This window comes from Oncorhynchus masou, chromosome 23, assembly GCF_036934945.1.
Source record: "Oncorhynchus masou masou isolate Uvic2021 chromosome 23, UVic_Omas_1.1, whole genome shotgun sequence".
Lineage (NCBI taxonomy): Eukaryota > Metazoa > Chordata > Actinopteri > Salmoniformes > Salmonidae > Oncorhynchus > Oncorhynchus masou.
This window is the reverse complement of record NC_088234.1, coordinates 64,388,795-64,460,883: the sequence shown is the minus strand read 5'-3', so window position 1 is coordinate 64,460,883 and position 72,089 is coordinate 64,388,795. Positions and strand designations below refer to the sequence as shown.

The 72,089-nt window shown below is 42.4% G+C and overlaps 2 protein-coding genes across 5 annotated transcripts in view; both read right to left on the bottom strand.

Annotated features, from left to right (window-relative positions):
• LOC135511201 (lysyl oxidase homolog 4-like) overlaps nucleotides 1–16,362 on the bottom strand; it is a 45,327-nt gene extending 28,965 nt beyond the window's left edge. Inside the window, exons 1-5 of one of the 2 annotated variants that reach the window (XM_064932833.1) lie at nucleotides 16,230–16,362; nucleotides 14,356–14,682; nucleotides 12,028–12,335; nucleotides 11,512–11,726; nucleotides 2,032–2,070 (exon numbers count right to left, since the gene is read on the bottom strand). In XM_064932833.1, coding sequence (XP_064788905.1) covers nucleotides 2,032–2,070; nucleotides 11,512–11,726; nucleotides 12,028–12,335; nucleotides 14,356–14,680 — 887 coding nt within the window. In that variant the 5' untranslated portion in view covers nucleotides 14,681–14,682; nucleotides 16,230–16,362. Of the gene's footprint in view, nucleotides 1–2,031; nucleotides 2,071–11,511; nucleotides 11,727–12,027; nucleotides 12,336–14,355; nucleotides 14,683–15,977; nucleotides 16,050–16,229 lie in introns of those variants that run through there. The other variant, XM_064932835.1, reaches the window with a different exon arrangement.
• Nucleotides 16,363–26,689: 10,327 nt separating this feature from the next.
• LOC135511200 (uncharacterized) lies at nucleotides 26,690–70,316 on the bottom strand. 3 transcript variants are annotated; one of them, XM_064932831.1, is made up of 15 exons: nucleotides 70,121–70,316; nucleotides 50,872–50,954; nucleotides 50,226–50,309; nucleotides 50,074–50,130; nucleotides 49,691–49,891; nucleotides 49,298–49,414; nucleotides 42,064–42,109; nucleotides 41,837–41,927; nucleotides 39,993–40,134; nucleotides 39,654–39,758; nucleotides 30,958–31,048; nucleotides 30,707–30,737; nucleotides 30,354–30,534; nucleotides 30,121–30,236; nucleotides 26,690–29,371 (listed from the first exon to the last, which is right to left on the bottom strand). In XM_064932831.1, the coding sequence occupies exons 1-15, from the start codon at nucleotides 70,176–70,178 to the stop codon at nucleotides 29,236–29,238; spliced, it is 1,539 nt and encodes a 512-aa protein (XP_064788903.1). In that variant the 5' UTR covers nucleotides 70,179–70,316; the 3' UTR covers nucleotides 26,690–29,235. The 3 variants fall into 3 exon arrangements, with proteins under 3 accessions (XP_064788903.1, XP_064788902.1, XP_064788904.1); XM_064932830.1 differs by having other exon boundaries at nucleotides 30,707–30,740; nucleotides 70,121–70,315; XM_064932832.1 differs by having other exon boundaries at nucleotides 30,707–30,740; nucleotides 50,226–50,303; nucleotides 70,121–70,315.
• Nucleotides 70,317–72,089: the final 1,773 nt, after the last annotated feature.

Below are 72,089 nucleotides of genomic sequence, written 5' to 3'. Positions count from 1 at the left end.
AGCTGTACAAGATGTTTCTGTTCTGATTCCAGATCTGAACAGTTCTGATGGGGTTACTAAACCAGCTGTTAAGATGTTTCTGTTCTGATTCCAGATCTGAATAGTTCTGATGGGGTTACTAAACCAGCTGTTAAGATGTTTCTGTTCTGATTCCAGATCTGAATAGTTCTGATGGGGTTACTAAACCAGCTGTTAAGATGTTTCTGTTCTAATTCCAGATCTGAATAGTTCTGATGGGGTTACTAAACCAGCTGTTAAGATGTTTCTGTTCTAATTCCAGATCTGAATAGTTCTGATGGGGTTACTAAACCAGCTGTTAAGATGTTTCTGTTCTGATTCCAGATCTGAATAGTTCTGATGGGGTTACTAAACCAGCTGTTAAGATGTTTCTGTTCTGATTCCAGATCTGAATAGTTCTGATGGGGTTACTAAACCAGCTGTACAAGATGTTTCTGTTCTGATTCCAGATCTGAATAGTTCTGATGGGGTTACTAAACCAGCTGTACAAGATGTTTCTGTTCTGATTCCAGATCTGAATAGTTCTGATGGGGTTACTAAACCAGCTGTACAAGATGTTTCTGTTCTAATTCCAGATCTGAATAGTTCTGATGGGGTTAGTAAACCAGCTGTTAAGATGTTTCTGTTCTGATTCCAGATCTGAATAGTTCTGATGGGGTTACTAAACCAGCTGTTAAGATGTTTCTGTTCTGATTCCAGATCTGCATAGCAGAGAGAGAACAACAGTCGTAACCTCTCCGTTTTTGGGAAAGTGCTCAAAACTGCAGTTGTTTGAAAAATCTGTTAATGCAGTTACTAAAACAGCTGTATCATTAGATCCGTAGTGTAAGTCTTGATTGGTAGTAGATATTTCTGTTCTTATTTCCAGATTTGAATAGTAGAGAAGTAGAACAAAGATGTCACACCATCTAACTTTTTGTCAAACTTCTTCGGGAAAGTGGTCAAAATGTCAGTTGTTAATTAAAGAAAATGTTGTTGATGCAGCCACTTAAACAACTGTAACTTTTGATTAGATAATTTTGTTATTAATACAGATTTGAATGGTAGAGTGGTAGAGGAAGATGTCTAAGTGTTTGGCAAAGTGGTCAAACAACTGATTTGTGTCAAAAGTTGCAATGTTGCCTTTACAGTGAATAGAAGTTGGAAGTGACGATGTCACAACGGGGACTTTTAGAATGTTGAAAATGTCACATTAAAGTGAATGAAGATGGAAAAAAAGAAAGACCAACAAAATCATAGTTTAAAAAGTATAAATAATATAACAAAGTTGTATGCAAGTACACTATTCCAGTCCAGTCTGCATTTTAAAGTTTGAATGGCATTTCTAGCTTAAAGGGTATAGGAGAAGTAGGGTGCAGAAGAATAAGAAGTACGACAAAGATTTAAAGTCTGAACGTTTGCTTTGCATGTCCCACCTAACTTTAATGTCTGGTCATTTATATCATCTCCGCTCCATGAAGAAGAGGAACAAGACTTTAATGTGTGCATATCTAATGTCTGGTCATTTATATCATCTCCGCTCCATGAAGAAGAGGAACAAGACTTTAATGTGTGCATAGCTAATGTCTGGTCATTTATATCATCTCTGCTCCATGAAGAAGAGGAACAAGACTTTAATGTGTGCATATCTAATGTCTGGTCATTTCTATAATCTCCGCTCCATGAAGAAGCGGAACAAGACTTTAATGTGTGCATAGCTAATGTCTGGTCATTTATATCATCTCCGCTCCATGAAGAAGAGGAACAAGACTTTAATGTGTGGTCATTTATATAATCTCCATTCCATGAAGAAGAGGAACAAGAGAAGCACTATCCAGGAACACTTCGTATGAATACTTTATAATGCATTACTATAGTAGATATACTGTATAGTAGATGCTATTTAGCAGACACTTTTATCCAAAATGACTTACAGTCATGTGTGCTAAAATCACATACACAAACAGTATCAACATCTGGAGAACAAAGAATGTGTAGTTAGTTGAGATGTTCCAACATCTGAGTTGGTCTTACTTTGTGGATGGATCAGCAAGCTTGGTGTCCCAGATTTTCCTGTGAAGAAACAGGAAAAATAGAAAAGGACGTTAGTATCTCTTCCGTTTATTAGTTGAGGTTTCGTGAAGCACCTGTTAGTTGTGGTGTGATGGTGTGATGACTAAAGCTTACCCACTGAGTTAGCTTTTGTAGACGACAACTGTCTGATGTGCTTGGTTCACGCCACACACAGTGATACCCAAACACTGACTGTAGATATCTGGTGTTTGTATGGTCCATGCCACACAGAATGATTCCCCCACACACACTGTTTATCAGCCACATCGGTAGGCATGTGTTGTTGGTGTACATGGACACAGACAGAAACAGTTATGTCCTAGAAGCATCTGTACCTGTCATACTGGCCTTACGGATGCCAACCAGTAGAAATACACTAACAAAGATACATATTGTCAGCCTAAAGAGAGGCCCATCTGTGTTGAGATACAGTAAATCGTTGTGTGTGTGTGTAAGTGGGATCGTGAAATGTTCCCTTCTTCTCTCTGACCAACACTTCCTGTCTCTCTTTCCTTTATGTTGGGGTGTAGATGTCTAGCCTAGGTCTGTGTGTATGTTTAGAACAACTGGTCAGAGTGTAGTAGGTCTATGTACACCCAGCTAAGCCAGGCTTTAAGAGAAGAACAATGATGTCTGTTGCCAACATACAGTAGATCTGCTCAAACAGCTGGGTTGTATTCATTATGCACCAAATGGAAGTAAACGGAATAAAACAGGGAGGGACTATGACTTCAATAACAAACACTTACTTGGCATTTTACAAGAACATTGCCAGTACAACGACATTTGTAAATAACTCTTGAAAGGGAGAAAGGGATTCAAACTAAATACCGCTCCTTTTGAAACTACTCATTATACTAACCAGCGTAGGCTGAGAAAATGTGACTTTCAACACCAACTATGGACGACATTGCTGGGAAAAGGTTGAAACAAAACACACACACAAACAAACAGTGTTGGCACACTTTAACCGTAAGAGCTGGTCAGTCTGTCCGAGAAACTCCCTCTCTCCCTCCCTCCCACTCGCTCACATACACAAACACGGTTGATCTGCATCGAAATATCTGTCCCACAGTTCCCACCCCTAGATGCCGAGAGTGCCAAACAGGAGCTGAGGCAGACTAGACTACATACACACACACACACACACACACACAACTCAGTCAGCTGCACTTAGGGAAACAAATACATCTACAGATATTCATAACACAGGATATTTGGATTTCCAACATGAAACTAACACATTCCTGCCTTGCTAGTCACAAAGTCTACAAAGGAGGATGTTGGAATGAAAGAGACATTGTTTCAGCCCCGGTGTTGTAAAGTAGCTAGAGTTACGTCCTGTAGAGTTATGTCCTGTAGAGTTACGCCTTGTAGAGTTACGTCCTGTAAGAGTTACGTCCTGTAGAGTTACGTCCTGTAGAGTTACGTCCTGTAGAGTTACGTCCTGTTACAGTGGGAAAGTAGATGTCCCTTCTTTCTGGTATGGTACCTCCTTGCACTATTTTTGTTGTTGACCTAAATATAGAATTACATACAGAAGCATTTTGCATTTACTGTAATATCATCTCTCATCACTGAGGCCTAATAGTAAATATTTGTTGTTTAACTTTTAAAATGTTCACCTTTCAACGGCACATTAACACTGTAACGAGAGTTGGGAAGCAAGTTCAGGGAGTGAAGTCAGTTTGCTGTGATCCCTTGAAAGTTATGCTTTTTATCCTTAGTCATAGGCAAAACATGTGCTTTCTCAGGTAAAATCTTTGCAGACGCTCTTATCCAGAGCAACTTACAGGAGAAATAAGGGTTAAGTGCCTTGCTCAAGGCACATTGACAGATTTTTCACCTAGTCAGCTCAGGGATTCGAACCAGCGACCTTTTGGTTCCTGGTACAACGGCTCTTTTAAGATAGCTCGCTATCTTGACAGGATACAACGTGTCATTTGGGTGAACTATCCCTTTAAAGCATCAAAGGTTGAACTATTAGACCCCGAGTGTCGATGTCCGTGCCCTCGCGGAAATCAAACTAGTATAATAACAAATACACAGCAAAATCTGTCTGTTTAAGGTGGAGATGTGTTTTTTTGTTGCATGTGCTGCATCTCAATCCATCGCATCTGCCAATAGAGGCCTTCCATTGGCCAGGTCACCCATGATACACCCCATCCATGTCACAGGGCGTCAGGAGATGGAGTGGAAACTGGCCACGAGAGGCAACAGTAAGCACTGTTACCTTCAAGTCGGTTTTGGTGTTGTAGACGGGGATGCTGGATGAGAGTAAGAGTCTGCCTCTAATTCCAGAGGTTGTAAGTTTAAATCCAGTGATGTAAAGTTAGTTTTGATTTTTTTTTTAAGCCTATCCCAGACCTTAACCCTTATCATAAGTAACCTTTCAGAATGAATGCCTAACCTTAAGAATTCAGAGTTAATGCCTAACCTTAAGAATTCAGAGGTAATGCCTAACCTTAAGAATTCAGAGTTAATGCCTAACCTTAAGAATTCAGAATGAATGCCTAACCTTAAGAATTCAGAATGAATGCCTAACCTTAAGAATTCAGAGGTAATGCCTAACCTTAAGAATTCAGAGGTAATGCCTAACCTTAAGAATTCAGAGTTAATGCCTAACCTTAAGAATTCAGAATGAATGCCTAACCTTAAGAATTCAGAATGAATGCCTAACCTTAAGAATTCAGAGGTAATGCCTAACCTTAAGAATTCAGAGGTAATGCCTAACCTTAAGAATTCAGAGTTAATGCCTAACCTTAAGAATTCAGAGTTAATGCCTAACCTTAAGAATTCAGAGTTAATGCCTAACCTTAAGAATTCAGAATGAATGCCTAACCTTAAGAATTCAGAATGAATGCCTAACCTTAAGAATTCAGAATGAATGCCTAACCTTAAGAATTCAGAGTTAATGCCTAACCTTAAGAATTCAGAGGTAATGCCTGAACTTAACCTTAAACACTTCGAAATTTGATGTTTGGAACAACTTCGAAATGTTTATGTTTGAGGAACATGGATGAATGTCTAATTCTGATGTGAAACTGAGAGCTGGTAGCCACAACTGCGGTGTTTGTCAGACCAGGAGACATTCCAAAAATCAGTCTTCTCACGAAAACATCTGTAGCGTCAGAACGGTTTGGCCTACAAACTAATATGACCATTCCATGGAAAGATGAGACTCTCACAAACAAATATATGTCAGTTGTATTTGCTTTAGGATGCCCACAAGCCTCAAGACACGTCGGAATGTGGCCCAGTACCAGTTACATAAATAAATGGAGGTAAGCACTGAGTATACAAAACATTAAGAAAACCTGCTTTTTCCATGTCATAGACTGACCAGGTGATACAAGGTGAAAGCTATGATCCCTTATTGATGTCACTCATTAAATCCACTTCAATCAGTGTAGATAAAGGGGAGGAGACGGGTTAAAGGAGGATTTCTAAGCCTTTAGACAATAGAGACATGGATTGTGAATGTGTGCCATTCAGAGGGTGAATGGGCAAGACAAAAGACTGAAGTGCCATTAAACCGGGTATGGTAGTAGGTGCCAGGCTCACCGGTTTGAGTAAAGAACTGCAACGCTGCTGGGTTTTTCACACTCAACAGTTTCCCGTGTGTATAAAGAATGGTCCTCCACCCAACTGACATCAAGCCAACTTGACTGACATCAAGCCAACTCAACTGTGGGAAGCATTGCAGTCAACATTAGCCAGCATCCCTGTGGATGTTAGCTGAAGCCATCAAAAGTTGAATTATAAGTATATGTAAGTTTCAGACAGACATATACTGCAGCAGTAAGGTCATGCTAAAGAGCTTGTGGTGGATTGAGACAGACACACACGCTGCGAATTGAACACTTATTCTTAAATGAAATTCGTAAAATAACTTGGATGTGTCTACCATGTGTCTCTGTTGTAAAACGTTCGTAACCCAGAGAATAGACACACACACATATATGCAAAGGCGCACCCGCACACACACACACCCACCCACACACACGTAACCAGGGGAGAGAATGTCTGTGACATAATTGTGACCTCACCACACACCAATCAAACCAACTATTTCCCCCACCACACTGGCACTGACTAAATTGAGCACTGAGGAAAGAAAACCACATATCAACCATTTCCCAGACTCCTTTGATTCAGTTACAGTATATTTGGTTGAACTTTGGTGGAACTTCACCTAAGTTCCCTTAACTTCAACCTAACTCCAAAGCATTGGAAAAAAGTGCTATATAAAACCCATGTATTGTTACTACTACTCTAACTTTATTCACGCTACTTCTCCTGACTTTGAAGATACAGTGTCCTCAGAAAGTATTCATACTCCTTGACTTATTCCACATTTAGTTGTGTTACAGCCTGAACTCAAAATGGATTAAATAGATGTTTTTCTCTCACCGATCTGCACAGAATTCCCCATAATGACAAAGTGAAAACATGTTTTTAGATTTTTTTGCTAATTTATTAAAAATGAAATACAGAAATATCTCATTTACATGAGCATTCACACCCCTGAGTCAATACATTTTAGAATCAACTTTGGCAGCGATTACAGCTGATGAGTATTTCTGGGTAAGTCTCTAAGAGCTTTGTTCACCTGTATTGTAGAATATTTGCACAAGCTCAAGTTGTTTGTCCCTTAACTCTTTCCGTGTCAAGTCTTGCCATGGATTTTCAAGCCGATTGAATTAAGTCAAAACTGTAACTCTGCCACCCACTGTCTTCTTGGTAAGCAACTCCAGTGTATATTTGGGCCTGTGTTTTAGGTTATTGTCCTGCTGAAAGGTGAATTTGTCTCCCAGGTTTGAACCAGGTTTTCCTCTAGGATTTTGCCTGTACTTAGCTGTATTCTGTTTATTTTTATCCTTAAAAAACGTCCTAGTCCTTGCCGATGACAAGCATACCCATAACATGATGCATCTACCACCAAGCTTGAAAATATGAACAGCGGTGTGTTGTGTTGGATTTCCCCCAAACATGACACTTTATAATCAGGACATAAAGTGTATTACTTTGCCCAATTTGTTTGCAGTTTTACTTTAGCACCTTATTGCAAAACGGATGCATGTACAGGCTTCCGTATTTTCACAATATGTTAGTATTGGGGAGAAACTACAATGTTGTGGATCCATCCTCAGTTTTCTCCTATCACGGCCATTAAACTCTGTAACTGTTTTAAAATCACATTTGGCCTCATGGTGAAATCCCTGAGAGGTTTCCTTCCTCTCCGGCAACTGAAGGACGGACGCCTCTGTCTTTGTAGTGACTGGTTGTATTGATACACCACCGAAAGTGTAATTTATAACTTCACCATGCTCAAAAGGGATATTCAACGTCTGCTGTTTTTAATTTTTACCCATCTACCAATAGGTGCTCTTCTTTGCGAGGATTTTGGAAAACCTCCCTGGTCTTTGTGGTTAAATCAATGTTTGAAATTCACTGCTCGAGGGACCTTACAGATAATTGTATTGTGAGATGAGAGAGATGAGGTAGTCATTCAATAATCATATTAAACACTAAGACATATCAGCTTTTCATTTAAAAAACAACATAATTCCAGTTTGACATTATGGTGTATTGAGTGCAGGCCAGTAACACAAAATCTCTATTGAATTCATTTTAAATTGAGGCCGTAACACAGCAAAATGTGGAAAAAGTCGAGGAGTGTGAATACTTTCTGAAGGTACTATATTTAGGGTGCACATATCCCTCTTTCTCTACTACGATTGTACAAATGTTAATTAGCTAGCTAGTGTATATTATGAACACTTGTATGAACACACATATTGAGCAGGTGGGTTAGAAAACAGAACTACTGTTCACTACACCTCTGACTCTATAATGGTATGTGTTTAAATGTGTTTAACGTTTCTCCTTCCCAGAACCCCAGTCTGCCTGTATAATCAGCGTGCTACAGGCTCTACCCCCCGTTTACCAACCCAGAGAGAGCGAGAGAGAGAGAGAGAGAGAGAGAGAGAGAGAGAGAGAGAGAGAGAGAGAGGCTAATTATAAGGGGACCCACCCCTGTTGCTAAACGACAACAATCACCCTGCTGTTTCTTTATTCATCACCGTCACACTCCCTTGCTTTCCTTACCACTTTCCCTTACCCTGCAGTGCCAGAAGAAGAGGAGTATCCCATGCAATGTTTGAACCCCGGATATGAATAGCAACTACTTTCAACACCAAATGTCTTTGTCAGGATGGTGATTGCTGGGAACCATCGATCTTAGATCCACAGTTTTGAGTTGTCCAGATGAAGTTGCATAGTTGCAAAGTCTATGGGCTCAGAGATGATAGCCTGTGAGCTCCTCCTTGGCGATGGACGATCTCTTATGCAAGTACAGTACATGTAATAAAACATGTCAGTCAAAACACAACTGAATGAATTACAGCTTGGGCTGACAACCACAGTTAAACGCCAAAATCACAGCTGCCCGCCATACATACATACATACATACATACATACATACATACATACATACATACATACATACATACATACATACATACATACATACATACATACATACATACATACATACATACATACATTTGACCTTTATGTAACCAGGCAAGTCAGTTAAGAACAAATTCTTATTTTCAATGACGGCCTAGGAACAGTGGATAAACTGCCTGTTCAGGGGCAGAACGACAGATTTGTACCTTGTCAGCTCGGGGGTTTGAACTTGCAACCTTCCGGTTACTAGTCCAACGCTCGAACCACTAGGCTACCCTGCCGTCCCATAAATCAAAAGAAGCTATATAAATTAGAGACAAGCTCACATTAGATCACTCAGGTTTCTCAGATCTGAGACACCAACCGAGACTGAATCGGTTACAAAAAATGTCACTCTAAGGAAAATGACGCCCCATCTGGGCAGAAGCGCAATTAATCAATTGTAGGACCTCTAATCTCCACGGTGACAGAGAGAGACAGACAGTTGCTGACACAGTGGGTCCACAGCTGGGCCCAAGCTATAATTGGAGACAGTAGAAAACCCTGGGTAGTCTGAGTGGCTCAGTCCTACACACTGTTCTTCACACACACAGACACACACACACACACACACACACACATGAACGATGCGCACACACACACACACACGCACTTACAGCCATCAACAGACAGACACACACACACACAGCTATAAGTGGGGTGTTTTTTCTCTGGCGGCAAGCAGGGCAGAAGCCTGGAGAGCCTCAGTACTGGCAAACCTACAATTACAACATCTCCAGGGTCTCATCCAGACCAGTAGACACGGACAAGAGCCAGGAAGGGACAGGAGCCATATGCTCTGGTCTCGTTTGAGCTTTCTAAGAATGGAGCAGAGATTGTCTGAACAAGCTACTGTAGGTCAATTCATGCCAGGTCATGCCAGTCCTAATTGGGTTCTACTGGGTTAGGACTACAGTAACTTTCATTTTCTGTGAAATAAATGATATTTTCATTTAGGTTCTTGGACGAATGTGATAATTATCAAAGTTACAGACTGCACCTTTAAGCCATGTTAAAATCAATCAATCATCAGTAAGTCAATCACTCATTCTATTTTAGAATGTGGGGATATTGGGCTACACATAAAAACTGTAGTGTCTTAAATTATCAACCAACCAGGACTAAAATACTAATAAAATCCATGAGAACAAAACTATAAAATAGAAAAACTGGCCTTAATAAACTATATAGACTTTAAACATGTCTGTCTAATCTGAGGTATAAAAAAAACAATCTGGCCTTTCTGGGTCATATCAGAGTGATGTGGTGCCAGGGATAAAGCTTTCACTAGCTGGACCAGCAGGCACACAAACACTGGGGTACAGTTCAGTAGGCACGCAATTAAAGAAAACGCTTTGAAACAGATGGAATTTAGCCAATGAGAAAGTCCCTTTTTGTTGTGTGTTTCCAGATGTGTTCTCTCGTTTGTCCCTTCGGAACACAACACCAGGTCAACCCTAGGACACAGAGACCCAACTGAATTAAAATAGAAAGCAACCACTGCCGTCCCAAATGCCTTGTTATTTACTCAACTGAGAATGAAACATACTGACAGAAAAACAAACTGGCGGTTTGAACTCTGAAAAGATAATGGCCAAATATCTGTACTTGCGTTCTAAAAAGTAGGCATTTTGGGTTTTCAAAAATAGAATGTTTTATAGTATTTGATATTTGGAAAATGTTGTATGATTTAAGTGTCTTGATTCATACTTATTTAGGCTTTTCATGTCGTAGAATTATCTGAACACTATTGAGGAAGAGTCTTCTTGTCAGATCCATGTGTGTTTGACAGCAGCCTATAATTAGCTGAGGTGACAAGCTGTACCCAAATGAACAAGCAGTAGAGAAGGTTTGCTATGGTCATTCTCCCCACTCCCTCAACAGTCTTCGCTTCCACCCCAATGGACATTTATTTATTCATCACTGCTACAGTTGTAGCATGATGTATATAGTCCTATTTCTATTTCTATTGGTTTTTTTTTATTACCATTTCCATTATTTTGGGGTGGCAGGGAGCCTAGTGGTTAGAACAGGTAGCCTAGTGGTTAGAGCAGGGATCCTAGTGGTTAGAGCAGGGAGCCTAGTGGTTAGAGCAGGTAGCCTAGTGGTTAGAGCAGGGATCCTAGTGGTTAGAGCAGGGAGCCTAGTGGTTAGAACAGGGAGCCTAGTGGTTAGAGCAGGGAGCCTAGTGGTTAGAGCAGGGAGCCTAGTGGTTAGAACAGGGATCCTAGTGGTTAGAGCAGGGAGCCTAGTGGTTAGAGCAGGGAGCCTAGTGGTTAGAGCAGGAAGCCTAGTGGTTAGAGCAGGGATCCTAGTGGTTAGAGCAGGGAGCCTAGTGGTTAGAGCAGGGATCCTAGTGGTTAGGGCAGGAAGCCTACTGGTTAGAGAGTTGGGCCAGTAACTGAAAGGTTGCTAGATCGAATCCCCGAGCTGACAAGGTAAACATCTGTCGTTCTGCCCCTGAACAGGCAGTTAACCCACTGTTCCTATGCTGTTATTGTAAATAAGAATGTGTTCTTAACTGACTTACCTAGTTTAAATAAAGGTTAAAAAAATACATATATATATATATATATATACACATTTACCTTAACCCTAGATGTTGTAGCTCACTGTACCCTGCAATCCCTCCTGTTACCCTGAACATGTGACTATTAAACACTCTGAATCTGAACAACAAACCCTCCTGTAACCCTGAACATGTGACTACTAAACACTCTGAATCTGAACAACAATCACACCTGTTACCCTGAACATGTGACTATTAAACACTCTGAATCTGAACAACAATCCCACCTGTTACCCTGAACATGTGACTATTAAACACTCTGAATCTGAACAACAATCACACCTGTAGCTCTGAACATGTGACTATTAAACACTCTGAATCTCTGAATCTGCAGGGCTGAATTGAGTGGTTTATTTACTTGTATGTTCTTTCGTTGTGTAGTTCTGCCTCAGGGAATCCCAGCATTCCACACACCACTCTGCTGCTGTTGAGGTTCCAGCCCAGGTCACACACCTGCCTCCATCTCCCAGCATGCTTCACTTCCACCACGCCCTCAGTGATCAGGGCCCGCTTCTTAGTGTGCATCAGGATGGGCCGCAGACGCACCTCCTGGATACGCACCTTGCTGGAATACTGAGGGGGAGGGGATTTCTTAAAACTTTGCTGTAAAAAGGTTTGATCAAGGACACTTTCAAATTCAAGTGAATCATTTCCAACTGTGACAGTAAATATATAGATTGATTGGTTAATTGATTGGCATTGGCAGTATCGGTGGTGGATCAGCATATACCAGACTTTAGCAAGTACCAGAGTTATAGAGTTGGTGGTGCCCACTGTAGCTGCTTACCAGGTTGTATAGATGTTGTCTCAGGTTATGTCTACTTTACTACCTGCGGTAGCAGGGATAGAGAGTATAAGGTGCAATGCTACCTACCGGGTTGTAGTGGTGCTGTCTCTGGCTGGGCCTCTCTGGAGGGTGTCCGTTCCCATGATGGGCCTGTCGGGGGTTACTGCGGCTGGCCAGGATGCTTTGCCACTGGGGCGAGACGCTGACATCCGGACGCAGGGCCACTGACTGACCATTACGTGACCCCGTGACCTGGTCCAGTCGTCGCTCCGGACTGCAGACCACGCCAAGGTCCTCAGAGTGCTTGCAATCATTGACACCCCAGCCATTATGTTTACAGTCTTTCACAGTCTTCTCTGTGCCGTCACAACGCACGTTGTCCATCCAGATAGGACCTGGGGATGGTGGAAACAGGGTTATTATCGGATATGGACATCAACTTGTCATTGATGTATGGTTGGACGGATTAAAGTATTTTCTGATTGATTGACTGATTGAATCATCCATCCCTTTTTTCATTCCTTCATTCCTTCACTGATATAATAATTGATAGCCACATTTGATAAAAATGTGCCGTAAATATGCCATATACAGTAATAAGATGCAACTGTGGGACTAGGGAGCCTGTCTCCCGAGCTTCGGTAGGCCTCCAACACCCAACTGTGGGACTAGGGAGCCTGTCTCCCCAGCTTCTGTAGGCCTCCAACACCCAACTGTGGGACTGGGAGCCTGTCTCGCCAGCTTCTGTAGGCCTCCAACACCCAACTGTGGGACTGGGAGCCTGTCACCCCAGCTTCTGTAGGCCTCCAACACCCAACTGTGGGACTGGGAGCCTGTCTCCCCAGCTTCTGTAGGCCTCCAACACCCAACTGTGGGACTAGGGAGCCTGTCTCCCCAGCTTCTGTAGGTCTCCAACACCCAACCGTGGGACTGGGAGCCTGTCTCCCCAGCTTCTGTAGGCCTCCAACACCCAACTGTGGGACTAGGGAGCCTGTCTCCCCAGCTTCTGTAGGTCTCCAACACCCAACCGTGGGACTGGGAGCCTGTCTCCCCAGCTTCTGTAGGCCTCCAACACCCAACTGTGGGACTAGGGAGCCTGTCTCCCAGCTTCTGTAGGTCTCCAACACCCAACCGTGGGACTGGGAGCCTGTCTCCCCAGCTTCTGTAGGTCTCCAACACCCAACTGTGGGACTGGGAGCCTGTCTCCCCAGCTTCTGTAGGCCTCCAACACCCAACTGTGGGACTGGGAGCCTGTCTCCCCAGCTTCTGTAGGTCTCCAACACCCAACTGTGGGACTAGGGAGCCTGTCTCCCCAGCTTCTGTAGGCTTCCAACACCCAAGTTTACATCACCAATTACATCACCAAAATAACCCTGCAGTGAATGAGCTGAGCCTGCCACCATCATAAAGACACAAAGAAAACTTATGGGACTTCACTGCACTCCTCATTACAGTCGCTGCCTGGCAGGCTGGCGTGGCAATATACGGCCTGAGAGGAACATTTGTTTTAGAGTAATGACAGCCTTGCCCTGCCAGCGATGTGCTACACTTGCCTTGTTTTATAGACATGCTTTATTTCCAACTTTAAATTACAATTAAAGGGAAGGCTGAGTGAACCGACATGGCAGTAGCTAGGCTAGCTGTCGAGCACTGCCATCCTATCCTGGGATAGGCTACTGCAGTTGTGAAATATCTATTTACTAATCATGCCTGCCAGTAAATGTCAAGTGCTTTAGAAACTGAAAGGTTTAGGAACTGAATTTTAGTTAGAATGCAGGTGCCCTCTTCACAGGATTGGAAAGATAGGCCTATGGATAAAAGTTCACCCAAATGACTCAATTATATATTGGCTTCCTTACCATGTAAGCAGTCTATGGATGAGGAATGACAGCAATCCATGCATTGGTTTACTTTCCTTGGTTCTGTTTCCACATGCTAACGTTTTTGAATTTGTGGCACAAATCCCACAGATCGATATGAGCTTTTTCTGCACATCATGTTCATATTATCTATAACTGACTTTGTTAAGCTTCACAATAAATGTTTGATACTTTCAGATGATTCGGACATGATGCGTGAAAAATGCTAATATCGGTCCAATGACTTGAATGGGATTAGTGCACCAAATGCTAAAACGTTAGCACGTGGAAACAGTGACAGGGAAATTAAAGCATTTATTCCTGTCATATGTTGTTCATAGACTGCTTACAGGGTAATTTTGTAATTTGTGTAATTTAGTAATTTTGGTGAACTATCCCTTTAACATCTGACAGCCATTTAAAAAATAATGGAAGCTGACTGTCTTCTTTTAATGTACCTTTCGATTTTAAAGAGTATATTATCTGTATTACATTACAGAAATAAAGATACGTTTTGATCATTGCAAAAATGCAGAAACTGCTCTGGAATGCTTACCATCACCCTCTCCATATTTGGCACTGTGCGCCCACGTGATGCCGGTCTGAAAGCCCAGCTCGCGGCAGACGACTTTGGCTAGTTTGATATCCACTTCGTCATCACACACCGTCCCCCACGTGCTGTTGTGAAGCACTTCCACGCGACCCTCGTTCAGTCCCCGGGCGAAGTTTCCCGCCAGGCGCACCTTGGAAACCGGAGCGCGCGCGGTCCTGCTGCGTGGTGAGGATGACGACCATCGGCGGGGTTCCGAAAGCGCGGAGGAGGAGAGGAAGAGGAGGAGGAGCAGAGAACTCAAGCAGATGAGGAAGATGCGATGCATCATGTCTGTGTATGGAATATCGTCCAGGAGATAGAGAGAGAGAGAATTGGGTTAGTAGAGTCATCAACATAATTGACTGAAGGTAATTAGTTGTTTATTAATTGAGTAGATTTGATAGTGTGATCAATAGTATTTTATTGAGAGATGATTCATCCCAATTCAATATTTTGCTACCCTAAAAGAAGAGGCATTATTTTGGCTCATAACCAGCAGTGCAATTGTAAGGGAGTAAGAGAGTGAGAGAGATATGGCTATCTTCAAACAGGCCAATACTGACATCATCTGGACAGAGTTGGCCTATTCTGTCCTATTCAGAGCTGGAAGACAGGTAGGCTACAGGTAAGTGGACAGGTTAGTCTCTCTCTCACTCTCAAAATACATTTGAACAACATAAAAATAAGCTTAATCCAAAATTTACAGATACAATGAAGAGGACCTGATAGAAACCAGTCCGATATGAGCAGGATATGATGAAACTCTTTGTCATTCCAGACATGAAAATCTGAAGTTCAACCACAGAACCATGGTTGCATTTCACATAGACATACAATTAGTCTAGAAATATTTCAGTTCTTAAATTCTTTCAGCCCCAGATATGTACAAGTATCACCCTGGAGCTATTGAAACATTTCACCCCATCACAGACACAGCGAGACAGGCAGTCAGAAGGACAGACAGCATTGCATAATACTATAAATTGACTAAATAACTCCACAAATGTTTGAGACATTCACTGTATCCTCAGAAACACATGAGAATACGCTAGATCACATTGACTTGCACAGAAGCCACAACTGTCTTTGTGTAATTACATATCAGAATACAGAATAGAGCTTTATCATAAATGATGATAATTACATTTGGAACAAAATTCCACATTTGAATGAAACGTAATCTTAAAAAATGGATGAGGTTGATGTTCATCAAATCATGTTTATTCTTTAATCAACTAATCCAGAAAGAAGCAACCACTCATGTTTAACTACCTGATCATCCCTGTATGAGAAAACACAACCAGATAAAAGCCAACATGTCAACTTAACATAAGTTACCTAGACTAATATATTTCTCTGAAAATGTGTATTTGAATTATACATTAAAAGCACTGCAAGGTCAATAAAAAGGGAATAAAATGAGAATAAAAGAGCAGGAGAAGGTACAATTCTGTTGTTCTGCCCCTGAACAGGCAGTTAACCCACTGTTCCTAGGCCGTCATTGAAAATAAGAATTTGTTCTTAACTGACTTGCCTGGTTAAATAAAGGTGAAATAAAATACAAATAAAAATGAGGATGGACTCACCTGATAGAAAGCTACAGACACAGCTGTCCTACACATCCCAGACCGGGAGAGGAGAGAGTGACTGAGTAAGGAGGATGGACTCACCTGATAGAAAGCTACAGACACAGCTGTCCTACACATCCCAGACCGGGAGAGGAGAGAGTGACTGAGTAAGGAGGATGGACTCACCTGATAGAAAGCTACAGACACAGCTGTCCTACACATCCCAGACCGGGAGAGGAGAGAGTGACTGAGTAAGGAGGATGGACTCACCTGATAGAAAGCTACAGACACAGCTGTCCTACACGTCCCAGACCGGGAGACAAGAGAGTGACTGAGTAAGGAAGGGTGCCTGCTAGATGAGGTCTCTGGTCAATCTTTCTCTTTCTTCTCCTGCCTCCCTCATTCCCTCCCACATTTCTTCTCTCTCTCTTTTTAAGAATTTTCCTGCTCACTCAGAAATGCTGACACACACAGACACACACACAATTGTTTAATTGCATTTTGATTTAACTATAAACATAGTTTGGGGTGTGTGTGCATTTTAAATGGTGCTGTTGGGAAATAATGATCTGTTTTCAGATACTGTCTGTGTATAATTTCACTGTTGTACAACATCCCACACATCTCTTGTACCAATAGAGATAAAATGTAGTCACATGTAACAAATAAAGTATCTTCTCACAACCCACTACATCTCCTATAAACTCACAGGGAGACAAATCTCACTTGATAGACGGTAAAGTGATGAACCTGTTCAGTTTGTATCCTTGATTTTTCACGATCACATGAATAAAATAACAATGTGCAGTACGGGAGGAGTCAACAGTGGGTGGATCTGAGTAATCTTTCAAACAAAAACATCCAGGTTGAATGACTGTAAATGATGTCTTACGCCTTCTTAATGGGTTCAACTATAATGCAAAAGTATTCCATCCTCCATGTTCTGTATTGACAGCATGGTACTGTTGTCTCTACAGGGAGGAGAGATAGGATTCTAGCTTAATAATGTCAAAAACAATCCAAACGTTTTATCACAGAAACATAATGAAATACTGGGGTAATACCTTTGACATGAAAGAAGAATCCGTGTCTGTCCTTTGAATTTATTAATTAATTTAACCATTCAAATAAATCAACATGAGAGCGTATATGTCCTGTACATTCAAGACTGATTATGTGTCATGAAGTAATTAATTAATAAATGAGTGAATGATCCTAATCATCAAATCATTCACATTTAGAGTCACATGTTTCTGCTAGTGACACCATCAAATTCTCTTCTCTGATAGGCTGACGGTTGCCTTTACACAACCTCGGTCCAGAATGTTTTACACAACAAGTCTTCGAAGAGGCCAACATTATGTAAGTCTGTGTGTGTGTGTGTTGTGTAAATGCTACCAACAGGAAGTTGCTATGTCAGGAATAGTTCCAAAATGTCAAGTTCCAAGTATCCCAAAGAAGCTGCGTAAACCACAGGGTATATATTTCCTTGTTGAGCCCAACCGCAAACCAGCGTTTTAAAATAGGCCCAGCCTCCTTGTCTCTCTCTCTGCTAGTGGAAGGGTGGTAGTCAGAGATGGGAGTATTGATGAGGGCACCAGTGAGGAACGTGTGATACGTGAGAGGTGGATTTCTAAGGTCACTTGCCCTTACTTCACTGTTTACCTAAGTGTGGCCGCAATTTCCTGATAAAGCAGGAAGAATAAAAAGCTGTTCTTTGACTCTTTGACTTCAAATTGCAAGGTTTTGATAGACAATTGGAATCACAGCTGTTGTCTTTTATACGGTGCAGTAGGCTTATATCTTCTGTATCTAAGACTATGCACGTCGTTTCCAAGGGAGACATCTCCAGGGGATTGTTCAGTCAATCATCATGTGTCTTTATACGTTAGGGATTATTCTGTTCTTCCCGCATGAATGATATATTTTCTAGAACTAATTTGTATATTAGCTTTCACCCTTACACTGCATTACATACAGCATGTCTTTATGGCTTCTATATGTAATACAGCAAGTTAGTCTGTTCTGGGATCAGTTCAGTGTTCAGTAGATCACGGTTGTGTTCATGGCCATGCAATGGAACATTTTTTTAAACGTTTTGCAATGGAAACAAATGTTTTTTGTGTTTCCTATTGGGCATTTCCGATAAGAAGTCCCACAGTCCCTACCTGTTTCAGTAAATGTTCTTCTATTTGGTGCCTATTTGGTCCCTCCTCCAGGTGTCCAGGTTTGTTTGTCTGCTTGTTGGAAAGGTGTTTATTTGATTTCTTACAGAATTAGCCACCTGGAATATTCTGCCCCTGACTGCTGTGTTGATAAAGGTATTTCAGTGCAAGCACAAACCTCAAAGCTCCATTTTGAGAAGGACAGGGTGTATTCATAGGATTCATATTCTCATCGGCGATGACCGTAAATTCACAGGTAGACACAGATGGCATGGCTCTACATATTTCTAAAATATTTATAAACCAGATATGTTTTCATATATATTTCACACAAAAAAACATTTGTTTCCATTGTAAAACATTTTCCATTGCATGCCCTAATGAACACAACCGTGATCTACTGAACACTGAACAAAATATAAATGCAAAATGTAAATTGATGGTCCCATGTTTCATGAGCTGAAATAAAAGATCCCAGAAGGTTTCTGTATGCCAAAAAGCTTATTTCTCTCAAATTTTGTGCACAAATGTTTACATCCCTATTAGCATTTCTCCCTTGCCAAGATAACCCATCCACCTGACAGGTGTGGAATATAAAGAAGCTGATTAAACAGCATGATCATTACACAGGTACACCTTGTGCTGGGGCAATAAAAGGCCACTAAAATATGCAGTTTTGTCACACATTGCCACAGATGTCTCAAGTTTTGAGAGAGCATGCAATTGGCATGCTGACTGCAGGAATGTCCACCAGAGCTGTTGCCAGAGAATTTAATATTAATTTCTCTACCATATGCCACCTCCAATGTAATTCTAGAGAATTTGGCAGTACGTCCAACTGGCCTCACAACCACAAACCACATGTATGACTTTGTGTGGGTGAGCGGTTTGCTGATGTCAACATTGTGAACAGAGTGCCCCATGGTGGCTGTAGAGTTATGGTATGGGCTACGGACAATGAACACAATTGCATTTTATAGATGGCAATTTCATTGCACAAAAATACTGTGACAAGATCCTGAGGCCCATTTTTTTAAAGGTATTTGTGACCAACAGATGCATATTGTCACGCCCTGGTCTTAGTATTTTGTGTTTTCTTTATTTATTTGGTCAGGCCAGGGTGTGACATGGGTTTTGGTATGTGGTGTGTTTTGTCTTGGGGTTTTTTCCATAGGTATTGGGATTGTGGCTTAGTGGGGTTTGCTAGCAAAGTCTATGGCTGTCTGAAGTGGTTCTCAATCAGAGGCAGGTGTTTATCGTTGTCTCTGATTGGGAACCATATTTAGGCAGCCATATTCTTTGAGTGTTTTGTGGGTGATTGTTCTGGTCCTTGTCTCTGTGATACTTTGCACCAGTATAGGCTGTTTCGGTTTTCGTGTTACGTTCTTGTTTAGGTATTGATTTGTGTTTAGTTTTCATTAAACATGAATCTCAATAGCCACGCCGCATTTTGGTCCGACTCTCCTTCAACCAAAGAAAGCCGTTACACATATCTGTATTCTAGTCATTTGAAATCCATAGGTTAGGGCCTAATGAATGTATTTCAACTGACTGATTTCCTCATATGAACTGTAACTCAGTAAAAATCGATGAAATTGTTGCATGTTGAGTTTATCTTTTTTCAGTATTTTTTGATTCCGTTTCAGTCGGTGTGTGTCAAAGATAAAAACTCAGTGGTTAGGATGTGTGGTGAAGGATGGATGCAGCATGGAGAATGTGTAACCACTAACCAGGGGGAGAAAGATACACGTAGATTACAGTAATATTGAATGCGTGGGAAAAAAATCAACTGCAAGCCCTCATTCTAAGACCACATGCCGCCTAGGGTAGGGTGTGTGTGTGCACGTGCCTGCCTGCTTGCTTGTCTCTGTGACTGTGTGAATCTAGAACCAGCAATCTAGTTGTTTGTGCCAGCCAGGCAGGCCGGGACAGGGTGTGTGAGACTGGATGCTTGAGTGGCGGTCCCTCCCTGCATGGCCGGTAAACCAACACCGGAATAAACTAATGTAGCAGCAGTGGTGGAAAAAGTACTACATTGTCATACTTGAGAAAAAGTAAAGATATCTTAATAGAATAAGCCTCAAGTAAAAGTCACTCAGTAAAATACTACTTGAGTAAAAGTCTAAAAGTATTTGGTTTTAAAAATACTTAGGTATCAAAAGTAAATGGGATTGCTAAAATGTACTTAATTAAAACCTCTTCAGTTTTCACCTGAAATTACATACCCAAATCTAACTGCCTCTCGCTCAGGATCTGGAGCAAGGATCTGCATATTATTGATTCCATTTGAAAGGAAACACTTTGAACTTTGTGTAAATGTGAAATGAATGTAGGAGAATATAACACATTAGATCTGATAAAGATAATACACAGAAAAAAACATGCGTTTTTTAATATTTTTTTGTACCATCATCTTTGTAATGCAAGAGATAGGCCATAATGTATTACTCTAGCCCAGGCACAATTTAGATTTTGGCCACTAAAATCTACATTGTTTATCAGAGAGGTTTATCAAAGAGATGACACTGGAAGAACAGGCCCCTATCAGAGAGATCACACTGGAAGAACAGGCCCCTATCAGAGAGATAGGAAAATAGGGATAGGGAAAGCAGCCAAATATACATGTCCGGGACACCCAACGCAAGGCTACGAGAGATCACACTGGACGACACAGAGCAACGGGGACTCAGGGCAGTTTGTATTATTCTGTATGTTAATCTGCGACACTCCCTTTCGTATTATATATTACGTTAGGTTACATTATGAATGGAATAGCGGTCGTAAAATGTCATTCGATTTATAGGATGTATAGTTTCATACGTCTTACCTAGTCACAAAATAGCTTACAAATTGGATTAATAACTCATGATACATTTTGAAGGACATATAGTATTATACATCTTTCTCTGATACCAGGTTGCTTGTTGCGCTATGACAACAAAGGAAAATGACAGGAAGAATTTATGTTAGCAGTTAAGGGAACTAACAACAATGGTTAGGATAATTTACAGTTAAGGTTAGAACTACAATGACAAAGGTTAGGTCATTTAGGTAGCAAGTTAGGTGAATTGACTTAAGTTTAGAATAAGGGTTAGGGGAAAGGTTAGCTAAAATGCTACTGTTGTCACCGACATGACTCGAACATGCAATCTTTGATTGCTAGACGGTCACAGATTACGCCCACCCATCCTCCCCAACCAACCTCCCTACTTTCGTCTCTGTCTAAAGTAACTAGACCATTAGTAGGTATCATACATCTTGGAGGTGCTCAGAAATACATAGAGAGATAAAGAGAAACATCTGTGAAGACAAAGAGGAACTGACTGTGTGAGCAGTGTATGTGTAGCTAATGTGCCTGACCTAAAGATTGGAAGAGGAGGTTGCAGAGTGTGTGTGTGTGTGAGAGTGAGAAAGAGAGAGCGAGAGACACACACAGTCTTTAAGAGTATAGTTGCTGTGGCTGAGCTCTCTCGCCATCTCCACCTCTCTAATTACGCAGCCCGGCCCTGCTCTGCCCTTAGCCACAATCAGCCAAGGCAGGCCAGAAATACATGCTCTCTCTCGCTCTTTCAGATACACAAAAGCATGCACACGCACACCTTTGTTTAAAAAAAAAATTGAATTAGGGTATGCAGTTGATTTCCCCCATGCTTTTCACAATACTGTAATCTGTATGTCTATCTTTCTCCACCTGGTTAGTGGTTACATACTCCCTACTGCATCCACCTCACATACTAATCACAAAAAACTTTTATCTGTGACAAACACACACACACACAATCCATCCTCCATCACGCATACTAACCACCATACGCTTTTATCTTGCTTACATACACATTCCTCCATTGTTTCCACTCAGCTTCCTTCTGTGTGTGATGATATGGCCACCATATAGCACATCTGATCAGCAGCAGCTCTGAATTCGTAGGAGTGACTTAAACCAAAATGTCAATGTATTTTCTGGAAAACTAAATATACAAGGTATATATAAACGCTCACTCTCACTTCAGTTTGAGTGGAGTTTAGTATTAATAGATTATACTACGCCCCCTGGTGTTAAGCAAGCGAAACCACACTCTGCGAACATAAAAAAAAGAAAGCATGTAAAACTGTTTTAGAATATATATATACTTTAAACTGACCCAAATCTTATAGGAAAGAAATGCTGGAGTCAATTTCAACTCTTTAAACATCTTGGTCGACAGTACAGGTCAGTAGGTCCCAATTATATAGCGTCCTAGCACTGTCAACTGTGTTTATTTTCAGCAAACTTAACGTGTAAATATTTGTATGAACATAACTAGATTCAACAACTGAGACATAAACTGAACAAGTTCCACAGACATGTGACTAACATAAATGGAATAATGTGTCCCTGAACAAATGGGGACGGGGGGTTCAAAACCAGAAGTAACAGTCAGTATCTGGTGTGGCCACCAGCTGCTTTATGTACTGCAGTTCATCTCCTCCTCATGGACTGCTCCAGATTTTCCAGTTCTTGCTGTGAGATGTTACCCCACTCTTCCACCAAGGCACCCCCATGTTCCCGGACATTTCTGGGGGGGAATGGCCCAAGCCCTCACCCTCCGATCCAACAAGTCCCAACTGTGCTCAATGGGATTGAGATCCAGGTTCTTTGCTGGCCATGGCAGAACACTGACATTCCTGTTGTGCAGGAAATCATGCACAGAATGAGCTATATGGCTGGTGGCAGTCATGCTGGAGGGTCATGTCAGGATGAGCCTGCAGGAAGGGTACAACAACACCTTTTGTGCTTTACAGTCTTCCCTGTAACACACAGTGTTGAGATTGCCTGCAATGACAACAAGCTCAGTCCGATGATGCTGTGACATACCGCCCCTGACCATGACGGACCCTCCACCTCCAAATCGATCCTGCTCCAGAGTACAGGCCTCGGTATAATGCTCATTCCTCCGACCATCACCCTGGCGAGACAAAACCGCAACTCGCCAGTGAAGAGCACTTTTTGCCAGTCCTGTCTGGTCCAGCGACAGCTAACGTTGTTAGCGGTGATGTCTGGTGAGGACCTGCCTTACCACAGGCCTACAAGCCCTCAGTCCAGCCACTCTCAGCATATTGCGGACAGTCTGAGCACTGATGGAGGGATTGTGCGTTCCTGGTGTAACCCGGGCAGTTGTTGTTGCCATCCTGTACCTGTCTCGCAGGTGTGATGTTCGGATGTACCGATCCTGTACATGTGTTGTTACATGTGGTCTGCCACTGTGCGGATGATCAGCTGTCCATCCTGTCTCCCTGTAGTGCTGTCTTAGGAGTCTCACAGGACGGACATTACAATTTATTGCCCTGCCAACATCTGCAGTCCTCATGCCTCTGTCGTGTCTTTGGCTATGCCGGATTAAGTGAAATGACATGCTATTCTATAAAATTATTTTTCCGTAATTAATATTACCTGATTGAGCTAATCATGTCAATGTAATAAACTAGAGAGTCGGGGCACCACGAAAAGCTGTTATCTTCTGAATAAACTCTGAAAGACCTAGTAATATTTTACATCAATAGCAGTCAATATTAATCCTCACCTTAATTCAGTCTCATCTGAAAGTTGTAAATTCTTGGTTATCTGCATGAACCCTGTCTAACAAGTTGAATCAGCAATACAAAATTGGGTTTAATTATTTATTTACTAAATACCTAACTTATCACACAGAATTACACATAATTAAATCATACAAATTACAAATTACGTCATAAAAGGAAAATGTCCCTAGCGGGCGGAACAGATATGACAGCTGGTTACACAAAAGAAAAGGGCTGGGTTTGAGTGAAAGAGTGGGAAGACTGAGGAACAAAGGGCGAAGCTGTGCTATCGTAAATACAGAATCTTATGAATTCTAAATTATCGTTCATTTGGAAAAGGAAAATGCAACAAATATTTACTCTGAGCTGCGCTTCGGTAGGTTGGTGGTAGATGGAAGGCTGTGTTGCCCAACCGAGTCCTTTGAAGAATGTCTCTGCTGATAAATTGGATACATTGTAGTAACGTTGTTGTGTGGTAAACGGGATACTCTTCACACCCTCGGAACAGAAGGTTATATTGTCGTCAAGGCTTTATATAGGAAGGGAGAGGAGGGTCATGAAAAGTGTTTGAAAAGTTGTATAGCCCATGTCCCTTCACAAGGACGGGCCACTGATTGAGCAGAAAACCCAAATCTCACATTTTAGAAGCTAAAATCACATTTCATTCCATCACAAATAATTTCATATTCAAACATTTAATTTGAACAACAATTCCATGTGAATCTGATAACTCTGATGTGTAGACTTTCCACTGTAGAGTTTGTCATCTTATCAATTGATGATAATGTCTCAGATGACAACTGAACTGACATCATATTCATTAAGTACCACCGCATATCTTCAATTGGTCGGATTACCAGAATGTAGTTAATTTCCCCCCACCTTCTGATGTTCCCAGAATCTCTATGTTAACCAAAGGTTTGGCAAATGTAACATCAGTAGGGTAGAGAGAGGAAAAAGGGGGGAAGAGGTATTTATGACTGTCATAAACCTGCCCCCAGGCCAACGTCATGACACCTCCTTGCAGCATGCCTAAGGCATGTACACATAGATGAGCAGGCACCCTGGGCATGTTTCTTTTGGTGTTTTTCAGAGTCAGTAGAAATGCCTCATTAGTGTCCTAAATGTTCATAACTGTGACCTTAATTGCCCACCGTCTGTAAGCTGTTAGTATCTTAACGACCGCTCCACAAGTGCATGTTCATTAATTGTTTACGGTTCATTGAACAAGCATGGGAAATAGTGTTTAAACACTTTACAATGAAGATCTGTGAAGCTATTTTTTTGTGTTTTTTGTTGAATTTTATACCCCTTTTTCTCCCCAATTTCGTGGTATCCAATTGTTTTTAGTAGCTACTATCTTGTGTCATCGCTACAACTCCCTTATGGACTCGGGAGAGACGAAGGTTGAAAGTCATGCGTCCTCCGATACACAACCCAACCAAGCCGCACTGCTTCTTAACACAGCTCCATTCAACCCGGAAGCCAGCTGCACCAATGTTTCGGAGGAAACACCATGCACCTGGCAACCTTGGTTAGCGCGCTCGGGCCGCCACAGGAGTCGCTGGTGCACGATGAGACAAGGATTTCCCTAACGATGAGGCAAGGATTTCCCTACCGGCCAAACCCTCCCTAACCCGGACAACGCTAGGCCAATTGTGCGTCGCCCCACGGACTTCCCGGTCGCGGCCGGTCATGACAGAGCCTGGGCGCGAACCTAGAGTCTCTGGTAGCACAGCGTTATTTGGATTTTTACAAATTATCTTTGAAAGACAAGGTCCTGAAAAAGAGACATTTCTTTTTTTGCTGATTTTACTTCCTTACCCACTATCATTAGTCATCTGTGTGTTTACCATAAGCTGTAAGACTTCGTTGACAGCCTCCTCACAGTCTTTATCCACCTTCAGCACCTGTGCATGGCTTTCTCCGCACCACTGTACCTCTCCACACAGACATGCACACTTACCGTCAGTGGTCTGCATAAACATATTTTACAGTTGATAAATAACCACAAGTGCAGAATATGTACCAGAATAGGACAGTTGTGTGGTGCCATGAATACAGTGAATAGAATAGGGTGTGTACTTGTGTGAGGAGCTACAAGCTTGGCACACCTGTGTTTGGGGAGTTTCTCCCAATCTTCTCTGCAGATCCTTCAAGCTCGGTCAGGTTTGATGGGGAGCAACACTGCACAGCTATTTTCTGGTCTCTTCAGAGATGTTTGATCGAGTTCAAGTCCGGACTCTGGCTGGGCCACTCAAGGACATTCAGAGACTTGTCCTGGGATCGCTGTACTTTGCTCCGTTCATCTTTTCCTCAATCTGGACTAGTCTCCCAGTCTCTGCCGCTGAAAACATCCCCACAGCATGATTCTGACACCACCATGATTCAATGCTGAAGAAATGTTTTGGTACCTTTCCCCAGATTTGTGCCTCGATGGACAATTCCTTCAACCTCATGGTTTGGTTTTTGCTCTGACATGCACTGTCAACTGTGGGATTTGTATATAGACATGTGTGTGCCTTTCCAAATCCTGTCCAATCAATTGAATTTACCACAGGTGGACTCCAATCAAGTTGTAGAAACATCAAGGATGATCAATGGAAACAGGATGCCCCTGAGCTCAATTTAGTCTCATAGCAAATACTTATGTAATAAATAAGGTATGTCTTTTTTTTGGTTATAAATCAGCTAAACATTCTAAAAACCTGTTTTTGCTTTGTCATTGTAGGGTATTGTGTGTAGATTTATGAATATTTTCTTTAAAAAAACAACATTTTAGAATAATATAATAATAATAATATAATAATATATCCCATTTAGCAGACGCTTTTGTCCAAAGCGACTTACAAGTCGGCTGGGGCCACTACTTTTGCATATGGGTGGCCCCAGTGGGGCCCCAGAATAAGGCTGTAACGTAACAAAATTAAGAAATATTCAAGGGTTCTTAATGCACTGTATACCATAACGGCAGGAAGAAAACAGAAAAATTGACTGAGGCTGAAATTATTTAAATGAATATATTATGTACAAAAGGACTCTTTGGCAGACTTTCACACATTTAAAATATTTTGTCAATTTGGAATGAACAGAGATTATATTGCTTGAGTTAAAAGTTTTGGGGAGTACATAGTAATTAAAAAAAACACTTTCTCCTGAAATTGGGACTAGAGAGAAATGGACTCGTACTAAAACTGGGCTTTGCACATAAATACTTTATTTTTAATTTCTATCAAACTCATAAAACATGCATTTGCCCAAATTAGTGAATACTGTGTACTTGGGATCCCTGAACTAAGAAAACACACTTCTGTGAGTCTTTTAAAGATAATAGTATAGTGTTTTCTCATGTGACTTTATCCTAATATGAAGTTCTGATTTCTTTGACCAATCTCTACGAGGCCGAAAACCAGGCAACCACAAAAAAATCAGAAACTCCCACCACATTTAATAACAATTCTTTCTCTCAACAGTTACTAAACAGATCGGGCTGATTTCCCAGACTAAGCTTAGTCCTGGACTAAAAATCACTTCAATGGAGAATATCCTTTGTACTACTACAAAGCGGCCCAGAAAGTTCTAGCGTCTGGTGAGTCATCATTTGAATCATATACCAACCAACCACTATGGTCTCACAGGTAAAGCAAATATACATATAAATACGCAAATAAATAGCCTGCACTCGTCTGTACACACAGTTTGAGATATAGAGTAGTGTGGAGTAAGAAAAATAACTTTTCCATTTCTAGTGGCAGCAACAGCTCCTCACCACAAGAGGCTTGTTTTGATTCACTGGGTCTCAGAGAAGTTTCCATTTGCATTTGAAGGCTTGAGTGACAGAATAAAGAAACAGCTTACACGTATTGCCAGTGCAGACAGCCTTTGTTTGTCTACAAGCATTCTTTGGTTCAGACTAAATACTGAATGGAAGCCTTGGGTCTACAGAATGGTAAAAATCTGAAGAGGAACACAAAAATGGGAAAGTAGGTGTAGTTCCGTATCCAAAGCCTCTCCCCTACTGAGTTGAGTGTCACCCTCACTCGGACAGCTCTTGACAGCTTAAAAATGACAGAGGGACAGAATGACAACCTAACGCTGCAGGGACAAACGATAGTGTGAGAAGAGCCTAAGAGGGCTTTACTGCAAAGTGGTGAACCCATTCCTGAAAACCAACCTCCTACTGTACCATTAGTAAAATCAGACAGCTATAAACCAAAGACGCAGCTAGTTTGGTCTTACATAGCTTCAGCTAGCAACTTTAGGCTGCTGAGATGTACCCTCAAGCTTTGTTTTTCTTTCTTTCTTTTGCCTACAGACATTCAGTGACACTTTCCTTTAATGGGACACATTGAGAAGGTGCAAGGTCTAGAGAGGGTAGATTGAAACAGAGAGCAAAAAACATATTTGGTTCATTGTACAAACAAGATGCTTATTTTCCAGATATTTTAAGGGCTGGCGAACTAAACTTTAAACAAACACTAACATACAAAAAAGTTGGTGTCAGTTCTCAGTGTCAAAATCACCCAACAGATTTGGAGTGTGCATTTAAGCTGTTTGCCATCAGGTACAGTGGTAAAATGAAACATGGGTTAATACATTGAAAAGCAAGGTTCTCTGTTAAATTGGTTGTACACCTCTCTGCTCCACTCACACATTGCAATGGCCCATTTAGCTAAAGCCAATAGCACAGAGCCCATAGCCCACTGTATTGCAAGCCCTGGGCCATGTTCATTAGGGCATGACAAGGAAAACGTTTGAAAATGTGTGGAAAAGGAACCTGTGTGTTTCATATTAGAGAAATACATGTAGTCGCTCTCTGTTTCAGTCCATTTATTTCCATTTGGTGCCTAACTAACATGACCATTTTAGGAGGCATGTTACTTAGCACCAAGGCAGAGTGGAAGGGAGGAACCTCTTTATTAGGGATGAACTGAAACATCAGGTTGAATCTGCTGCAGGCTGGATGGCTGCTTGTTCTTTGGTGTGGTGGTCTGGGTGGTTATTGGTTGTCCTTTGGTGTGGAGAGCATGGCCGGGCCTGGTCCGTTCTGGTCTGGTGGTATTGGCATGGGAAGAGAGAGACATGGATGGGAGATGAGGATGAGGTGGAGAGCCCAGTTCCCTATGCCACAAACCCCAGACAGCAATAGTACTGATGTTAGCCATAGGGATAACTGACGCCAGCCGTAGGGCTAGCTGTAATGCTAGCAAGGTTTTAAGGCTTCAAGGTGTTGAGGTTCGTTGCCATGCAAAGCCTAAAGGCCCAGCTGTGGTCAAGGGGGACTGCTGATGTCTTCTTGTCCATTATTACAGTCCTAATGCTCTTCTATTATAGCACTCCTTATGCTGTCCTCCATTTTTATTAGTCTGAACATTCTACTCCATCACAACAACAGTCCTACACTGTCCATTTAATATTGAGTCCATCGTTATAACGGGGTTCCCAATTTTATAGAAGGTCAGAATTGAGGAGGAAACATTTCACGGTAAAGTCTACACCAGTTGTATTGGGTTCATGTGACAAATAAAAATGTATTAGATTTGAAACGGTGCTCAGGGCTGCCAGGGCTTCCTATCTTTGCCACTCTGTTCAGGAATGTGTTTGTAGCGACACTTGTCCCCAAAATGGCAGCCGGTGGTCCTCCAGAAGTAACACTCGTCTCCGTTCACTGGGCCACAACGTCTGGGACTGGAGAAGGGGCAAGAAGGTTACGAAAATTTGATTTTGGGATGAAATTATACCAAATGTTAAAGTGGGCGACGTAGCTCATTGTCAACAGATTTCCTCTTGCTTTATTTTAAAGAGATACTTCATGATTTTGGCAATGAAGCCCTTTCTCTACTTCCCCAGAGTCAGATGAAGCCCTTTATCTACCTCCCTAGAGTCAGATGAGGGCTTTTCGTATGAATTTTTTAACAAGATGATGCTGTTGAGTATGGCTGTTTGGGAGGCCCAAAGGGGGAGTGCCGAGATTGTGTTTTTGAACACCTGTAATCTAGGGCAAATAAATATTTTTAACATAGTGGCGCAGACAGTCAGCAAGGTGGCACTAGAGGGCACTCTTACATTCTTTGGGTTGAACCCTAATTTTAACTTGTGGAATACATTTTCATGTCTGTGTGCAATTGCTAACTAGCATTAGCACAATGACTGGAAGTCTATAGTAACTGCTAGCATACTAGTAGATACCATAGACTTCCAGTCATTGCACTAAGGCTGGTTAGCATTGGCTCGCAAAACTACCTACTAACTACTAACTACTGGATCCAGACATAAAAAGGGTATCAATGAGTTCATCTGACTCTGGAGAAGTAAGGGATAACTATTCCACCTTTTGAAGTTTTAGGTCAAAAGTCTGTGTGTGTGTGTGTGGGGGGAGGGGGCGGAGCGCCATTTCACCTTTCACTGATCTCAGCTTTAAAGGGGTGTTTTCTTACCCAGCAGCTGTTTGTTGCAATGCAAGAGGGCTGGTCTTGAGGGGGATGGGCAGAAGCCTCTGGCTACGATGGTCTGGGTAGCGAACCACCAACCTTGTGTTCTCTATACTGTAGCCCTGTGGGAGAAACACATACTAATACATTAAGGTCAATAGAATATACAGAGTTTTAAAACATATAGACATACAAAATAAAAAATAAAAAAGCAACAGCATCTTATGAAGCTCACTGACGTTGAGTTTCTCCATGGCCCGCGATGCCATGTTGGCATTCTTGAAGTTGACGAAGGCACAGAACCGCTCGTGGAGAACTCGTATGCTGTCTATCTCCCCGTAAGTTTTAAAGAGGTCCAACAGGTGTTTCTCAGTCAGCTCAGCGGTCACGTTCCCCACCCAGAGAGACACACACGGGGACCTGGAGGAGGAAGAGAGGCAGAACAGGGAAGAGACATCACTTATGTCCACAGGCATCAAGTTACACATACTTGTCCAAACCAAATAAGGAAATCAAAAATGTATGTTTTTCTATTTGGGGCCATGACCCCTGACCCTTATTGGGTCAACAAGATTGACTAATATCCACCTACCCTGGCAAGCCCAATGAGGAATCCTGGCTCACTACTGAGGAAAGAGTGAAGACAACTGAATTAGATCACACCAAAAAAATGTATGTATGATCTTCTACATTTCAGCAATAGCTCAGAAATGTGTTCCCTTTCCTTCGCATGTCATTTAAATTAGACTACTTCCTGACATTGCTGCCCTCCAGGCTTAAGAAGAGAAATTGCATGTTTTTCCACACCACTGGCACGGCCTGCGCAGTGGTGTGTGTCCTCACCCCTAGAAGCCTCAGGTGAGGTCAGCACAGCCTGTAGAGTGGTGAATCTCTCCAGCAGAGACACGCTCTGCCCCTCCTCAAAACCCAGATCCTAGAGACAGAGACGAGAGTGAGACAGAGTGAGAGGGAGCGCTTCAACCTAAAAGGAAGCAATTCCCAAACCTTCCATAACAAAGCCATCACCTAAAGAGAGATTAACCTGGAGAAGAGTCCCTTTAGCAAGCTGGTCCTGGGGCTCTGTTCACAAACACAAACAGACGCTCCAGGACAGCAACACAATTAGACCCAACCAAAGCATGAGAAAACAAAAAGAGAATTACTTGACACATTGGAAAGAATTAACAAAAAAAGAGCAAACTAGAATGCTATTTGGCCCTAAACAGAGAGTACACAGTGGCAGAATACCTGACCACTGTGACTGACCCAAACTTAAGGAAAGCTTTGAATATGTACAGAGCATAGCCTTGCTATTGAGAAAGGCCGCTGTAGGCAGACCGGGCTCTCAAGAGAAGACAGGCTATGTGCACATTGCCCACAAAATGAGGTGGAAACTGAGCTACACTTCCGAACCTCCTGCCAAATGTATGACCATATTAAAGACACATATTTTTCTCAGATTACACAGATCCACAAACGCAATTTTGATAAACTCCCATATCTACTGGGTGAAAGACCACAGTGTGCCATCACAGCAGCAAGATGTGTGACCTGTTGCCACATGAAAAGGTCAACCAGTGAAGAACAAACACCATTGTAAATACAACCAAAATTTATGCTTATTTATTTTCCCTTTTGTATTTTAACCATTTGCACATCATTACAATTAATTTTTACCTTTATTTTACTAGGCAAGTCAGTTAAGAACAAATTCTTGTTTTCAATGACGGCCAAGGAACAGTGGGCAGGGGCAGAACGACAGATTTGTACCTTGCAACCTTCCGGTTACTAATCCAACGCTCTTAACCACTAGGCTACCCTGCCACCCCAACAATGCTGTCATGGCCAAAAGTTTTGAGAATGACACAAATAATAATTTCCACAAAGTTTGCTGCTTCAGTGTCTTTAGATATTTTTGTCAGATGTTACTATGGAACACTGTTACTGTAACTCCAATATGTTTTCATTAATTGAATTCCCTTAATCTATTTTATGAGAATTTGTAAGATTCTTGTTTGCATAAAATAGACGGAGACCAGTCTTATCAATAATAGGTAACAGAATTTATTCTCAGCGCGCGATGCCACGTTACCACGAGCAACAGTTTATATACAATAACATGACGTTATTTCATTGCTTCTAAAATGAATCTCCTCCTCCAGACCGGGTCAAAGGGAACTTTAAAAGTTCATTCAAAGTTCATTCCAACTCGTTAACACATACACAAGACACACAACACAACTGAATTAACTTTTGACTCCTCACTATTATCGATCACCACTTTGCTGACAGTTCTAATTAACAGAAAAGCAAGGAATGCACTCACTGCCTTATGTAAAAAAACCCAGAGCTCAGTTTGGTCGGTTCAACCATAGGTTAACTACCTTATCTGTTTACTTAATCCACAAACCATTCCTTTCTTCCTAGTTGGAATGGTGTTCATTAACTTTAATTACTCCTTGTCCGTGTCACACAATCCCTTTTTATGAACTCATATTGTTAATCAGATATAATAAAACAGAGTATAAGTTTACTTAGTTACAGTTTCATTTAAAATAAGACTATTGTTCAGTCATTTAATCATAATTTTCCTAACAAATACTGAAGTATAATTACAAGCATTTCATAAGTGTCAAAGGCTTTTATTGACAATTACATGAAGTTGATGCAAAGAGTCAATATTTGTAGTGATGACCCTTCTTTTTCAAGACCTCTGCAATCTGACTTGGCATGCTGTCAATTAACTTATGGGCCACATGGCAGCCCATTCATGCATAATCAATGTATGGAGTTTGTCAGAATTTGTGGGTTTTTGTTTGTCCACCCGCCTCTTGAGGATTGACCACATGTTCTCAATGGGATTAAGGTCTGGGGAGTTTCCTGTCCATGGAACCAAAATAGCGATGTTTTGTTCCCCGAGCCACTTAGTTATCACTTTTGCCTTATGGCAAGGTGCTCCATCATGCTGGAAAAGGTATTGTTTGTCACCAAACTGTTCCTGGATGGTTGGGAGAAGTTGCTCTCGGAGGATGTGTTGGTACCATTCTTTATTCATGGCTGTGTTCTTAGGCAAAATTGTGAGTGATACCACTCCCTTGGCTGAGAAGCAACCCCACACATGAATGGTCTCTGGATGCCTTACTGTTGGTATGACACAGGACTGATGGGAGCGCTCACCTTGTCTTCTCCGGACAAGCTTTTTTCCGGATGCCCAAAACAATTGGAAAGGGGATTCATCAGAGAAAATGACTTTACCCCAGTCCGGTTGGAGCGAGCGGTCGCATCTACACTTCGGTCCGCAAGTAGTATAACTTTTCATTACATTTCGTTATAGTACAACGGTTTGATTTGTCTAATCTTAGCAATTTCTTCTTAGCTAGCTACATAGCCGTCTTTGTATCAACGATAATTGCATAATTATCGTATTTCGTCGTCCTAACGTATCTCCCCAGCAGCTAGCTAAGCAGCTAGCTAACATCCACTGTCCACCAGCACTGTAGAAACTATTACACTCAACTGAACGACTCGATTAGCGTAGTGTCAGCTAGCTACATAGTTGTCTTCGCTGTCTTCGTATCCAAGATAATTGTGCAGTTTAGAGTGTGTAGACTTAGAGTGATTATCTTAATTTACCGAGGTTAGCTAGCCAGCTATTTGTCGTCCTTAACGTAGGAAATGCTGCTAGCTAGCTAGCCAACAGCTAGCCAACCTCTACCGAATTGAACTCCAACTACCCGGTCATCATTCCACGTCGCTCCACAGGTAGTATCACATTTTCATTTCACTTCATTACAGTACAACGGTTTGATTTGTTTGATCGTAGCTAGCCAGCTACATAGCCGTCTTTGTATCTAAGACAATTGTGTAGTCTAGAGCGATTTTCTAGGTTAGCTGGCCAGCTATTGTCGTTCTTTTAACGTAGCTAGCCAGCTAGCCCCCGAATAGCAGCACTGTAGTAACTATTACAGTACAACGGTTTGTTTTGTTTGATCGTAGCTAGCTAGCTACATAGCCGTCTTTGTATCTAAGACAATTGTGTAGCCTAGAGCGATTTTCTAGGTTAGCTGGCCAGCTATTGTTGTTCTTTTAACGTAGCTAGCCAGCTAGCCCCCGAATAGCAGCACTGTAGTAACTATTACAGTACAACGGTTTGTTCTGTTTGATCGTAGCTAGCTAGCTACATAGCCGTCTTTGTATCTAAGACAATTGTGTAGCCTAGAGCGATTTTCTAGGTTAGCTAGCCAGCTATTGTCGTTCTTTTAAGGTAACGTAACGCAATCAACCTGCTAGCTAGCCAGCTAGCCCCCGAATAGCAGCACTGTAGAAACTATTACACTCGACGGAACGACTTGATTAGTGTAGTGTCAACATCGCAGCCACTACCAGCTAGCCTACTCCAGCAGTACTGTATCATTTCAATCATTTTAGTCAATAAGATTCTTGCTACGTAAGCTTAACTTTCTGAACATTCGAGACGTGTAGTCCACTTGTCATTCCAATCTCCTTTGCATTAGCGTAGCCTCTTCTGTACCCTGTCAACTATGTGTCTATCTATCCCTGTTCTCTCCTCTCTGCACAGACCATACAAACGCTCCACACCGCGTGGCCGGAGCGCCACCCTAATCTGGTGGTCCCAGCGCGCACGACCCACGTGGAGTTCCTGGTCTCCGGTAGCCTCTGGAACTGCCGATCTGCGGCCAACAAGGCAGAGTTCATCTCAGCCTATGCCTCCCTCCAGTCCCTCGACTTCCTGGCACTGACGGAAACATGGATCACCACAGATAACACTGCTACTCCTACTGCTCTCTCTTCGTCCGCCCACGTGTTCTCGCACACCCCGAGAGCTTCTGGTCAGCGGGGTGGTGGCACCGGGATCCTCATCTCTCCCAAGTGGTCATTCTCTCTCTCCCCTTACCCATCTATCTATCGCCTCCTTTGAATTCCATGCTGTCACAGTTACCAGCCCTTTCAAGCTTAACATCCTTATCATTTATCGCCCTCCAGGTTCCCTCGGAGAGTTCATCAATGAGCTTGATGCCTTGATAAGCTCCTTTCCTGAGGACGGCTCACCTCTCACAGTCCTGGGCGACTTTAACCTCCCCACGTCTACCTTTGACTCATTCCTCTCTGCCTCCTTCTTTCCACTCCTCTCCTCTTTTGACCTCACCCTCTCACCTTCCCCCCCTACTCACAAGGCAGGCAATACGCTCGACCTCATCTTTACTAGATGCTGTTCTTCCACTAACCTCATTGCAACTCCCCTCCAAGTCTCCGACCACTACCTCGTATCCTTTTCCCTCTCGCTCTCATCCAACACTTCCCACACTGCCCCTACTCGGATGGTATCGCGCCGTCCCAACCTTCGCTCTCTCTCCCCCGCTACTCTCTCATTTTCCATCCTATCATCTCTTCCCTCGGCTCATACATTCTCGAACCTTTCTCCTGATTCTGCCTCCTCAACCCTCCTCTCTTCCCTTTCTGCATCCTTTGACTCTCTATGTCCCCTATCCTCCAGGCCGGCTCGGTCCTCCCCTCCCGCTCCGTGGCTCGATGACTCATTGCGAGCTCACAGAACAGAGCTCCGGGCAGCCGAGCGGAAATGGAGGAAAACTCGCCTCCCTGCGGACCTGGCATCCTTTCACTCCCTCCTCTCTACATTTTCCTCCTCTGTCTCTGCTGCTAAAGCCACTTTCTACCACTCTAAATTCCAAGCATCTGCCTCTAACCCTAGGAAGCTCTTTGCCACCTTCTCCTCCCTCCTGAATCCTCCTCCCCCTCCCCCCTCCTCCCTCTCTGCAGATGACTTCGTCAACCATTTTGAAAAGAAGGTCGACGACATCCGATCCTCGTTTGCTAAGTCAAACGACACCGCTGGTTCTGCTCACACTGCCCTACCCTGTGCTCTGACCTCTTTCTCCCTCTCTCTCCAGATGAAATCTCGCTTCTTGTGACGGCCGGCCGCCCAACAACCTGCCCGCTTGACCCTATCCCCTCCTCTCTTCTCCAGACCATTTCCGGAGACCTTCTCCCTTACCTCACCTCGCTCATCAACTCATCCCTGACCGCTGGCTACGTCCCTTCCGTCTTCAAGAGAGCGAGAGTTGCACCCCTTCTGAAAAAACCTACACTCGATCCCTCCGATGTCAACAACTACAGACCAGTATCCCTTCTTTCTTTTCTCTCCAAAACTCTTGAACGTGCCGTCCTTGGCCAGCTCTCCCGCTATCTCTCTCAGAATGACCTTCTTGATCCAAATCAGTCAGGTTTCAAGACTAGTCATTCAACTGAGACTGCTCTTCTCTGTATCACAGAGGCGCTCCGCACTGCTAAAGCTAACTCTCTCTCCTCTGCTCTCATCCTTCTAGACCTATCGGCTGCCTTCGATACTGTGAACCATCAGATCCTCCTCTCCACCCTCTCCGAGTTGGGCATCTCCGGCGCGGCCCACGCTTGGATTGCGTCCTACCTGACAGGTCGCTCCTACCAGGTGGCGTGGCGAGAATCTGTCTCCTCGCCACGCGCTCTCACCACTGGTGTCCCCCAGGGCTCTGTTCTAGGCCCTCTCCTATTCTCGCTATACACCAAGTCACTTGGCTCTGTCATAACCTCACATGGTCTCTCCTATCATTGCTATGCAGACGACACACAATTAATCTTCTCCTTTCCCCCTTCTGATGACCAGGTGGCGAATCGCATCTCTGCATGTCTGGCAGACATATCAGTGTGGATGACGGATCACCACCTCAAGCTGAACCTCGGCAAGACGGAGCTGCTCTTCCTCCCGGGGAAGGACTGCCCGTTCCATGATCTCGCCATCACGGTTGACAACTCCATTGTGTCCTCCTCCCAGAGCGCTAAGAACCTTGGCGTGATCCTGGACAACACCCTGTCGTTCTCAACCAACATCATGGCGGTGGCCCGTTCCTGTAGGTTCATGCTCTACAACATCCGCAGAGTACGACCCTGCCTCACACAGGAAGCGGCGCAGGTCCTAATCCAGGCACTTGTCATCTCCCGTCTGGATTACTGCAACTCGCTGTTGGCTGGGCTCCCTGCCTGTGCCATTAAACCCCTACAACTCATCCAGAACGCCGCAGCCCGTCTGGTGTTCAACCTTCCCAAGTTCTCTCACGTCACTCCGCTCCTCCGCTCTCTCCACTGGCTTCCAGTTGAAGCTCGCATCCGCTACAAGACCATGGTGCTTGCCTACGGAGCTGTGAGGGGAACGGCACCGCAGTACCTCCAGGCTCTGATCAGGCCCTACACCCAAGCAAGGGCACTGCGTTCATCCACCTCTGGCCTGCTCGCCTCCCTACCATTGAGGAAGTACAGTTCCCGCTCAGCCCAGTCAAAACTGTTCGCTGCTCTGGCCCCCCAATGGTGGAACAAACTCCCTCACGACGCCAGGACAGCGGAGTCAATCACCACCTTCCGGAGACACCTGAAACCCCACCTCTTCAAGGAATACCTAGGATAGGATAAGTAATCCTTCTCACCACCCCCCTTAATGATTTAGATGCACTATTGTAAAGTGGCTGTTCCACTGGATGTCAGAAGGTGAATTCACCAATTTGTAAGTCGCTCTGGATAAGAGCGTCTGCTAAATGACTTAAATGTAAATGTCCTCAGCAGTCAAATCCCTGTACCTTTTGCAGAATATCAGTCTGTCCCTGATGTTTTTCCTGGGGAGAAGTGGCTTCTTTGCTGCCATTCTTGACACCAGGCCATCCTCCAAAAGTCTTCGCCTCACTGTGTGTGCAGATGCACTTACACCTGCCTGCTGCCATTCCTGAGCAAGCTCTGTACTGGTGGTGCCCCGATCCCGCATCTGAATCAACTTTAGGAGACGGTCCTGGCGCTTGCTGGATTTTCTTGGGCGCCCTGAAGCCTTCTTCACAACAATTGAACCGCTCTCCTTGAAGTTCTTGATGATCCGATAAATGATTGATTTAGGTGCAATCTTACTGGCAGCAATATCCTTGCCTGTGAAGCCCTTTTTGTGCAAAGCAAGGATGACGGCACGTGTTTCCTTGCAGGTAACCATGGTTGACAGAGGAAAAACAATGATTCCAGCACCACCCTCCTTTTGAAGCTTCCAGTCTGTTATTCAAACTCAATCAGCATGATCTCCAGCCTTGTCCTCGTCAACACTCACACCTGTGTTAACGAGATAATCACTGACATGATGTCAGCTGGTCCTTTTATGGCAGGGCTGAAATGCAGTGGAAATGTTTTTAGGGGATTCAGTTCATTTCCATGGCAAAGAGGGTCTTTGCAATTCATCTGATCACTCTTCATAACATTCTGGAGTATATGGAAATTGCCATCATACAAACTGAGGCAGCAGACTGTGAAAATTAATATTTTGTCATTCTCAAAACTTTTGGCCACGACTGTATATATACACATAATATGACATTTGTAATGTCTTTATTCTTTTGGAACTTCTGTGAGTGTAATGTTTACTTTTGTATATTATCTATATCACTTGCTTTAACATATACTTCCCATGCCAATAAAGCCTCTTGAATTGAGAGAGCGCGAGAGAGAGAGAAAGAGCACGACAGAGAAACCGAGAGAGAATGGCACGACAGAGGGAGACCGGGTGAGGCGCGACAGAGAGGGAGCCCGGGCGAGGCGCGTCGGAGCGAGAGCGGGCGAGGAGCAACTGAACGAGAGCGGGCGAGCAGCGACTGAACGAGAGCGGGCGAGGAGCGACGGAACGAGACCGGGCGAGCAGCGACTGAACGAGACCGGGCGAGCAGCGACTGAACGAGACCGGGCGAGCAGCGACTGAACGAGACCGGGCGAGCAGCGACGCAACGAGACCGGGCGAGGAGCGACTGAACGAGAGCGGGTGAGGAGCGATTGAACGAGAGTGGGCGAGGAGCGATTGAACGAGAGTGGGCGAGGAGCGACGGAACGAGAGCGGGTGAGCAGCGACGGAACAAGAGCGGGCGACACAGCGCGGCGGAGGGGGCGAGAGAGCGCGACAGAGCGGGCGAGAGAGCGCGACAGAGCGGGTGAGAGAGAGCGAGACCGGGCGAGGAGCGACGGAGCGAGAGCGGGCGAGGAGCGACTGAACGAGAGCGGGCGACACAGCGCGGCGGAGGGGGCGAGAGAGCGCGACAGAGCGGGCGAGAGAGCGCGACAGAGCGGGTGAGAGAGCGCGGGCGACAGAGCGGGCGAGAGAGCGCGACATTTTCCCTTTATCTAATATTAGGTTTTTGGTTGAAGATCTGATAACATTCAGTATCAAAAATATGCAAAAATAGAGAACGGGGGCAAATACTTTTTCACACATGGAACAGCTGTGGGTCCCAGAGTAGCGGTGTGAAAAGCACTAAACCTAAACTCCAGTCTTTCTGTCCTCCGCTGCTTTTCATAAAAGAAAGGAGACTAGGAAACAGTTTTGGGTGATCTGTAACAGCTATACATTGCCATTTCCCATACGCATCGTGAGCACGTTGATAGCACATAGCCACGTCTGTGTGCAGGCTTGAACATGTGCATGTGTATTCAAAAATGTGTGTGTTCACCATAAGCTGTAAGACTTTGCAGTTGAAGAGATCACTGACAGCCTCCTCACAGTCTTTATCCAGCTTCAGCACCTGTTCCATGGCTTTCTCCGCCTCATTGTACCGCTACACACACATACACACACACACACACACACACACACACACACACACACACACACACACACACACACACACACACACACACACACACACACACACACACACACACACACTTAGGAGATCAAGACACATCAAGCCTGCATAAGCATATATTATATCATTTGTGTGAATAATCACTATACAGAGAATGTGCTTCCTATAGAATACAATAGGACAGTTATGCTGTCTGTGGTCCACCTTCATCCCAATGAGTGCACTGCCCTTGCGGAAGTGGCCTTTAGGCCAGTCAGGTGCCAGCTGGATGGACCTCTCAGCATCAGACAGGGCCTGGGGGTACTGCTCCAAACAGCTATAACAGTACGACCGGTTCCCAAAGAACCTAGATGGACGGACAGACAGATAAACACACACACAGAGAGACACACACACAGACACACACACGGAGACACACACACAGACACACACGGAGACACACACACACAGACACACACACGGAGACACACACACACGGAGACACACACACGGAGACACACACACGGAGACAGACACACACGGACACACACGGACACACACAGACACACACAGACACACACACAGAGACACACACAGAGACACACACAGACACACACACGGAGACACACACAGACACACACACAGAGACACACACAGAGACACACACAGAGACACACACAGAGACACACACAGAGACACACACAGAGACACACACAGACACACACACAGACACACACACGGAGACACACACGGAGACACACACACACGGAGACACACACACACGGAGACAGACACACACGGAGACAGACACACACGGAGACAGACACACATGGAGACACACAGAGGGTAAATTGTGGTTTATTGTCTATGCTGTACTGTACCAATGTATTGATGTCGGCTAGATACTGTCAGCCTCCAGTATCTATGCTGCAATAGTTTGTGTCGGGTGCTAAGGTCAGTCTGTTATATGTGGTGTACTTCTCCTGTCTTATCTGGTGTCCTGTGTGAATTTAAGTATGCTCCCTCTAATTCTCGCTCTCTCCCCCTCCCGGAGGACCTGAGCCCTGGGACCAGTCCACCTGGTCGTGCTGTTTTCTAATATTTCTCTGTACAGCACCTGCGGTCTCGACCTCTCAATGCTCGGCTATGAAAAGCCAACTGACCTGTTACACCCTCGACAACCACTGTGATTGTTATTATTTGACCCTGCTAGTCATCTGTGAACGTTTGAACATATTGGCCATGTACTGTTATAATCTCCACCGGGAACAGCCAGAAGAGGACTGGCCACCCCTCAGAGCCTGGTTCCTCTCTAGGTTTCTTCCTAGGTTCTGGCCTTTCTAGGGAGTTTTTCCTAGCCACCGTGCTTCACATCTGCATTGCTTTCTGTTTGGGGTTTTAGGATGGGTTTCTGTATAGCACTGACATCTACTGATGTAAAATGGGCTTTATATCTACATTTGATTGATTGATAGGACAGCGACACATGCTTTGTTGTTTAGGCTTTGAAATTATACAATGAGTAGGAGGTTAAATTGTAGACTGTGAGCATTAATTTGTGGGTATTTTCAATCATATCGGGTGAACCGTTCAGAAATTACAGCATTTTTCGTACATTTTAGGGGAACAAAGGTATTTGGACAAATTCACTTATTTGTGTATTAAAGAAATATAAAGTTGAGTATTTGGTTCCATATTCCTAAAACACAATCACTACATCAAGCTTGTGTTTCAGATTATTTTGTGCCCAATAGAAATGAATGGTAATTAATGCAGTGTCATCTTGGAGTCACTTTTATTGTAAATAAGAATAGAATGTTTCTCAACACTTCTACATGAATGTGGATGCTACCATGATTACAGATAATCCTTAATGAATTGTGAATAAGTGAGTGAGAAAGTTAAGAGGCATAAATATAATACCCCCCAAAAATGCTAACCTCCCCTGTCACAACAAAAAAGGTGTCACTGTCCCAATACTTTTGGAGCTCACTGTAACTAGCGTATTGAGGTCAGAGGTCATGCGGTAGTAAGTGATATAATGCAGACATATAATGGTGTGACATTACCTGTAATCCTTTGGGTCGTATTTGATGGCTTCTGTAAACATAACGGCGGCCTGAGAATACTGGCCCTCCTGCACCAGTTTGATCCCTTTTTCTACAGGGCACATACACAGCCAGAGGCTCAAATGTACAAACAACATCTGAGCATGTTTGCACAGCAAGGTGTGTGTGTGTGCACCCGTATGTGTTTGAGGGTGTGTACAGAGAGTAGTATAAACGCACACACTCACCTGTCAACGAGGCGCTTCTCTTAGTCACAGCATCTGTTCCATTCACCTGAAGAAACCAGAACATGTTCCCAAAAAAAGTAAGGCAAATACATTAATTTGTTTGCATATTAGCTCCCTAGAGTTTGTCCTACCTAGGAAGATGTTTACTGTCACTGTAACCTGCAGCTCTAGGCCTGGGTTGCTGTTATAACATGCTAATTAGCACTTTGTGGAAAAGTGTTAGATAAAAAGGACGTAGGCCTAGGATACATATTTATATAATTTCCTAGAAAGTCAGTCACATCTTACTGATGTATCCTAGGCCTATGTATATATCCATACATACACATAAATAAAACTGTTGGTAACCTCTGACCCAGTGACACGACTGACCATGCTCTAGCCTGTGCACTGAGGCAGTGTATGTGTCTCTATGTATGTGTGTGTGAGACTATGCGAGGTCAAACAAACGTTCCAATAACTGTTTACCATGCCTTCCAGATGCAGAGTTCACCTCATCTTAGGGAGGGCATTGAACCTGCCACGGCCTACAGATATCAACACGATGGGAGACCAGATAAAAGCCTTTTTGCTTATTCATGAAAAGATTGTTGGAGTTAGACGAATAATATTTTTATACAAACATACAGTACCAGTCAAAAGTTGATAGGAGTTGATAGGCTTGAAGTCATAAACAGCGCAATGCTTGAAGCACATAGGCTTAATTATAACATAATAACACACAGAAATATGAGCCTTTGGTCATTAATATGGTCGAATCCGGAAACTATCATTTCGAAAACAAAACATTTATTCTTTCAGTGAAATACAGAACCGTTCCGTATTTTATCTAACGGGTGGCATCCCTAAGTCTAAATATTGCTGTTACATTGTACAACCTTCAATGTTAAGTCATAATTACGTAAAATTCTGACAAATTATTTCGCAACGAGCCAGGTGGCCCAAACTGTTGCATATACCCTGAATCTGCGTGCAATGAACGCAAGAGAAGTGACAATTTCACCTGGTTAATATTGCCTGCTCACCTGGATTTCTTTTAGCTAAATATGCAGGTTGAAAAATATACACTTCTGTGTATTGATTTTAAGAACGGGATTGATGTTTATGGTTAGGTAAAGTCGTGCAACGATTGTGCTTTTTTCGCAAATGCGCTTTTGTAAAATCATCCCCCGTTTGGTGAAGTTGGCTGTCTTTGTTAGGAAGAAATAGTCTTCACGCAGTTCGCAAACAAGCCAGGATGCCCAAACAGCTGCATATACCCTGACTCTGTTGCAAGAGAAGTGACACAATTTTCCTAGTTAAAAGAAATTAATCTTAGCAGGCAATATTAACTAAATATGCAGGTTTAAAAATATATACTTAAGTATTGATTTTAAGGAATGCATTGATGTTTATGGTTAGGTACACGTTGGAGCAACGACAGTCCTTTTTTGCGAATGCGCACCGCATTGATTAAATGCAGCTAAATAAACTGGTAATATCATCAACCATGTGTAGTTAACTAGTGATTATGATTGATTGATAGTTTTTTTTATAAGGTAAGTTTAATGCTAGCTAGCAGCTTACCTTGGCTTCTTACTGCATTCACGTAACAGGCAGGCTCCTCGTGGAGTGCAATGTAAGGCAGGTGGTTATAGCATTGGACTAGTTAACTGTAAGGTTGCAAGATTGAATCCCCGAGCTGACAAGGTAAAAATCTGTCGTTCTGCCCCTGAATAAGGCAGTTAACCCACCGTTCCTAGGCCATCATTGAAAATAAGAATGTGTTCTTAACTGACTTGCCTAGTTAAATAAAGGTGTAAAATTATTATAATTAAAATTATTGTAAAATAATTATAATTAAAATTATTGTAAAATAATTAAAATTATTATTATTATCTGCCAAATTGGTGTCCAAAAATACAGATTTTCGATTGTTATGAAAACTTGAAATCGGACCCAATTAATCAGCCATTCCGATTAATCGGTCGACCTCTGGTACCTACAGTGCCTTGCGAAAGTATTCGGCCCCCTTGAACTTTGCGACCATTTGCCACATTTCAGGCTTCAAACATAAAGATATAAAACTGTATTTTTTTGTGAAGAATCAACAACAAGTGGGACACAATCATGAAGTGGAACGACATTTATTGGATATTTTAAACTTTTTTAATAAATCAAAAACAAAAATTGGGCATCATTTATTGGATATTTTAAACTTTTTTAATAAATCAAAAACAAAAATTGGGCATCATTTATTTTTTTAAATTTTATTTTACCAGGCAAGTCAGCTAAGAACACATTCTTATTTTCAATGACGGCCTGGGAACAGTGGGTTAACTGCCTGTTCAGGGGCCTTGTCAGCTCGGAGGTTTGAACTCACAACCTTCCGGTTACTAGTCCAACGCTCTAACCACTAGGCTACCCTGCCGCCCCGTCTTGAAGAGGGCACGACAAAACCTTTTCCCCCTCAGGAGACGGAAAAGATTTGGCATGGGTCTCCAGATCCTCAAAACGTTATACAGCTGCATCATCGAGAGCATCCTGACCGGTTGCGTCACCGCCTGGTATGGCAACTGCTCAACATCTGACCGTAAGGCACTACAAAGGGTGGTGCGTACGGCCCAGTACATCGAGGCCAATATTCCTGCCATTCAGGACCTCTATACCAGGTGGTGTCAGAGGAAAGCCCATGAAATTGTCAGTGACTCCAGTCACCCAAGTTATAGACTGTTTTCTCTGCTACCGCACAGCAAGCGGTACCGGAGCGCCAAGTCTAGGACCAAAATGCTCATAAACAGCTTCTACTCCCAAGCCAGAAGACTGATGAAAAATGTATCACATAGCCTCCGGACTATTACATTGACAACCCCTCCCCCTCCATTTGTTTTGTACACTGCTGCTACTAGCTGTTTATAATCTATGCATAGTCACTTCACCCCTACCTACAGTGCCTTGCGAAAGTATTCGGCCCCCTTGAACTTTGCAACCTTTTGCCACATTTCAGGCTTCAAACATAAAGATATAAAACTGTATTTTTTTGTGAAGAATCAACAACAAATGGGACACAATCATGAAGTGGAACGACATTTATTGGATATTTCAAACTTTTTTAACAAATCAAAAACTGAAAAATTGGGAGTGCAAAATTATTCAGCCCCTTTACTTTCAGTGCAGCAAACTCTCTCCAGAAGTTCAGTGAGGATCTCTGAATGATCCAATGTTGACCTAAATGACTAATGATGATAAATACAATCCACCTGTGTGTAATCAAGTCCGCCGTGTCTTTGTGAAACGCAGAGTAGGTAAACGGAGGTAAACGTTGTGATGGTGCGATGGTGCTTTGCTGGTGACACTGTCAGTGATTTATTTCGAATTCAAGGCACACTTAACCAGCATGGCTGCCACAGCATTCTGCAGCGATACACCATCTCATCTGATTTGCGCTTAGTGGGACTATCATTTGTTTTGCAACAGGATAATGACCCAACACACCTCCAGGCTGTATAAGGGCTATTTGACCAGGGAGGAGAGTGATGGAGTGCTGCATCCGATGATCTGGCCTCCACAATCAACCGACCTCAACCCAGTTGAGATGGTTTGGGATGAGTTGGACCGCAGAGGGAAGCAAAAGCAGCCAACAAGTGCTCAGCATATGTGAAAACTCCTTCAGACTGTTGGAAAAGCATTCCAGGTAAAGCTTGTGGAGAGAATGCCAAGTGTGCAAAGCTGTCATCAAGGCAAAGGGTGGCTACTTTGAAAAATCTCAAATATGAAATACTTTTTTGGTTACTTCATGATAGCATGTGTGTTATTTTATAGTTTTGATGTCTTCACTATTATTCTACAATGTAGAAAATAGTAAAAATAAACTAAAACCCTTGAATGAGTAGGTGCGTCCAAACTTTTGACTTGTACTGTATGTCTCAGCTACCATTACACAACAACTGCGTTTCTTGGACATACCAGTCATTTACAATTCAACCGAGAGTGGCGGAAGTGAAATGTTACAATTGAACATAACAGACTGCAGGGCAGTGTTAATTTTGTCAACAATAACTATGAAGAAAAATATTAGTCAACTACCTGTTTTTCCCTGATGAAAACTAATGACAAAAACGAAATTGTTGCGTTTATATTTTTGTTCAGCATATTGTCATCAACTATACCAATCAAAAGAACTTTTCTTACTGGAAAATGATACATCATTAGACACATGGAATGTTCCAGAGGACAATCCAAAAAAGAGAAGTGGCAATTTAGAATGATAGTAAAAGGTGCTAACACAGATTTTCTTTCAATCATCACATCAATTAGTTCCTATTTTAACCATTTTGAGATGTAAAAAATGCTCCTGGGCACAATTTAACACAGCACTCTAGACTAAGGCATCCAATTGACCCCTGGTATCCCCTATTACAGTTAGCCATCAACACTCCTACTACTGACAGCAACCTATTGCCAACCCTCCTACCACAGTAAATAGCTACTGTACCTCACTATCCTTAGCCCCCACACTCCTACCACAGTGAATAGCTACTGTACCTCACTATCCTTAGCCCCCACACTCCTACCACAGTGAATAGCTACTGTACCTCACTATCCTTAGCCCCCACACTCCTACCACAGTGAATAGCTACTGTACCTCACTATCCTTAGCCCCCACACTCCTACCACAGTGAATAGCTACTGTACCTCACTATCCTTAGCCCCAACCCTCCTACCACAGTGAATAGCTACTGTACCTCACTATCCTTAGCCCCAACCCTCCTACCACAGTGAATAGCTACTGTACCTCACTATCCATAGCCCCCACACTCCTACCACAGTAAATAGCTACTGTACCTCACTATCCTTAGCCCCAACCCTCCTACCACAGTAAATAGCTACTGTACCTCACTATCCTTAGCCCCAACCCTCCTACCACAGTAAATAGCTACTGTACCTCACTATCCTTAGCCCCAACCCTCCTACCACAGTAAATAGCTACTGTACCTCACTATCCTTAGCCCCAACCCTCCTACCACAGTAAATAGCTACTGTACCTCACTATCCTTAGCCCCAACCCTCCTACCACAGTAAATAGCTACTGTACCTCACTATCCTTAGCCCCAACCCTCCTACCACAGTAAATAGCTACTGTACCTCACTATCCTTAGCCCCAACCCTCCTACCACAGTAAATAGCTACTGTACCTCACTATCCTTAGCCCCAACCCTCCTACCACAGTAAATAGCTACTGTACCTCACTATCCTTAGCCCCAACCCTCCTACCACAGTGAATAGCTACAGTACCTCGCTATCCTTAGCCCCAACCCTCCTACCACAGTGAATAGCTACTGTACCTCACTATCCTTAGCCCCAACCCTCCTACCACAGTGAATAGCTACAGTACCTCGCTATCCTTAGCCCCAACCCTCCTACCACAGTGAATAGCTACTGTACCTCACTATCCTTAGCCCCAACCCTCCTACCACAGTAAATAGTTACTGTACCTCGCTATCCTTAGCCCCCACACTCCTACCACAGTAAATAGTTACTGTACCTCACTATTCTTAGCCCCCACACTCCTACCACAGTAAATAGTTACTGTACCTCGCTATCCTTAGCCCCCACACTCCTACCACAGTAAATAGTTACTGTACCTCGCTATCCTTAGCCCCCACACTCCTACCACAGTAAATAGTTACTGTACCTCGCTATCCTTAGCCCCCACACTCCTACCACAGTAAATAGTTACTGTACCTCGCTATCCTTAGCCCCCACACTCCTACCACAGTAAATAGTTACTGTACCTCACTATCCTTAGCCCCCACACTCCTACCACAGTAAATAGTTACTGTACCTCGCTATCCTTAGCCCCCACACTCCTACCACAGTAAATAGTTACTGTACCTCGCTATCCTTAGCCCCCACACTCCTACCACAGTAAATAGTTACTGTACCTCGCTATCCTTAGCCCCCACACTCCTACCACAGTAAATAGTTACTGTACCTCGCTATCCTTAGCCCCCACACTCCTACCACAGTAAATAGTTACTGTACCTCGCTATCCTTAGCCCCCACACTCCTACCACAGTAAATAGTTACTGTACCTCGCTATCCTTAGCCCCCACACTCCTACCACAGTAAATAGTTACTGTACCTCGCTATCCTTAGCCCCCACACTCCTACCACAGTAAATAGTTACTGTACCTCACTATTCTTAGCCCCCACACTCCTACCACAGTAAATAGTTACTGTACCTCGCTATCCTTAGCCCCAACCCTCCTACCACAGTAAATAGTTACTGTACCTCACTATCCTTAGCCCCCACACTCCTACCACAGTAAATAGTTACTGTACCTCGCTATCCTTAGCCCCCACACTCCTACCACAGTAAATAGTTACTGTACCTCGCTATCCTTAGCCCCCACACTCCTACCACAGTAAATAGTTACTGTACCTCACTATCCTTAGCCCCAACCCTCCTACCACAGTAAATAGTTACTGTACCTCGCTATCCTTAGCCCCCACACTCCTACCACAGTAAATAGTTACTGTACCTCGCTATCCTTAGCCCCCACACTCCTACCACAGTAAATAGTTACTGTACCTCGCTATCCTTAGCCCCCACACTCCTACCACAGTAAATAGTTACTGTACCTAGCTATCCTTAGCCCCCACACTCCTACCACAGTAAACAGCTACTGTACCTCGCTATCCTTAGACCCCGACCCCACACTCCTACCACGGTAAATAGTGACTGTACCTCGCTATCCTTAGCCCCAACATTCCTACCACAGGTAATAGTTACTGTACCACACTATCCTTAGCCCTGACACTACCACCAGAGCAGACAGTTAGCCATCAACACTTAGTGCAGACAGCAAGTAATCACCAACACTGCTATAACAGCTATCAAACAGCAAGCTTTTACCAACTAGCTAGCTACCTAGCTATCCTTAGCCCCAACAACACTTCTACAATGCAGTGACTTCTAGATGGCAAGATATCCTAAGTCTCACAGCAGACAGCACAGCAGACAGCTGTGCTGACAGCTATCATCAACACTCCTACCACAGAAACATCTTTATTCCCAACAACACTTCTACCAGTGTAACTTCTAAGTAGCTAGCTAGCTATCGTTGCCACAACAACTCTTACAGACAGACATCAACAAAACACCCATCTAGCTAGATATCCTGGCTAGCACCACTCTTACCATAGCAACTAGCCAGCAAGGTAGATATCCCAAAGCTCACGGTCCACTTACCTCTCTGGTTCTGCCCTCATTCTCCTTGGACTTGCGCCCAGGTTTGGTCCAGCCTTTTGGCCTGATGTGGCTAGCAGCGTTGGCAAAGAATGCACTGCTCACATCCCACTCAGGTTCCTGCAGTAGAGAGACAAAAATAAAGAAATCATATGTGTGAGAGAGAGAGTAGTTTACTAAAAAGGTACCCATCAGCGTGTATTAAGACTCTTCAAGTAGAGACGGCTCCCCTAAACTAGCCTGGGTAGCTTCCCAGACTGTTTCTTGACTCAACAACACTACATAATTGGCCTGGTTCCACCTCAGTTCCACCTATAGTCATTGTCACAGACAGCATAAACAGACCTGGGACCAGGCTCTTAAGCCATTGCCAAGATGGAGTCAATCTATCCCTACCTCTTCAGAGTGTCGTGCAGCGGTCTTCTGGGGTCCTTTAGTCCCCGAGGGGGCTGGGGATGGGGCGGGAGGCTCCTTGGAGCAAGGAATGGCTGCTCTATCCTCTTTTTCTTCTTCTTGCTCCTCCTCCTCAAGCTCAGAATCGCTCTCCTCTGCTTCCTCCTCAGATTCACCACCATCATCATACTCATCTTCAGCGTCCTGGTAAACACACACAGTTAGAGAGAGCATATTATAACCTAGCTGGAATGCCAACTGTCCATTCCTTTTTATAACAACCATTCCTCTCTATACATTCCTTTTTTCGATTACTGCAAATTAGGGTGCTAATCGTCATGATTCAGATTCATTTAGAAGACATGTAATATTGGTTTGTAGCTTACCTGCTCGGGGCTCTCAGGCATCTTCACCTGCTCCAGCTTCTTGCGCTCCCGTTGACGCTGAGAGAAACAGCATCACGCATCAGGAATACACATGACTATGTTGTTCACTCTGGCTCAGGAGGAGTAGGTGTGTGTGTGCACGTGTTGCTCACCTTCCTCTTGGCTCTGCGTCGCTCCACTCTGCGTTTGGCCTTCTCCTCCTCACTCAGACTGTCATCCCCACTGATGTCCTGTTCCTTAAAGACATTATCTGGTACTACTGTATACTTTCTAGCCAGTAGTTCTGAAAGTAGTGCTCACGAACCGTAAGGGGTCCTCGAAAATTACATTCTACGTCACATTTGTGCAGATGTGTGTACCACATCATTGCTCTCCCTCTACTGTGTGTGCGCAACACTTGTTGGCTGTCACTCAAATGCTGAGGGACTGAAGCTCATTGGCTAGAAGTCAAATTGCTAGGAGGCTGGTAGCCGTGGGGGAAAATGTAGGGGAAAATGGTGCAGCACAGCTCCCAGAAAAAACGTTGCTTTGAAACTAGGGATTTCGTGGCTAATTGAGGTAAGACAGTAATTCCGCTCATAGATTATGCATGTATGAACTACACATTGGCACATCCAGCACAAAGCGGGAGGTTAAAGTCATCGCCTAAGTTCCAGAGCATGCCATTTAACTTTAAGACCTCGACCACATACATTGTCCTTCAGTGTAACATGTTCTTGATAGTGTCACATTATTTTCAGGAAAATCATTCGTATGGAGATTCCTGCAAAAAATATGATTTGAAGATGATTACCTTACCTGAGACAGTGTGACGTCATCGGTGGGGTCAGGGGTCACTACGCCACACTCCATCTCCTCCTGGCCCTGGGCACTGGGGGCTTCTGGACAAAAAACAAAAACATACGAGTGTACAAAACATTAGGAACAACCTAATATTGAGTTGAACCCCCATTTGCCCTCAGAACAGCCTCAATTAATCAGGGCATGGACTACAAAGTGTTGAAAACATTCTACAGGGATGCTGGCACATGTTGACTCCAATGCTTCCTTTCCTCAGTTGTTTCAAGTTAGCTGGATATCCTTTGGGTGGTGGACCATTGTTGATACACACGGGAAACTGTTCAGCGTGAAAAACTCAGCAGCGTTGCAGTTCTTGACACACTCAAACCTGTGCGCCTGCACCTGCTACCATACCCCGTTCAAATGCACATCAATATTTTGTCTTGCCCATTCACCCTCTGAATGGAACACATAGATAATCCATGTCTCAATTGTCTCAAGGCTTAAAAGTCCTTCTTTAACCTGTCTCCTCCCGTTTATCTACACTGATTGAAGTGGATTTAACAAGTGACATCAATAAAGAATCATAGCTTTCACCTGGATTCAGGTGGTCAGTCTATGTCACGGAAAGAGTAGATGTTCCTAATGTGTACATCAGGGTTCTAATTCATACGTTACATGCTCAAAGAGGTAAGCCAATCAATGTCTGAAATAGAGAATTGGTTGAAACCTAGCTAACATTAACAGAACTGTGCGGTCCGATACAGGCTTGAACCAGGTCACGGCTTCGCTGACATCGGATTCAAGTCAGTCTGTCACGCACATAAGTCTAACGACTGAACAGTTCCTTCTGCAAAAGGAGAAGTGAGAATATATATTTTTTTAAATATTGTTTATGGTCAAAGCCTTAAAACAGGGGTGTCAATTTCATTCCATGGAGGGCCTAGTGTCTGCTGGTTTTTGTTTTTTATCCTGTCAATTAAGACAGAGACAATTAGATGAGGGAAGTTCCTTACTAACAAGTGACCATAATTATCAATCAAGTCCAAGGGAGGGGCGCAGAAACTCTGCCCTCTGTGGAATGAGTTTGACATGTGTCTTACACTGACAGGATTCAATCTTCTGTGTTTTACATTTAAAGCTCTGAATTCCGATGAACCAAAACGAGGATTTTAAAAATGAAGAAGTGAAACAGCTGTCAAGAGGTGTACATGTGACTTCCCTAGAAATACCGCGCATTCGGAAAGTATTCAGACCTTGACTTCTTCCACAGCCTTATTCTAAAAATGATTAAATTGTTTTTTCCCCATCAACCTACACACAATACTCCATCATTTGGGAAATGTATAAAAAAATACTCAACTGAAATATACATAAATATTCAGACCCTTTACTCAGTACTTTGTTGAAGGACCTTTGGAAACGATTACAGCCTCAAGTCTTCTTGGGTATGCCGCAACAAGCTTGACACTCCTGTATTTTGGGAATTTCTAACATTCTTCTCTGCATATCCCTTTCAAACTCTGTCAAGTTGGATGGGGAGCATCGCAGCACAGCTATTTTCAGGTATCTCCTGAAAATAGGATGTTCGATCGGGTTCAATTCCGGGGTCTGGCTCGGCCACTCAAGAACATTCAGGAACTTGTCCCGAAGCCACTCATGCGTCGTCTCTGCTGTGTGCTTAGGGTCATTGTCCTGTTTGCCGGTGAACATTCGCCCCCAGTCTGAGGTCCTGACTCCCAGTCCCTGCCGTTGAAAAAAAATCCCCACAGCATCATGCTGCCACCACCATGATGCACTGTAGGGATGGAGCCAGGTTCACTCCAGACGTGACGCTTGGCATTCAGGCCAAAGAATTCAATCTTTCATCAGACCAGAGAATCTTGTTTCTCATAGTCAGAGTCCTTTAGGTGCCTTTTGGCATAATCCAAGCGGGCTGCCATGTACCTTTAACTGAGGAGTGGCTTCTGTTCGGTCACTCTACCATAATGGCCTAATTGGTGGTGCTGCAGAGATGGTTATCCTTCTCGAAGGTTCTCCCAAGTACAGTGAAGCTCTATTAGAGTGACCATCGGGTTCTTGGTCACCTCCCTGACCAAGGCCCTTTCCCCCCCGATTGCTCAGCTCCAAGGAGAGCTGGCCGCCCGGTGGTTCCAAACTCCTTCCATTTTATAATGATGGATTCTACTGTGTTCTTGGGGAACTTCAATGCTGCAGAAATGTTTGGGTACCCTTCCCCAGATCTGTGCCTTAACACAAACCTGTCTCGGAGCTCTACGGACAATTCCTTCGACCTCATGGCTTAGTTTTTGTTCTGACATGAACTGTCAAATGAGGGAGCTTAGGTGTGTGCTTTTCCAAATCCTGTCCAATCAATTGAATTTACCACAGGTGGACTCCAATCAAGTTGGAGAAACATCAAGGATGATCAATGGAAACAGGATGCACCTGAGCTCAATATTGGGTCTCAAGGCAAAGGGTCTGAATAATTATACAAATAAATGTGCAAACTTTTTTTTAAACTGTTTTTTCGCTTTGTCATGTATTTTTTCTTCTTCTTTCATGTATTTTAGAATAAAGCTGTAATGTAACAAAATGTCTGAATACTTTCCAAATGCACTGTATGCCTGGCTGTGACACCAATCTGTGCCTTCCCACAACTTCGTCCCTGAGTTTGTTTTTTGTTTTTAAGATCCTTGGTGCTCTGATTGAGTGTTTGCTTTGCAAGTCACTACTAGCAGACTGAACCTACAGGAACTGCTGAATGAATCCTGAAATCATGTGAATCAATACAATTTAACACAGGTTGAGGCCAATAAACTTGGTGTGTGATTCTGAATGTGATTGGTTAGCCCTGAGCTAATTTAGGATTGCTATTACAAGGTGGGTGGACGCTTACAGTAAACAACCAAGCTATTCCATTTATTGATTTTCAAAAGAGTACATAAAAAAATGTCACTTGTGCGGTAGGATGTGTAGATCAAAGGGTGTTAAGTACACTGCTCAAAAAAATCAAGGGAACACTAAAATAACACATCCTAGATCTGAATGAATGAAATATTCTTATTAAATACTTTTTTCCTTTACATAGTTGAATGTGCTGAGAACAAAATGACACAAAAATGATCAATGGAAATCAAATTTATCAACCCATGGAGGTCTGGATTTGGAGTCACACTCAAAATTAAAGTGGAAAACCACACTACAGGCTGATCTAACTTTGATGTAATGTCCTTAAAACAAGTCAAAATGAGGCTCAGTAGTGTGTGTGGCCTCCACGTGCCTGTATGACCTCCCTACAACACCTGGGCATGCTCCTGATGACTAAAGCATCCGCCAACTCCTGGACAGTCTGTGGTGCAACGTGGCGTTGGTGGATGGAGCGAGACATGATGTCCCAGATGTGCTAATTGGATTCAGCTTTGGGGAACGGGCGGGCCAGTCCATAGCATCAATGCCTTCCTCTTGCAGGAACTGCTGACACACTCCAGCCACATGAGATCTAGCATTGTCTTGCATTAGGAGGAACCCAGGGCCAACCGCACCAGCATATGGTCTCACAAGGGGTCTGAGGATCTCATCTCGGTACCTAATGGCAGTCAGGCTACCTCTGGCGAGCACATGGAGGGCTGTGCGGCCCCCCAAAGAAATGCCACCCCACACCATGACTGACCCACCGCCAAACCGGTCATGCTGGAGGATGTTGCAGGCAGCATAACGTTCTCCACGGCGTCTCCAGACTCTGTCACTTCTGTCACGTGCTCAGTGTGAACCTGCTTTCATCTGTGAAGAGCACAGGGCACCAGTGGCGAATTTGCCAATCTTGGTGTTTTCTGGCAAATACCAAACGTCCTGCACGGTGTTGGGCTGTAAGCACAACCCCCGCCTGTGGACGTCGGGCCCTCACACCATCCTCATGGAGTCTGTTTCTGACCGTTTGAGCAGACACATGCACATTTGTGGCCTGCTGGAGGTCATTTTGCAGGGATCTGGCAGTGCTCCTCCTGCTCCTCCTTGCACAAAGGCAGAGGTAGTGGTCCTGCTGCTGGGTTGTTGCCCTCCTACGGCCTCCTCCACGTCTCCTGATGTACTGGCCTGTCTCCTGGTAGCGCCTCCATGCTCTGGACACTACGCTGACAGACATAGCAAACCTTCTTGCCACAGCTTGCATTGATGTGCCATCCTGGATGAGCTGCACTACCTGAGCCACTTGTGTGGGTTGTAGACTCCGTCTCATGCTACCACTTGAGTGAAAGCACCGCCAGCATTCAAAAGTGACCAAAACATCAGCCAGGAAGCATAGGAACTGAGAAGTGGTCTGTGATCACCCCCTGCAGAACCACTCCTTTATTGGGGATGTCTTGCTAATTACCTATAATTTCCACCTGTTGTGTATTTCATTTGCACAACAGCAGTGTTGCTTCCTAAGTAGACAGTTAGATTTCACAGAAGTGTGATTGACTTGGAGTTACATTGTGTTGTTTAAGTGTTCCCTTTATTTTTTGGAGCAGTGTATTTTGTATTTTAATTCCAGGCTATAAGGCAACAAAAGGTGAACATTTTGAAAGGGAGTGTAGACTTTCTATAGGAACTGTATTTTTAGCTTTGGATCATTTGTTTCTGCCTTGTGTAAGTTTTAGATACATTGGCTTGTGCCTTGAAATTCCGTTACCAAAATCCCACTCATCTTTAAGATATGTTCTAATTTCTCTCCCTCATGAGGGACAATAATGAAAGTTAACAGAAGTAACAAGTAAAGGTAGACCTATCAATTAGTTAGTGTTTTTACTGATATACATTTGTGTTATAAATTATTAAGTAAAATAAAATGTATTTGTCACATGCTTCATAAACAACAGGTGCTGTGAAATAGTTATGGGTCCTTCATCAACAATGCAGAGTTATGATAGTGATTAAAATCACCAAAATCAGTAACGGATTTCTGCAATTGAATTGGCTACAATGGGAAATCATAGAAGTCAAACCACAGTTGGGATCACAGGTTTGGACAGCACAGTAGAGCAGAGTATTAGTTCAGTACAGCACAGTACACAGTAGGGCACACAAGTTGAGAACACTATAATGTACTGTACTATACTTTACTGTGATGAAGTGTACTGTACTGTGCTCAACTGTACTGATCTCTACCGTGCTGTACGTTGATGTTCAAACTTGTGAAACATTGACATCTATGATTGTTTCAGATTTGGTCCGGAACAACAAAATGTGGTCTTGTTTGAGAGCAGAGCTCATTAAAATAATAGCCAGTGTGTAGAATAATACCCAGATATGCAAAGGAAGATATTTCATATGTATACTTTAGTGTACCTATTTAGGATACATCACCATGAAGAGAATGACATTCATATCCATAATTATGCATTTCTATGTTGTACAGATCAGGGAGCCATGGTGAAATTCCGTTACCGGGTGTAAATCCACTTCACTTACTCAATAAACCAAATAGATTTTTTTCAATGTCAAGGTGTGGTGTCATAGATGACACCCCATTGTTTTGGCTGACATCGTTGCATCTTAACTCAGAGCAGATATTTAACAGAGTTTTTTTCTTTTTTTAATTGAGGGATTTTACAGAAATTCTGTTACCAAAATGTGCATCTGCACAGTTCTTCCAGTAAGTGTGTTTCTGTAAAAAATGTCAATGTACATTGTTAAAAGGAGTCATTGTGCATAGAGTTGTATGGTTTGTTAAACTTTTAAATCAATGGTTTTTGTTTGGTATACATTCTCAGTGAAAAATCTGTCCTTCACTGGGCAACAAAAACCATGGTTATGCACTGGACAGTTGACACAAAACAGAGTTCAGTGGTTAAACAGTAAGTTCCGTGGTTAAGGAGTGAAACTGACTGTTGTGGAATCATGTGTCATTTGTCTAGTCTAGACATTACATCTGTCTGGTCTAGTGACATTTGCCGACAGTTTGTCTGAGGGGAGACAATAGGGAAACTAAAATAACAGAAGGAAATGAGCTCCGATGGGATGGGTTGACATGGAATCTAGAGGTCGACCGATTAATCGGAATGGACGATTATTAGGGCCGGTTTTAAGTTTTATAACAATCGGTAATCAGCATTTTTGGACACCGATTGTATGGCAGTGCAGACAGCAAGGAGCCATGGTAAATTGCTAGCTGGCATTAAACTGATCTTTTAATAAACAATCAATCTTAACATAATCACTAGTTAACTACACATGGTTGATGATATTACTAGTTTAACTAGCTTGTCCTGCGTTGCATATAATCAATGCGGTGCCTGAAATTGTGTCACTTCTCTTGCGTTCAGTGTAAGCAGAGTCAGGGTGCAGCAGTTTGTCTTGGCTTGTTGCGAACTGTGTGAAGATGATTTCTTCTTAACAAAGACCATAATTAGTTTGCCAGAATTTTACATAATTATGACATAACATTGAAGGTTATGCAATGTAACAACAATATTTAGACGGTTCCATTTTTCATTGAAGGATTTATTTTATTTTACCTTTATTTTACTAGGCAAGTCAGTTAAGAACAAATTCTTATTTTCAATGACGGCCTAGGGACAGTGGGTTAACTGCCTGTTCAAGGGCAGAACGACAGATTTGTACCTTGTCAGCTCGGGGGTTTGAACTTGCAACCTTCCGGTTACTAGTCCAACACTAACCACTAGGCTACCCTGTTTTGTTTGCAAAATGAGTTTCCGGATTTGACCATATTAATGACCTATCTGTGTGATTCTTTTTTTGATAATGAAGTCTATGATTAGATATTTGATAGAGCAGTCTAAGCGGTGGTAGGCAGCAGCAGGCTCGTAAGCATTCATTCAAACCACACTTTCCTCCATTTGCCAGCAGCTTTTTGCAATGCTTGAAGCACAGCGCTGTTTAGGACTTCAAGCCTATCAACTCCCGAGATTAGGCTGCCAATACTATAGTGCCTATAAGAACATCCAATAGTCAACGTATATGAAATACAAATGGTACAGAGAAAAATAGTCCTATAATAACTACAACCTAAAACTTCTAAACTGGGGATATTGAAGACTCATGTTAAAAGGAACCACCAGTTTTCATATGTGCTCATGTTCTGAGCAAGGAACTTAAGCGTTAGCTTTTTTACATGGCACATATTGCACTTTTACTTTCTTCTCCAACACTGTGTTTTTGCATTATTTAAACCAAATTGAATATGTTTCATTATTTATTTGAGACTACATTTATTTATTTATTTTATTTGTTTGTAAATTATGGTGGAAAATAAGTATTTGGTCACCTACAAACAAGCAAGAATTCTGGCTCTCACAGACCTGTAACTTCTTCTTTAACCTCTTACACTTATGGTGGCGCTATTTCATTTTTGGAAGAAAAACGTTCCCGTTTTAAACAAGATATTTTGTCACAAAAAGATGCTCGACTATGCATATAATTGCTACTGTTCGAAAGAAAACACTCTGACGTGTCCAGAAATACAAATATCTTCTCTGTGCGTGCCCTTTAACGTGAGCTTCAGGCAAAACCAAGATGACTTGGCATCCAGGAAATGACAAGGATTTTTGAGGCTCTGTCTTTCATGATCTCCTTATATGGCTGTGAACGCAAGAGGAATGAGTCTGCCCTTTCTGTCGTTTCCCCAAGGTGTCTGCAGCATTGTGACGTATTTGTAGGCAGATCGTTGGAAGATTGACCATAAGAGACCACATTTACCACGTGTCCGCCCGGTGTCCTGCGCCGAAATTGGTGCGCAAAGTCACCTGCCACTATTTTTCCATGGGGCACAGACAGAGAAGCAAGCTTCCAAGAACTGCATGTCAATGAAGAGATATGTGAAAAAACACCTTGAGGATTGATTCCAAACAACGTTTGCCATGTTTCGGTCGATATTATGTAGTTAATCCGGAAAAAGTTTCACGTTGTAGGTGACTGCATTTTCGGTTCGTTTCGGTAGCCAGGCGCAATGTAGAAAACGGAACGATTTCTCCTACACACAGACGCTTTCAGGAAACACTGCGCATTTAGTATGTGGCTGGGAGTCTCCTCATTGAAAACATCAGAAGCTCTTCAAAGGTAAATGATTTTATTTATTTGGTTATCTGGCTTTTGTGAAAATGTTGCGTGCTACATGCTACACAAAAAGCTATGCTAGCTTTGCATACTCTTACACAAATTAGTCAATTTCTATGGTTCAAAAGCATATTTTGAAAATCTGAGATGACAGTGTTGTTAAGAAAAGGCTAAGCTTGAGAGCAAACGCATTATTTTAATTTTATTTGCGATTTTCAGAAATCGTTAACGTTGCGTTATGCTAATGAGCCTGAGGCTTAGTCACAATCCCGGATCCGGGATGGGGAGTTTCAAGAGGTTAAGAGGCTCCTCTGTCCTCCACTCATTACCTGTATTAATGGCACCTGTTTGAACTTGTTATCAGTATAAAAGACACCTGTCCACAACCTCAAACAGTCACACTCCAAACTCCACTATGGCCAAGACCAAAGAGCTGTCAAAGGACACCAGAAACAAAATTGTAGACCTGCACCAGGCTGGGAAGACTGAATCTGCAATAGGTACGCAGCTTGGTTTGAAGAAATCAACTGTGAGCGCAATTATTAGGAAATGGAAGACATACAAGACCACTGATAATCTCCCTCGATCTGGGGCTCCACGCAAGATCTCACCCTGTGGGGTCAAAATGATCACAAGAACGGTGAGCAAAAATCCCAGAACCACACGGGGGGACCTAGTGAATGACCTGCAGAGAGCTGGGACCAAAGTAACAAAGCCGATCATCAGTAACCAGGGACTCAAATCCTGCAGTGCCAGACGTGTCACCCTGCTTAAGCCAGTACATGTTCAGGCCCGTCTGAAGTTTGCTAGAGAGCTTTTGGATGATCCAGAAGAAGATTGGGAGAATGTCATATGAAACCAAAATATAACTTTTTGGTAAAAACTCAACTTGTCGTGTTTGGAGGACAAAGAATGTGGAGTTGCATCCAAAGAACACCATACCTACTGTGAAGCCTGGTGGTGGAAACATCATGCTTTGGGGCTGTTTTTCTGCAAAGGGACCAGGGCGACTGATCCATGTAAAGGAAAGAATGAATGGGGCCATGTATCGTGAGATTTTGAGTGAAAACCTTCCATCAGCAAGGGCATTGAAGATGAAATGTTGCTGGGTCTTTCAGCATGACAATGATCCCAAACACACCGCCCGGGCAACGAAGGAGTGGATTCGTAAGAAGCATTTCAAGGTCCTGGAGTGGCCTAGCCAGTCTCCAGATCTCAACCCCATAGAAAATCTTTGGAGGGAGTTGAAAGTACGTGTCGCCCAGCAACAGCCCCAAAACATCACTGCTCTAGAGGAGATCTGCATGGAGGAATGGGCCAAAATACCAGCAACAGTGTGTGAAAATCTTGTGAAGACTTACAGAAAAAGTTTGACCTCTGTCATTGCCAAACAAAGGGTATGTAGCAATGTATTGAGATAAACTTTTGTTATTGACCAAATTCTTATTTTCCACCATAATTTGCAAATAAATTCATTTAAAATCCTACAATGTGATTTTCTGGATTTTTTTTCCTAATTTTGTCTGTCATAGTTGAAGTGTACCTATGATGAAAATTACCGGCCTCTCTCATCTTTTTAAGTGGGAGAACTTGCACAATTGGTGGCTGACTAAATACTTGTTTGCCCCACTGTGTGTGTGTGTGTAATATATATATATACACACAAATAAATAATATATACATAAAAAATTAAAACCGTTTTCTAGATCTGTGTCTAAGGGCATCCTCTAAGTGAAACATGTGTAAGCACAGGTGTGGGAGTTCTGTAGAAACAAATCAATAAATACAAGCCATTTTTACATCAGCAGATGTCACAAAGTGCTTATACAGAAACCCAGCCTAAAACCCCAACAGAGTTTGTGTGAGCCTAGTAAATGGTGGGACAGGGTGAATGTGAGTTTAATGATGATGCAGATCATGAGATCTCCGAGTGTAAACACAGAGACGAGAAGACGGCGGGTGGGGACGGTTGGTATCCATATATAGAACATCTGCTAAGATCAAACCAACACACATCAAAATCGTATGCATTGGTCTCTGTACTAGAGGCCAAAATTAGTGCTGGTGTTTTGCTTGGCTGGTATTTAATTGAGGAAATCTGTTAGAATGTATTCTCACGCATAAGAGATATTTGACTGTATACAAATGTCAGCAAGTTTGAAATTATTATGTTTTAGTCAAATGCCATATTTGTTTGTGCTTCTTGCCGTAATTTGCACTTCACAAATTATTTGTAATTACTGTATGTTCTGGTCCCCTGAACATCAGCTCAAGAAAAAGAAAAAAAAACACATCTAGCGATCTGAATCTAGTTGATGATCCCTGCTCTAGGCTACGGCCTTATCAAAACACAGCCATCTTTTCTAAATGACTTCAAATGGCTGAACAGGGACAAAGTCATCCAACAATATGTTCTGGGAGGGCAGGGAAGGTCTGGGGAGCTGGCTGACCTGTGATGTCACAGCCTCATCATGACTAGGACCCGCAGAGTCCCTTCCCTGAGCCGAGTTCAAACTTCTTAGGGGAGAAGGGAAGACATTTAAAGGGATAGTTATATGATAAATGTATATCTTTATGGTCTTCTAACCTCAAAAGGAGCTCAGTGAAGGTATATATCTTTTATTTCTTTTTCTTCTTCAGAAAGCTGTTCCTGTAATCTAAATGGCAATAATGTCAATGGGGTATAAGTCCATTGATGAATATAATACTAGAGTGGCTGATGTCATAAGTTCCCCTCACATGACAGTATGCTGATTTCCTATTGGGCTGCTAGGGGTCAAGTCAGGGCCACTGTGTCAGTTCATTCACCCTGGAAGACACCAGGATATATACAGGTAATGGGATACAGATACAGATACAGTGGGCATGTTCAATAGGGCACAATGTAGCTAAATGTTTCCAAAATGGAAAGTGAACAGGGGGGATGTTTAGATAAAACACTGGATTGACATCTATACATAGACCTGTACACGGTTGAAATTTCCATCTCCTCAGTGTGGAAGATCTGTGGCATTTCTTGCAGTAGTTCCCACGCGCACACATACAAACACCAACGGCCACCAACATTGACTAACTATCCGTCTGTGACTCACCACCAGACCATATAGGGATGGAGTAAATCTCAGCATCTGGTCCCATCCAGAAACCCTGAGATCTGAGAGGACAGGATAGACATAGACTAAACACTAGGAAATATGGTAAAAACTCCACCCAGTCCTAATTTTATGTCAGTGTCCGGCCTGCTACTTAAATGGCAGGATACGCATGTTCTTACTGCACCGTCTGAGTACCCATTACCTGCTAAATCATACTGTTCCTTCAATCCCCATCATAAAGGAATGTTCTCTGTCCAACAAATTATCCAGATCTGATGCCAATAGCAACAAAAGATCCAGTGTTTACCTCTTGTAGGAAATTAGTAGTGCTGAAAGGGGATTTTTCTGACACAAGAATGTAAAATATACAGTATATCATCCCAAACTATGGGAGGCTAGCTACACCATCTAGCTAAATACGGTACTCAGCCTCCCTCGTCATCGCTATTCACTCACTACCCAAATCAGAGCTCTCCAACTCTGCCCTGTCCTGGAGAGCTATGCCTACTGTGTTCAGGCTTTCGTTCCAGCCTAGCACTAAAAACCCCAGCACTCATTTTGGACTCATCATACTCTATAATTGTACCTGCTAGACATTTGCATGACTGAAATCATCTAACATCTCAGATGACAGGTGTGTGAGAAAGCGCAAAAATTTTACTATGAGAGATTGTTGGGTCGTTCCGCCACCAGAAAGGGGATTGACTGCCACCATCTCAAGATTGTTCGGGAATCATGTCTGTAGTTAGAAAAAGATTAGATTCGCATTCCTACAACATTTTGTTGAAATATAATTTGATCTCTGAGAAATTAAGCTAATTGATTTCTCCCAAATTGGCCATTTTAAATGATTGGATTCATATAAAATAAATAGGGTACATAACATCCAATTTGGACCAAAAATAAATAAATCTAACAATGAGCAAGACATGAGGATTCCGAAGAAAAATGGTGAAAAGCCACCCACGGAACCCCACCCCAACAACCAGTAAGTATATATTATCAGTTCTCTATGTTTGACAAGTAGTATTGAGCTGCAGCTTAGAGTCTTATTTCTTTATCCTATGTAAATTGTAAAGTCTTGTCTCTGTCTTTTCCGTTTCGCGTCGGACCTCAGAAAAACTAGCTGTTGCCATTGACATTGGCTAATGGGGATCCTAATAAAATAAAATAAACAATGTACTGTAGCTACCTACATAATAACCACGTCATCAAGTTACAAAGAAAAAAATACAAATACCAAAAAGGGGAACAGGGCTGCAAGCTACACTTTCTGCAACTGGAATCAGGCCTAGACAAAGAGATCAGAAACCAGGGGATTCAAAGAGCTACTTTGTAATCAAAGCTTTTATATTGAACCTTTATTGAACTCGGCAAGTCAGTTAAGAACATATTCTTATTTACAATGATGACCTACCCCAGCCAAACCCTAACCCAGGCTACACTGGGCCAATTGTGCACCGCCCTATGGGACTCCCAATCATGGCCAGTTATGATACAGCCTGGAACCGAACCAGGGTCTGTTGTGACACCTCCAGCACTGAGATGCAATGCCTTAGAGCACTGTGCCACTCGAACTACCCAACAAATTGTGGAGAATTTAGAGCGAGAGTAAAGTTAGTGATCAAAAAGAAAATAGGGACAGCATGTCAGTATTTATCACAAATGAGAAGGGGAAAAGTATTTTGTATCTGTCAGTGGAGGCTGCTGAGGGGAGAACGGCTCATAATGGCTAGAACGGAGCGAATGAAATGGCATCAAAAGCATGGAAACCATGTGTTTGATACCGTTCCACCTGGTCCAATCCAGCCATAACTGGGGAAGAGGGGCTCCTGGTAAAGGTGCCACCAACCTCCTGTGCTCTCTGTGTATCATGTTATGTAACTAATCTCTGATATCTACAAGAGAAAGAAAAATTGTCAACAAAAAATGTTGAGAGAAACTTTGTAGAAAGTTTAAACATTTCGAAAATGTTATGTGGTTCCCACAATTTGGTTGGTTGGTTGGTTGGGGCAGTTGTGGGTTTGATTCCCACATGGGCCACAAACAGAATACCGTAAAACTTAAAATAATAGCCCAGGTGTTTGCTTAAATCACTGAACACAACAGGGCCCTTTTTGAGCCAGGCATCTAACATCTATTTCTTTAATTCACACAACCTTTGCATAGTTAAATTGTTTATTTCCAGCATTTTAATACATGTATTTCTTTTCTGCACTAATGCATTACCATTTACACACTGTAACTAGGTTTCCATCGAATGGGTGACAGATTTTCCTTGACACCCAAAAGTACTTGTTACATTTTGAATGCTTAGCAAGACAGGAAAATAGTCAAATTCATCCATACTGCCTCTGATCTGACAGACTCACTTGTAAATGATGTGTGAATGTTGGAGCATGCCCCTGGCTATCCCTAATAAAAATGTGGCTGGTTCGCTAAATATAAGGAATTTTAAATTATTTATACTTTTACTTTTGATACTTAAGTATATTTTAAACCAAATCATTTTACTCAAGTAGCATTTTACTGGGTGACTGAGTAAAATGCTATTGTCTGTTAAGGTATCTTTACTTTTACTCAAGTATGACAGTTGGGTACTTTTTCTACCACTGCCCATGTGTAAATGTAACTGGGAGGAAGTGTAGTTTGTTGGCTGGAGGCACACAGTCATAAGGATCTGTGCAAACCTGCTACAGTAACGACGTTTTCACACAGTTTGACTATTTGTTACATTGTATTCTTTCCATTTGGTCCGGTTGGAACTAAAATTCCTAAATAAAACTGTGTCCATGCAAGTAATTTGTTTATCGTCCAAAAATTCTCACCTTTTGGTCCTAGACTTGGCCCCAGTAATGTACTGGGCGTACAGCCCAGTACATTACTGGGGCCAAGCTTCCTGACATCCAGGACCTATATACGAGGCAGCGTCAGAGGAAGGCCCAAAAATGTGTCAACGACTCCAGTCACTCAAGTCACAGACTGTTCTCTCTGCTACTGCATTGTAAGCAATAAAGAAGCACCAAGTCTAGGACCAAAAGTATCCTTAACAGCTTCTACCCCCATGCCATAAGACTGATCAATAGACAACAGGCTCCGGAACAGCTTCTACCCCCAAGCCATAAGACTGCTGAACAACTGATCAAATGGCCACCCGGACTATTAACATTGACCCCCCCATTTGTTTTTACACTGCTGCTACTGGCTGTTTATTATCTATCCAGTCACTTTACAAATTACCTTGACTAACCTGTACCCCCACACATTGTCTCGGTACCGGTACCCCCTGTATAAAGCCTCATTATTGTTATGTACATTTCTTGTGTTACTTTTATTTTTTAAACTTTCGATTATTTAGTAAATATTTTCTTGACTCTATTTCTTAAACTGCATTTTTTAAGGGTTTGTAAGTAAGCATTTCATTGTAAGGTCTGTTATGTGACAAATAACATTTGATTTGAAAAGATGCCAACAAGAAACAGTGTGTATTTCCTAGGGCAAAAAATGATGACAGATCACCAGATAAGGAGACGGTGACGAGACACCAGTCCGTTTTAGAGTAATGGAGGACATAACCACAAGGGCTGGGACAATACCAGTATCAGGATACTCATTAGTATCGTGACAAGGAAATAAAACACAAGGTGGTTTAAACCTCTTTAGGAAAACAGCCCTAATGTTGCAAACAAACATCATTATGCTATCATCCAGAGTCACATTTATATATTTTCCAAGCTATTAGCACACAATCTTTTACATAGAGTAGGTTTTTAAAGGACCAAAGAGTTCTCTGCTTCATGTTTTCATTTTGTTATCATAACACTGTTTAGAATATCTACATAAGTTCAGCTATTTTATTTTTGTCATATTACACTGTAGGTTACTCAGTATGAGAAGAGTGTCATCCTCTTGCATCTCACATCTGTCTGAAGTTATTGAACTCTGCCTGCTGGACCCATGAGACAAACTCTGTCATATCTAGGATGGAGTGTCATACACTCCACCCCTCCTGCCCCCTGACTGCACCTGTCCATAACCTGTAATACATTACACTGATGGAAGGGATGTATCACTCACTGGTGACGTGAAGACAGACCCTCACCCAGAAAGGTGTGCATGTCAGTATGTTAGATAGTCAAATAATCCTTAGATTTGGGCAAATAGACCATAGAAATGCCATTCAAGTTCTGGTTAGAGAGCTGAAGTTATGCTCTAAACACAACTGATTTAATTTGTTAGGTAAAGTGTAGGCATACAGTCTATATAAGCACAACAATATGATATTTACAGCAGAAAATGTTTTGTCTTTGTAACACAAACACATCCTTAGATTTTTTTGTTGATGCATCTACACTCAAGTTGGGTGATGTTCAATGTCCACATGTAGCCTGCACCAGTAGGGAGATTAGTTCTAGGATTTGTTTCCCGGGAAAGATCTAACAGCAGACATAAGGAGAGACAAAACTTGCCAGTTATAGAATATTGTGTAGGTGAGCTGACTGAAGACCATGGGCATTCAACTGGCAGTAGTTTATATTGTTTCCACTATAACATGTATTTATTTACATGATGTTATGAAATGTTGAAAATAAGTTGCAAGCTACTTTTGTAGCAAGTGTGTCTTATTTAACACATTCCAGACACTAATTCTTGCCATAACTGATTTGACAGAGAAATATAGCTGCAGCTGGCTACCATTTCATCAAGCTATGCTAGCTAGCTGCTGTCAGGTTGGCTAAATACAAGGTCTTTAGCCTACATGTTGAACCTAATTAGCTGACAATCTTGCGATGGTGAGTCAGTCAGGAGGGGAGAAGTCCTCAAATTCAAAACTGAATTCTCTCCATAGACGGGTTGGTTGTTTAGCAACAACCGAAGTGTGTGCACTATGGGACAAAACAGACAGGGTTGGCTTAGATTGTTGACAACATGTAAACTAGATTCTGTCTCCAAATGTTTATTGAAAGCATAAATACATTTGCACAATGAGCACTTGTTGTCTCTCTAATACATTGTTAGACTTTAAAATGTAACCATATTACAGTTGACATGAAATCAGTCAGACACACCAAAGGAACACCCACATTAAACCACAGCCCAAAGACAACTCGTTTATCTTCAGTCATGGCCATGAGCATTTTTTTGCGAGCATTGATGAAAATAATTTGGTTATGGAAATTCAGGTGTTTCAGACGTTTGAGGCTGCTGTACAAACCCGAAAATAAAAGATGCAACATTGAAACTTAAGAACGGTAAGCATAGCAATGCATAGTGACTATGCATAGATGTTGTTATCATCTATGCATAGTCGCTTTCATAACTCTACCTACATGTACATATTAGAGGTCGACCGATTAATCGGAAAGTCCAATAATCTGTATTTTTGGACACTGATCATGGCCGATCACATTGCACTCCATGAGGAGACTGCGTGGCAGGCTGTGACTACCTGTTATGCGAGTGCAGCAAGGAGCCAAGGTAAGGTGCTAGCTAGCATTAAACTTATCTTATAAAAAAACAATCAATCTTAACATAATCACTAGTTAACTACACATGGTTGAGGATATTACTAGTTTATCTAGCTTGTCCTGCAGGGCCTGTTAATTCATCATTGAATCACAGCCTACTTCGCCAAACGGATGATTTAACAAGTGGATTTACGAAAAAAGCACTACCGTTGCACCAATGTACGGCAGGGTAGCCTAGTGCCTAGTGGTCAGAGCGCTGGACTAGTAACCAGAAGGTTGCAAGTTCAAACCCCTGAGCCGACAAGGTACAATTCTGTCGTTCTGCACCTGAACAGGCAGTTAACCCACTGTTCCTAGGCTGTCATTGAAAATAAGAATTTGTTCTTAACTGACTTGCCTGGTTAAATAAAGGTAAAATAAAAAATAAAAAGTACCTAACCATAAACATCAACGCCTTTCTTAAAATCAATACACAAGTAGATATTTTTAAACCTGCATATTTAGTTAATATTGCCTGCTAACATAAATGTATTTTAACTAGGGAAATTGAGTCACTGCTCTTACGTTCTGTGCAACAGAGTCCGGGTATATGCAGCAGTTTGGGCCGCCTGGCTCGTTGCGAACTGTGTGAAGACTATTTCTCCCTAACAAAGACAGCCAACTTCGCCAAACAGGGGATGATTTAACAAAAGCGCATTTGCGAAAATAGCACAATCATTGCACGACTGTACCTAACCATAAACATCCGGAAACTATAATTTAGATAGCCTTTCTTAAAATCAATACACAGAAGTATATTTTTTAAAACCTGCATATTTACTTAAAAGAAATTAATGTTAGTAGGCAATATTAAACTAGGGAAATTGTGTCACTTCTCTTGCGTTCATTGCACGCAGAGTCAGGGTATATGAAACAGTTTGGGCCACCTGGCTCGTTGCAAACTAATTTGCCAGAATTTTGCATAATTATGACATAACATTGAAGGATGTGTAATGTAACAGCAATATTTAGACTTAGGGTTGCCACCTGTTAGATAAAATACGAAACGGTTCCGTATTTCACTGAAAGAATAAAACGTTTTGTTTTCTAAATTATAGTTTCTGGATTTGACCATATTAATGACCAAAGGCTCGTATTTCTGTGTGTTATTATATTATAATTAAGTCTATGATTTGATAGAGCAGTCTGACTGAGTGGTGGTAGGCTGTTTAGGACTTCAAGCCTATCAACTCCCGAGATTAGGCTGGCAATACTAAAGTACCTATAAGAACATCCAATAGTCAAAGGTATATGAAATACAAATGGTATAGAGAGAAATAGTACTATAATAACTCCGACGTAAAACTTCTTACCTGGGAATATTGAAGACTCATGTTAAAAGGAACCACTAGCTTTCATATGTTCTCATGTTCTGAGCAAGGAACTTAAATGTTATCTTTTTTACATGGCACATATTGCACTTTTACTTTCTTCTCCAACACTTTGTTTTTGCATTATTTAAACCAAATTGAACATGTTTCATTATTTATTTGAGACTAAATATATTTTATTAATGTATTATATTTAGTTAAAATAAAAAGTGTTCATTGTTCATTCAGTATTGTTGTAATTGTCATTATTACAAATATATACATGTAAAAATCCTCCGATTAATCGGTATCGTTTTTTTGGGGGTCCTCCAATGATCGGTATCTGCGTTGAAAAATCATAATCAGTTGAAAAATCATAATCAGTCGACCTCTAGTACATATTACCTCAACTAACTGGTGCCCCTGCACATTGACTCTGTACCAATACCCCCCTGTAATATAGTCTCGCCATTGTTATTTTACTGCTGTTCTTTAATAACTTGTTACTTTATTTATTATTCTACATATTTTTGTTTACTTCATTGTTGGTTAGGGGCTCGTAAGTAAGCATTTCACTGTAAGGTCTTTTTCGGCGAATGTGACTATTACACCTTCTATTACAACTTCTTAGACTTGCTTTCAATGAGAATGACATGTCTATAACACTTACATGTGAATTTTGCCTGGTTGCTACACATTGCAGCTTTAATGCATTGGGTTCTAGAGAGCAAGGCTATGCCATGTTATCGATTGAGCAATTCTTATCAGTTGTGCTTCATTAAAGTGTTTTTGGACGAGGCGATGAGAGGAAGTGTTACTCTAATAGCCAAGCCGTCATAGGTATGCATTCAGATTCCTGCATTCAGTAAGATATGCAAATGTGCAAAATCCCTGTGCTGTTCTCAGTATAGACCGACATACTTTAATGAAATATAGTTGACACGTTACAACTATTTTTGTGGGCCATTAAACAATCCACATAATGAACACTCAGAAATAAATTCGTGTAGCAATCGTGACATTTTATAATGTACCAATGTAGCGTCGAAAAAGCTAGCGGGAAAGTGGCAAGCGTAGCCACTTGTTTGAATGTATTTTAACTTCTAATCATGAACAAGCAACAAAAGCGCCGAAGTATGTTATTGCAGATTCGTTATTCTATCAGTGTAACTCCAAACACTCCCTTGAAATGTTTTGTAATCCTAGTTCAAAGGCAAAATCAACTTTTTTTTGCCGACTAACTGTTAACGAGTTGAGAGGAAAGTTCGAAAAGAGTTGTAAAAAAGTGGAGATTTCTTACCGCTCCCAAGCCCCAACAGCCTGTAAATATCCCATGTGAACCGCATGACACCGACCATTCAGCATTATCGACTCAAATACCCGTTAACAAAACCACACACATTGTTACAAAGTAAAAAACGCTTATAACATGGGGACCTTAGCTGTCTCAGATCTGCGGGAATTTGGGAGGTTTGGTCAGGGCTTCCTGGGCGTCATGAGTCGGCATATTTGGTTCGTTTGAGGTACCACCCAATGCCCACGTCTTAAAGAGGCAGTTCACGACTAAATCCAAAGTTTATATTCGTTTTCACATATAAATAGAATCTAGAAGTGTACGTATGTTCCCTTCAATCTGTGCTGTAATGTTTTGCGTTAACTCTACTGACATTACAACAAATAGGCCTACATTCAATTCAATGAGCCACACCAGTTAGCATAATTTGAATGAACATTCTACATGACAATTCAGCATCAATTGATATAACATCCCACATTTCCATGGAAATTATTTCGCTTTCAATAGATTCTATAGAATATTATTTTTCAAAATAAAAGGGTGGTGGCCACTATTTAGTGTACGATACTCTCAACCCGATAGTTACAACCTAATTTCCATGGACCAGTGGGATTCCCAAACCTCACCTAATGTTTTGACAGTAGCCTTTCAATTTAAAATGTTTTAATTTGGACCAAATTATATTGACATCTTCACAGAAAAACCGACAGACAGACTGTCATTTCAGCTGCATTTTTACAATTTATACATTTGGTTCAAAGTTCATAAAATATATTTTTTACAACATTTGTAAACAATAGAGGTGGAGTTTTATTCACATTAGAAAGGATTGTTCAAAGTATATTCATTCACAAAACACATTTTATTTATTTAACTAGGCAAGTCAATTAAGAACAAACTATTATTTACAATGACAGCCTACACCAGACAAGCCCAGACAACACTGGGCTAGGATTTGATCCAGGGTGTCTGTAGTGACACCTCTAGCACTGAAATGCAGTGCTTTAGACCACATGTTTGAATGTCAATGTTTAACATTTGCAGCAGATGAATCGTGTGTGTGTGTGTTACAGCTGGGACGATAAATCAAAAATGATCGACACCGACCATACTGATCACTTATCACAGACATTTTGCTGATATCGTTCATTACGATAAGTAGCCTGTGCTAGCGAAATGTGAAGTTTAAAAGGAAAAAGTTAGCTAATATGGGTGATTGTTACTGGGGACAATTGATGGCTACAACCATCAAACTAGTAGTATAGTTAAAAGATGATAAAAATCAAAACTGTGGTGCACATTAATGTTATAAATGTATCATTCTATTTATCATTATCACATCAATTCAGACAAAATATTGTGATATGAATTTCTGTCCATACCACACATCTTTAGCATGTGTGTGTGTGGGTGTGTGTGTGTGTGTGCGTGCGTGCATATGCGTGTGTCACTCAGAGAGTGCAGTCTTTTCTACCATTATAATTAGGCTGAGAGCTTTTGAGTTTGAGCTTTTGTTCAGTAATTTTTGTTCTATTTCAGAATTCAACTCCTTATAGTGTTCTATTCCAGATTTCAACTCCTTATAGTGTTCTATTCCAGAATTCAACTCCTTATAATGTTCTATTCCAGAATTCGACTCCTTATAGTGTTCTATTCCAGAATCCAACCCCATCGTCACACCCTGATCTGTTTCACCTGTCTTTGTGCTTGTCTCCACCCCCATTCAGGTGTCGCCCATCTTCCCCATTATCCCCAGTGTATTTATACCTGTGTTCTCTGTTTGTTGCCAGATTGTTTTGTTCGTCAAGCTTACCAGCGGTTTTCCCCTTGCTCCTGTCTGTTTCTAGTTCCTGTTTCCCAGATTTGACCATTCTGCCTGCCCTGAGCCTGCCTGCCATTCTGTACCTTGTCACATCACACTGGATTATTGACCTCTGCCTGCCCCTGACCTGTTGTTTTGCTTGCACCCTGT

Coding starts and splice junctions, on each gene's coding strand:
- LOC135511200 (XM_064932830.1), bottom strand. CDS start 70,178: ATGGTCGGTGTCATGCGGTTCACATGGGATATTTACAGGCTGTTGGGG. Junction 50,955..70,120: donor GCTGTTGGGGCTTGGGAGCG/GTAAGAAATCTC, acceptor TTTTTTGTCCAG/AAGCCCCCAGTGCCCAGGGC. Junction 30,741..30,957: donor CTCACCTGAGGCTTCTAGGG/GTGAGGACACAC, acceptor CTCTTTCCTCAG/TAGTGAGCCAGGATTCCTCA.